Source organism: Vitis vinifera, chromosome 13 (assembly GCF_030704535.1).
Source record: "Vitis vinifera cultivar Pinot Noir 40024 chromosome 13, ASM3070453v1".
NCBI lineage: Eukaryota > Viridiplantae > Streptophyta > Magnoliopsida > Vitales > Vitaceae > Vitis > Vitis vinifera.
Genome location: NC_081817.1, coordinates 294012 through 354959, shown reverse-complemented (window position 1 = coordinate 354959; position 60948 = coordinate 294012). Strand labels below are relative to the sequence as shown.

General features: G+C 34.7%; 7 protein-coding genes across 14 annotated transcripts in view; 4 read left to right on the top strand and 3 right to left on the bottom strand.

Annotated features, from left to right (window-relative positions):
* Positions 1–3821: 3821 nt before the first annotated feature.
* LOC100246802 (high mobility group B protein 1-like) lies at positions 3822–7178 on the bottom strand. 2 transcript variants are annotated; one of them, XM_002269362.5, is made up of 8 exons: positions 6944–7178; positions 5965–6052; positions 5610–5738; positions 5444–5501; positions 5275–5319; positions 4704–4784; positions 4201–4281; positions 3822–4075 (listed from the first exon to the last, which is right to left on the bottom strand). In XM_002269362.5, exons 2-8 carry the CDS (start codon positions 6033–6035, stop codon positions 4040–4042), a joined length of 501 nt encoding a protein of 166 aa, XP_002269398.1. In that variant the 5' UTR covers positions 6036–6052; positions 6944–7178; the 3' UTR covers positions 3822–4039. The 2 variants fall into 2 exon arrangements, with proteins under 2 accessions (XP_002269398.1, XP_019080151.1); XM_019224606.2 differs by lacking the exon at positions 5275–5319.
* A 2959-nt stretch (positions 7179–10137) lies between these two features.
* On the top strand, positions 10138–15088 carry LOC100248530 (protein yippee-like). 5 transcript variants are annotated; one of them, XM_019223914.2, is made up of 6 exons: positions 10138–10528; positions 13249–13504; positions 14026–14069; positions 14550–14658; positions 14750–14805; positions 14880–15088. In XM_019223914.2, exons 2-6 carry the CDS (start codon positions 13388–13390, stop codon positions 14935–14937), a joined length of 384 nt encoding a protein of 127 aa, XP_019079459.1. In that variant the 5' UTR covers positions 10138–10528; positions 13249–13387; the 3' UTR covers positions 14938–15088. The 5 variants fall into 5 exon arrangements, with proteins under 5 accessions (XP_019079459.1, XP_010658289.1, XP_010658288.1 ...); XM_010659986.3 differs by lacking the exon at positions 13249–13504 and adding an exon at positions 12454–12565 and having other exon boundaries at positions 10153–10528; XM_002271413.4 differs by lacking the exons at positions 10138–10528; positions 13249–13504 and adding exons at positions 10535–12286; positions 12454–12565.
* A 3829-nt stretch (positions 15089–18917) lies between these two features.
* On the top strand, positions 18918–22107 carry LOC100258793 (protein yippee-like). 2 transcript variants are annotated; one of them, XM_002273236.4, is made up of 6 exons: positions 18918–19151; positions 19321–19438; positions 20867–20910; positions 21529–21637; positions 21733–21788; positions 21878–22107. In XM_002273236.4, the coding sequence occupies exons 2-6, from the start codon at positions 19343–19345 to the stop codon at positions 21960–21962; spliced, it is 390 nt and encodes a 129-aa protein (XP_002273272.1). In that variant the 5' UTR covers positions 18918–19151; positions 19321–19342; the 3' UTR covers positions 21963–22107. The 2 variants fall into 2 exon arrangements, with proteins under 2 accessions (XP_002273272.1, XP_019079943.1); XM_019224398.2 differs by having other exon boundaries at positions 18996–19061.
* Positions 22108–22964: 857 nt separating this feature from the next.
* Positions 22965–29066, bottom strand: LOC100253633 (arginyl-tRNA--protein transferase 2). Of its 2 annotated transcripts, none has more exons than XM_002271380.5 (6): positions 28592–29066; positions 26957–26995; positions 25784–25934; positions 24339–25496; positions 23773–24082; positions 22965–23384 (listed from the first exon to the last, which is right to left on the bottom strand). In XM_002271380.5, exons 1-6 carry the CDS (start codon positions 28737–28739, stop codon positions 23268–23270), a joined length of 1923 nt encoding a protein of 640 aa, XP_002271416.1. In that variant the 5' UTR covers positions 28740–29066; the 3' UTR covers positions 22965–23267. The 2 variants fall into 2 exon arrangements, with proteins under 2 accessions (XP_002271416.1, XP_010658290.1); XM_010659988.3 differs by having other exon boundaries at positions 23728–24082; positions 28592–28989.
* Positions 29067–31520: 2454 nt separating this feature from the next.
* LOC100263846 (flocculation protein FLO11) lies at positions 31521–36353 on the top strand. The gene is made up of 5 exons (XM_002273994.4): positions 31521–32293; positions 32577–32688; positions 33724–33838; positions 34648–35595; positions 35903–36353. Exons 1-5 carry the CDS (start codon positions 32092–32094, stop codon positions 36161–36163), a joined length of 1638 nt encoding a protein of 545 aa, XP_002274030.1. The 5' UTR covers positions 31521–32091; the 3' UTR covers positions 36164–36353.
* Positions 36354–37532: 1179 nt separating this feature from the next.
* Positions 37533–41646, bottom strand: LOC100248438 (clathrin light chain 2). The gene is made up of 3 exons (XM_002269429.4): positions 41067–41646; positions 40243–40396; positions 37533–38127 (listed from the first exon to the last, which is right to left on the bottom strand). The coding sequence occupies exons 1-3, from the start codon at positions 41507–41509 to the stop codon at positions 37765–37767; spliced, it is 960 nt and encodes a 319-aa protein (XP_002269465.1). The 5' UTR covers positions 41510–41646; the 3' UTR covers positions 37533–37764.
* Positions 41647–54117: 12471 nt separating this feature from the next.
* LOC100241667 (probable LRR receptor-like serine/threonine-protein kinase At3g47570) overlaps positions 54118–60948 on the top strand; it is an 8701-nt gene continuing 1870 nt past the window's right edge. The window contains exons 1-2 of the mRNA XM_010659989.3: positions 54118–55577; positions 60339–60948. The exon at positions 60339–60948 is cut by the window's right edge and continues 813 nt beyond it. Coding sequence (XP_010658291.3) covers positions 54318–55577; positions 60339–60948 — 1870 coding nt within the window. The 5' untranslated portion in view covers positions 54118–54317. The remainder of the gene's footprint in view (positions 55578–60338) is intronic.

Below are 60948 nucleotides of genomic sequence, written 5' to 3'. Positions count from 1 at the left end.
GCACATCAAGCATGTCTAGTAATGGCAACACATCCTTATTATTGTTCATCTAATCAGTTTGGGAAAAAATAGTGAGCCTGAATAATTCCTTGAACAAATTGCTTACTTGATTATAATATTTTTTAAATATGATATTTATAATATGTCTATAAAATTAATCCCATTCCTACTAAAATATCCCACATATCCTTGGTAGAGATAAAAGAATAGGAAAAATATCCTGTTTTATATTCTCACACTTACCTCATGGCCAACTATTTCTGGATTTTTTGGGCTTTGTCTTTACTGATAAATCCACCATTTTTGAGGCTACAATCGACGGAACTTTTATCCATATCTCCAAGGAAAAGAGAAGCTTATCCAAATCCCCTATCAGTCAGTCCAAAATAAGATATTTTTCTGCCTAACTTCTCCCTAAGCTCCATCAGTTTTCAGTCTAAGGATTACTACTTTTAGTTTCAAACTTCTGCTTAACTAAAATCAACCCAATTTTCATATACTTACAGCTTAACTAGGCCTACCCCACCACATGATGCTGCTTAACTAAGCCTAAATTACCATTTTCTTTAGGAATGTTTTCGGAAGCTTGTCAATCTAGTCTCTAGCAGCTCATGCTGTGTTGTGCCATTGTTGAGTATGGTAGATCTAAGCATAATCTCATAGAATAAAAGTTTCCTATGCTTATAATAGTATTGTTGTTCCGCCCAAACAATAGTTTGTCAAGCAAAAAGTAAGCTCTCATAGGTGTGAAGTGACACAAACTACACAGATAAGAAATACTCATTCATTCCCTAGGAGTATCCACAATCAGGAAACAGAGAAAACGAAAATTTTATATATATATATATATATATATATATATATAGAGAGAGAGAGAGAGAGAGAGAGAGAGAGAGAGAGAAGTAGGGTAAAAGGCAGCATGATAAAATGCATGTATTTAAGATTACTGAGACTTCAAAAAGACTTGAAGTAATGTTTGTTTTTTGACCTAATTATAAATAAAACTTATAATCAAATAGTTTTAACAGTGTTAAATAATGAGAGGTATAGAAAAATTAATAAGTTATAATTAGTATTTAAAAAAGTTAAATATTTTGATTTTTTTTATCTAGTCAAAAAAATTTAAGAAATTAATAAAAAAAAATAAAAGCAAATAATACTTTAATCATCTCATCTCAGATCAATTGATTGTGAATGAAGTCAAATTAATTCTATTTACATGATACGACATCAATCATTGCGGGAGTCAACAATCCAAGGTGCATAATAGGGCTTAACCCATCCCACACAATTCCCGTTTCTTTTTTATGTAGTCCAACGTCACACTCATTCTTAGGGCCTAACAATCCGGATGGTACCCAATAGGGTTCGACGCAACCCAAACAACGCACCCATCTTCGGCCCTTGACTTATAGCAAGGTCTTAACAATCTCCGATGTTACGCAGTCATCCCAGAATCATTTTCAACCATCGTTTTCCCAGGTCGCAGATTCTTGATACCTAAAACCAACCAACCAACCAAGACAAGAATGAATAATCACAGCATCACATGTCTGTAGGCAAGAATAAGGGCGACAAATGACCGACATCCCCAGACGTGCAAACAGATTCATGATAATAACGAAGGCCAAACATTTGTTGGAACTGACAATGAGAATGATTAATGTTGGAGAATATGCAGTAGAATGATGGGAATTGAATTACAAGTTTAAATCATGATTAGCAGAGAAAGATGATAGAAAGAAAGAAAACAATGGGGGGTTTATGTAGGGATAATGGGTTGCTTTCCTTTCTCTTTTTTGCTTTTGATTATGATGGCATTTGTAGTCCACTTGAGCGTGTCCCTCGCGACCATGTGGCCAGCACTTTCTTGCTTTCCGGCGACATGTCGCAACATGGACACTTGTGAATCTATGGTTTCTTGGTTCCCATCATTACCATTTGCTATATCCTCCCCCCTCCTTTTTCTTTTAGTCTAATCCCCCCATCACATTATGCTTTTCTTTACAGCCCATCTTTTGATCTGGACTATATGAAGCTTCATTATGCCCCTATATGAAGTCTTAATGATATCTTGGAAAGGGGTTGCCCTTTTATAATGTTAAAGATGCACATTACTGTAATTATTATCATTATGGGATCAATCACATTCTTGATGCTGGACACATGATCCAACAAAAGGCGCACACGGTTCGACATGTTTGATATGAAGTTGTCTCCTAGATGGACCAAAAGGAACCACCACCCTGCCTGTGCCTAGACTAAGTCCCATCTTATACCTGAAACAACAGCTTGATTAGTTCACAGGATTCTCCAAAGTGTGGGGTTGTTTCGGGTTTTGGGAGATAATCAGCATCAAAATGATGTGGAGTGATTTGAGATTCATAAAGTGTAGGATCAAGAGGTAGTCATGTTCAGAATGTATGAACTTGTTGAAAGATTTGGGATAATCTTTGACAATTTGGGGCTTCATCTTTGGGCTTTCAAATGGGTTTGATGGATTTTCTGGGCTCGATCCATGGACCATTTAAAAGCCTCTACGAGAACCAGCAGGATCATGATGGCTATGTAGCATACTAATAACAGTAGCAAGAGAGGTGCAGACAGCTGAGGCTCACTGGTATTTTTTGTTCTATTCTCTAATTGATTGAGAATCGCTTCCTAATCCAAGCTACATAAAAAGAGCACGATAACCCTTGGACTGAAGCAATTATCAGTTCATCCTATAGAATTGTAGGCATAGTCTCTCTGCACTGGACTTTCAAGTCCATTCTGGAAACTTTTGTTTTCCTCCTGTTAGAAAGTGATTCAGGTCATATTTTAAATGGGCCCAACCATGTTTTGATGTCGCATCCTACCAACAGCATGGGAAAGAGGGCAACAATGCAACCTAGACAAAACATTCTATTAGATGCCTCAAAAAAAAAACCATCCATCCAGTAGAGCATCATACTCAAATTCTTCGCTAATCATCCCATCTTCCATACACGTAGCTTGAGATAATTTCCAAGAGAGGGGAAAATGACCATATCCAGTTTAGCACATCCCAAAAACCATGTTGAAGGAAAGCATAAGATCAACTTTCCTTGTCTTTCCAGGTTCGGGCTACAATATCCTAAACATAACTTGTAGAAGGTCCAAGTTGGGAGAAATTGTCCAGAAGACCACATATCCCTGTCAAAGATACAACTTACCTTCTAATTCTACCACAAAATCAGAGTTAAAAGGTATTACAATATCTAACAAAGAAGTGAAGATCCTTATATATCAGAACTTAAAAGATGCAATAAGCAGTTAATGATGTCTGAGGAGAGATTACTTTCTCCATAAACAATTTTGTAGAACATTATGTCACATCCCATACATATGCTGGTATGGAAGGACACTACAGAAAGTATACGGCATCATAACCTCAACAAACTACAAAATAATCCGCAAGGACTACAATTTAACCTACACATCAAGGAATTAAACATGATTTGACAGCGTAGAATAGTAGCACCATATACAATTTGGTAGTGTTGAATCACTTTCTCATTGTCAGCTAAACAAACTTCAAAATAACCAACACAGCACTAGCACACATGGATTTGCCTTTCATTGTAGAAACATGTGCTGCGGTCCAAAGAATGGGATTGTACACCAATTAAGAGTAACCAACATGCCAAAAAATGATACAAACCTCCAAGTGCACTCTTAAAAGCAGTTCCAGTAGTAAGGAATAATATGACTGAACCCCAATTTATATTTATCTAGTTCATTCATTTCCTGTTTACTGGTAATAAGGGAATAATAACTAAAGAAATCATGAGAGGAAGACCTGTGAAATGATCAGGATATATTTAACTGAGACAGGGAGTGGAACATATATGCATACGAAATACACAAGTAACCTAACATGGAAACTTAGCAGCAGTACAGGCTGCAAGCTTTCCCATCTCAAAACCAATCACACACAACCCGAAGGTATGATCATTACATAATCCAGAATTTATGGCCTGATCAACCATAAGGACTTAATCTATAAAACATGCTAGTTTCAGTCCTCATCCTCATCCTCATCTTCTTCCTCTTCCTACAAAGAGGTAAGGCAATTTTGTTAATACCGATTGGAGAAAGATATGGAAAAGAATGAGCTTCAAAAGGGGAAATACTACTAAACAATGGACAATGAGAAGAATTGGAACTTCAGAAGACTACCTCTCCAGTTTCCTCGTCTTCATCATTTACCTCAGATTTTGACCTGTCAGACTCTTCTTCATCATCATCAGCCATACTTTCCTGAAGCCAGATAAGCAAGTCAAGAAGTAAGAAGGGAAGAATAAAACATTATGGCTTGTTTGGAACATAAAACAGTTTTTAAAACTCAAAAAATACGATTGAATTTTTATTTTTTTTACTGAAAATAGGTTCTTGAGAATTTGTTCTGAAAACAAATTATTTTTTTAGAAAAAGAGGTGTTTTCTAGTGTCTTTTGTAGAGAATTCTAAGAAACAATAAAAAAAATATGGAGAGCATTTTGAGAACTTTTGCATTTTACTTAAGTAGATTAGTACTTACATGAAAGAATAAATCAAGAAAACTGGTTTCCATATTTGAGTTCCCAAACAGAATTTTGTTCCTCAAAACAATTAAGAACTGTTTTTGAATACGTTGCCAAACAAGCCCTTAATTTCTCACAAGATGGATGGGCCAATAATCACCTGTTTCTTGTTGTATGCTGCCATAAGCTTTTCATAGTCCGATTTCCTTTTTGCTGCTTTAGCTTCATATGGAGCTTTATCCTGGAAAACCCAGTAAAGAAGAATCAGGTCAATAGTTCATGAAGCATCACCAGTCTCCAAGCCAGATTGAAACTCTTGATGGAGAAGAGAACTTACAGACACTAAAAAGTTAAAATATCCTTTGCATAATTACTTATTTTGACTATTTCATATTAATGTTATTTCCAACTTGCCAGATCTGTCAAGAGGTATATATCTTACTCCACGTCCAGTCATTATGAGTCTTCAGGGCCTAGACAATGCCAATTATCTAGTGCTTCTGCAGTCTACATTAGATTGGCATTGGCTTGGCCACACAACTTAGAGATCCAAAGTCATCGAATATGTGCTTGGTGAATATCCAGGCCGAGTGAGAGCCACGGTGATAGGTTAAAGCAGCACCTTTACAAACAGAATTAATTTGATTCTCTAAGTTAAACTAACTAAACAAAACGGGATGACAACACATCCCAATCACGTCGAGTTACTTTTGGGAGGCATGAGCACTTACAGCTTCAGACAGGGATTTCCACTTCTCTCCCCCAGCTTTCCCAACCTTCAATTGAAGCATGCAGAGACCAAGGGTCAAATTCTCATTTCCTAAAGACTGAACTATCAAGCTGACCAAATGCTTTCAATGCAAAGAATAAAAGCAAAAATAATGCTAGGTAACTTCTTACAGCTGAAACAGCCTTCACATTGGGATGCTCTTGTTTGTATACCTTCCTGAACTCTTCTCTGCAGCATTTACATGGAAGAAAAGTTGAGAGATCTTCAAATTAGATCGCATCATTTAGAAAATACATGTTTCTCAAAATTCACCATCAAACATAGAGATGAACTTACAGAAACACAAAGAAAGCACTAGGAGGCCTCTTTGGCTTGTTAGGGTCCTTCTTGGCCAATTTTTCTTTCTTTGCCAATTTTTTGGTACTTTTATCTGCCTTAAGTGCTGCCTTTCGCTTCCCAAGCCTCCTGAAACAATAAAATATATCACAACACAATTCAGCCCAAAGCTGTATCTATTAACAAAGGGAAAGGGAACGCCAGAAGTCAACAAGGCTCACACTCAGAAGTCAACCACCAATCTAACAAGATGATCACAAAATCAAACAAAGTTACAACCATATCTACATCCTTAAAAACCAAGAAATTAAAATACTACGACTTTGATCAGTTAAAAAGTAGAATGTAAATGAACCTGTCCTCAACAGGCTTCAATGCTTCCTTTTTGTCTTTCCTTGCCGCTGCTTTACCCTTGGTAACCTTCATTGTTGAAGGAAATATTCCTGAAATAACACTACTCTGTTAGAACTTCTGCAGTTTGCATAATGGACAATATCCAATTTACATATCAATACATTAGGATAATAAAAAGGCCTTAGATTTAGGTTAGCCAAAGCCACAAAGGACACCATTTTCAATCTCAGAAAGAAAGAGAAGTGCTGAAAAAGGGCTTGAAAAAGGAACTGATTTTCCAGTTATTTTAATAATTTTCCTTTCCTTTCCTTCCACTGATTCTTTGTAGGATCCTCGCGATCACTTAAACTACCAAGCTTCTTTGTAAACTAGTTGCAGGTGTATTAGTTGGCACGTCCGAAGCCAAGCTAAGGGTTCAAGGGAAGGTTGAAATGTTGGAGACCAAATCAACAAAAAGGAAAAAAGAAAGCTTATCGGACCATTTCAAGGAATCAACAATTCGCAACAAAGTATACAAGTAACACCGTTCAGAAAGACTGTTTGTTTCCTAAGAAAACACACTCTGCACTAACTTTCTCCAAGAAAAAAAAAAATCCTTTTTTTTTCTTCTGCTCCATGGTTTATCATGAAGCTGGAAAAAGAAACCAAAAAAAAAAAAAAAAATCTTCTTCAACAGTAGAAAGACCAATTCTTTTTCTCGGGAAACAATCAGAACCAGGGGAGTTCTACCAATAATTTGCTCACATGCATATACATATAGCTAAAATCAAGAAAAATCAGAACGACCTGAGAAAATAAAAGAAACTAGCAGAAATTCATCAATCGAGCCTACCAAACAAGAACAAAGCCAACAAATTCCACAAAATTGTACAAAAATTCACAGATACCAGAAATTTAAGCTCAAAAAACACAAATAATAAAAAACAGAAGTCAAAACAAGCGAAAACAAGGATCGAAACTTAAAATAATAAATTCCATACCCTAGTAGGAGAGAAATGAAGGGAACAGCTGTGAGGAGAGAACAGAGTAAAGGTGTTGAAGACGAAAACAATAAAGCGGAGAGAATCTGTGTACGAGTCGACTGGGTGGTGGAGGTGGAATTTATTGGGTGACCGGAGGAGGCGGTGAAGGCGTAGATTTGAGACCACAAGGGTGACCTTGCGATAAAGTTGGTGACCTGCTATAGCCGGTTAAGGAGGCATCTGCTGGCACAGTATCCCGTACGCTGGCACAGGGCAGGAGAAGATATTTGTGAGGCGTCCGGTGAGACTACACGTGGCGGTTTTAGCGCCCTCCGACGACGACACGTTTGTTGTTTTCATGAGACCAATTTTATTGCCTTCTTAGTTCTTATCAATAAACTTTCTTTCTGTGATAATTTCAATTAAATAGACGATAAAAGTCCCCTAAAAAAATTTGTTACTATACCAATTGCTTTGGTAATTATGTTCTTAAAATCACTAATTAGAAAAGATTTAAGTTTTAAATAATAATTTAAAAATAAATTTTGATTTATAAAAATTAAAAATTTAAATTTAAAAATGACAATATGATAGATTTAATACGAGTCACTTCATCTCAATCTAATATCATTTATATAAATGACTGTCCGTCTCTATTTTTAAAAAAAAAAAATTAAACATGACTGAGTGGGTACAACACTTTGCTTGGTCCTGTTTTTATTTTAAAAAAATTTTAAACTACATTAAAAATAAATATATTTTATAAATAAATGAAATATTATAATTTGTATAATTTATTTTATTTAAAATTATATTTTTATTATTATTTTATATGTGTTAAAATTATGAAATTAAAATTTTTAAAACTTAATTATATACATAATCAATGTGAGAAGGTGTGGGAACTTAAAACCATCTTAAGTTTCAAAAAGCAATTTAAAATCAATTTTTAACTTGTTCTTTTTAATTTCAACTCGTTCTACTATTAGGGGTGAGGTGGGATGAGAATGGGTACCTCGTAAAACCCGTCCAATTATCATCTCTACCTGAACCATTGACATTTGAAAGCAAATCTAGAGCAAGTAAATTTTGATTAAAAATGTAAAAAAGGTTGCATATATGTTTGTCATAAGTGATTCAATTTGTTGAAAGTCAATAGGATTTTGATGTGATGCGTTAAGGAATAAAGGAATATGGGCAATGTTGAGTTTGTTAATACTTAAAATTAATTAAAATTTAAAATTACCTATTCATCCTTGGTACTCCGAGTCAAGAAAAGAAAAATCAACAACTTGTACAAAATGGCCACTACTGTAACATATTACTAAAAATTTTATCTTCAAAATATGCTAAAAAAAATTTGTGTAGCGTTTAGTTTAAGTGTATCAAATAATTTATATTAAGACGGAAATTGATAGCTTACTATAACACGTTTTAATAGCTTATATTTTATTTTTATCATACAATCTCATACATGGCACTCTAAGGATGTGTTGCTTCACTTTTTAGTTCTATCTTGATTTTTGGATAAACATCCAATGTTTCAAAAAAAAAAATTAAATTAAATATAGTTTTAAAAATCATTTTAAATATATATTTTTATAAATTTTAAAATAAATAATTATTTTTAAATAACATTAATATTATATATATATATATATACTGTAGAAACGGTCAAAACATGCAAGAAAATTTTTTTTTTTTTTAACCATGAGGTCATAAATGGAATTTTAGATGGGTAGTAGAGAACTTAGAAATATAACTTAGAAGAAGCTATTGAAATTTATATTTAAACATTATGTTTTTAAACGTTTTTATTTAAATAAAAATATGTTTTTCATATTAATTTTTTGGAGGACTTCCTTTTTCAAAACATTGATAAAAAAAAGGTAGAATCCATTATTAAGAATTTTATTTGAATATTATTTTTAGTATTTAAAAAATTCTCACAAAAAAAATTATTAAATGAGGTAGGGATGGAAGTAAAAATCAAATTGATAAAAACTACTCTAACTCAATTAAAATTGATCAGTAATCGAAATTAAATAAACCTAAAATGATTTATAATCTTTTTTAATATTTAAGAAATAAAAAATTTAGAATCATTATAAAATAGATTCAATTAATTAAATTTTAATTCAAGTATTAACAAATTATATTGATTAATTTAACTAATTTTTTCTTGAAAAATCAATGGCACAACTCAGGTAGAGTCCATAACAAAAACTTGTGGGCATAAAATAAAATAAAATAACGAAGATATATAAAGAGTGATCCAACGAGGCATTAGATAGGATCCTTGGGTGGGGACAAAATCCCCTACATCACTCAACTATAGAATACCTAAAAAGATTTTCAATAACCAAGGCTATAAATCACCACCTACCGGTGAAAAAGGTTGATGTGGGGTGTTTGGCTGTATTATGAGTCATAATGATGGTGATATGGAGATGAGCACTATCATTAATCCATACCCTACTTTAATTTAGGAAAGGTAAGACTTAAGAGCTGGTTGATGGCTCATTCTACCTCTACATGATTTGATTGTTGGGCTGCACTCCTAACTTGCCATGTCCATGGGCTTTGTCTTTGGCCCATTTGGATAAATTATAAATCTAACTTTAAAATACATATACATGTAAAAAAGAGCTCATAAGTACATAACCCTAATTTTTTTTTTCCATGTGAAAAATCATATGTAATGTCCACATGCCCAAATCATATAATTTTTTTATTTATTAATTTCAAGTAAAAAATTATACCAGAAATTGTTATTTAATATAACATATTTAACATTTGGTTATATCTTCGGATTATTCTTATTTAAGAAAAAAAAAAGGGTTTGAATGAGTGAAAGTATAGAAATGACTTTCATAATTTACATAAAAATTTAAGTTGAAGCCAATATCACAATATTCTAAAGGAATAATATTAGAGTCGTCGTCCAACCCAGCCCCCAGGTGATAAAAATAGCAGTAGAGACTCTAATTAATAATGCTTGGCCCACTCCCAATTACTTTCTTCCAAGTCCCAACTTGTGTGGTGGGCTGCGTGGGCTGCCCATTAACATAAAGCCGGAGTATTATGACTTGAAAACAAGAGGATTTGACACCGCTGACTATTCTACAACTCGGGAGGAAAGAAATTGATCTATTCAAATGATTTATTTAAGTCGGTATATAATTCCGCAATTGCCCCTTGCGCATTTCAGCCCGAGTTGGAATGGCCACGGAAGCCATTGCCAGGTAAGATTATGCCACGTAATCTATCCATGATTGACAGAAAAAATAAACGAAAAAACCCAGACTCCAATCTCCAAGCTTCCCTCGCCCCAGCTTGTATGCTGACACTCCACGCCAGACTTCAGCTGCGCGCCCTAATCCAGCCCAACCTGGTACTCCATTCGATGGGATCTGGAATCCATTCTACTCCACGAACCCTCCCTTCACCGCCGGCTGCCGCCGCCGCCGCATGCTGCTATGCCCTCCTACATCATTGTCGGCCTCCGCTTCCGAGGAGGAGAGAGAGAGCTTGCAAAAATTGCATGAGACTTGAAAGAGAGAGAGCGCCCGAATGATCATCTTATCTGTAGGTTTTGTACTGGTAAATTTCTCTCTTCGTATTTATTTCTCAATGTTGAAGATGTGTGATTTGTTTCTGAAAATGTTTGAAAGATCTTTAATATCTTCATTTCTGATTTTTTTTTTTTTTCATTTATGCTTCTGGATATACATCAATTGTTGTAGAATTAGGGTTTTCAATGCTGCTTGAGGAACTAGGGTTTTAAAACGACAGCCACATACTCAACTAGTGTTTATTCAACTGCCATAATTTTGAAATGCTATGTAAGTTGAAGACTGGAACATTAAGTATTCACATCATCCTTTAAAACGATGGCCACATTTGAAAACCGAGTTGTTATCAATTGATGGAGATGTTGTCCCCTTTCTTTCCACATTGATCTTATTTATTGTTGGAATTAGCCAATATGGGGGCCGGCCCTTGTTTGCATAGGTTTGCCCATCGCACTCTGCATTGCCCTAACTGGATGTAGGCAGTACACATTATTAGGGCCGGCCCTTGCATTTCGAGGCTGGTCAGTCCACCATTTGTAAATAGCATAATTTGATGTTGGCAGAATGCAATATAAGAGCCGACCCCTTATATGAGGGCATGGCCCTGTCCCCTAAGGAAATTGGACTGTTTCAAAATTTTTCTATATTTGTTATCTCTCACCTCTAGGAATTAAAGTAGTCTATTCCGTTCCTTAAACACAACACACCAACGACCTGTTTACTTTCAGTGATCCTTAACATCCACTAACCATTTTACTTTCTCACATTTGATTGTTGTCTATATTTGCAAGCCCTCGCCTTTTTCATTTGGGGTTAGGGTTTTTTTGTTCTTTTTTTTTTTTTTCATCTTTTCATTTATTTTTCTCATTTTTACATTTCAATCCAACATGGATCGCTCATGCAGCATTGTCTTATGTGGCAATGGGTTATGTGAATATTTCAACTTGGATGACATAAGCCTGATTGTGTGGCAAACTACTTAAATAAGAAGAGGCAATTGCAAATTATATACAGGTTCCTGTTTGGACTGCAGTTTAAGGAATCCTTTCATCATATTGTCCACTTGTTATGAAAAGGGAATCTTTGGGTTCATAAAAAATGAGTCTCTTTAAAGCAGTCATATCCTCCTTCATTGTTCCAAAACAGTCATGCTATGGTAGTTAATTTTTGCTTTGTTCGACGTTCGGTGAGTGATGCCCTCAATTAAAGATGTACTTCTTAGTTGACATGGATCTTTTGTGGGAAAGAAAAGAAAGAAAGCGTGAAGAGCAACTCCTTTATGTTTATTTTGGACCTTATAGAAGGAGAGAAATAGGAGAGCTTTTTTTAAAACACCATGAAAGCGAATTAAGCAATTAAATAATCTTTTATGTACATGTTCTTGGATTGGGTTAAGGAGCACATAGGAGATAACTCCTTATTTTTGTTTGACCTTATTGTTTGGTTGAGTTGAAAGTAAGGTGAGGGTGTTGTTTCTTGTGTTCCCCTTTGCATTTTTGGCCTTTAGCACCTTTTATACACCGTGTGCACTTTTGTGCACCCTTTGGGTAGATGCTTTTAATACATTTGTGATCACCTATACAAATATTGCATTTTTTTGAACAAGGTATGGTTGCATAATTTCCCTAATAAAATAAGGAAAAAAAGCCATAGTGTACACTTCTTGTCAGGTTGTCCTTTTGCAGAGAAAAGGTTATATATTAGCAATTGGGTTGTTTATTTGAGAGCTGAGAGCTTTTCTCTGTATATATTTTTCTTCTCAAGTGCAGTGCAGCAGCATCACCCGGTATTCTTCAACAATTCCCTTTGGAATCTTCTATTGCTTCACATCACTTCCCACACAATTCAACACATTCTTTCACACCCTTTACCAATCTTGTTATTTTTATTTTTATTTCTGAAAACTTATCTAATTTTTAATTTGTTGGGTTCTGCATCCACATCTTCACATAGATTGTTGTGGGTGGATTGAGAAATGGGGAGTGTGGTCAATCTTGAGGGCAAGATCTACAGCTGCAAGCACTGCCGGACCCATCTTGCTCTCAGTGAGGACATCATTTCCAAGGTTGTTTTTGTCTTCCTAAATCCTTGAGCAATTGGATTGATGTTTCAGTTTTTTGAAATTTTCAGTTGTGTTTTGTTGATTTTGTTTGTTTTGTATAGTTTTTGTTGGGATAGTGTGTAGGTTCTGTTTTTGTGGGCATTGTTGATGATGAGTTGGTTTGTCATTTGTGGTGCTGAGAATTGAGATGGTGAATTCAGGAATTTTGGTTGTCGTGATAGGATTTCTTTCTTAGTGATGAAGACTTAAAGGAAGATCCATATGATGAATGAAGAGCTTTTGGGTTTTTCTTTGTAATTCTGTGGATGGTTTCAGAGGGAGACCTGGTCAGGAGTTCTTTTTTCTTTAGGATTGTTGCCTTGGGAGAGTTTCTGATGCCTCAGCGGTCAATCCCTTCTTCACCATTTCAGAAATGAAAAAACTGAGGATACCCCATTTAGGGTTTCCTCCTTTTTTATAGCAAATTCTCATTTAATTACTCCATCATGGCATGATTGAGTTTTTTCCATAGTAATTCCTTTGTGTTAATTTTCATGAAAAAAATTTGTGTTTTCTGTTGTTTGTTCCCTTGACTAGTGATGAAACTCTTTGACTTGAAAGCTAATTGGATGTCATAGCTGTGTTGTTTTGGTGACTTTTGGATGTCATCATCTTGTTTGAATTACTAAATCCTGATTTCTTTCTAGGTCTCCAAGATGGAATTGATTTTTCCGTTTTTAACTGGGTTAGAGATTAGAGGTTTACCCATCTTTATGACCTTGAACATTGTTGAAGAAACAGTAAAAGCAATTCATTGAAGCGTGGTTTCTTTTTATTGTGAGAAAAATGAAAAGCTGTGGTCTCATGGAGAATGGCTGCATCTTCCATCAACACAGCAAACCAAGTAGTTCAGGCAATGCTGAGTCAATTTGTTGTATTTGTTCTGTGTTTGGATCTCTAAAGGTGAATAAGTACTCTTGAATACCTTGGCATTGAAATGACTCTCGCAACATTTTAATAATTCTCAAAGAACTTCTTGCCAACTTGCATAATTTCCTTAAATTCAGAGAAGTTTATTCTTACAAAATAAAGAACTGGGAATTCTACCCAGTTTCTTCCTTCTTATTTTAAACTTTTTTTTATTCTCTTGATCATGATTTCTTTTTTCCTTGTGATTGGTTGCTTATTTCCATGTTTAGACTTCATCTAGCACAAACATGTCCAGTGCCTGGGGTTATTAGAAGGAAACTTCTTACATATCTATTTTGATTATTTCAAAGGCAGGCTTAAGTTGAGGCCTTGGTAGTGGTGTGGTGGTGATATTGGAGAGTATTTCGATGATTGTTTTTATTGAAAGTTCTTTTGATTCCATATTTTTTATGTTTCTTATTTTGATTTTGATTTTTCAGTCTCCAATGCATGTTAATTAGAGTCTTTGGGAAGTAAAAATTCTGACAAAATATTTCTCGTGTTCTTTAATTCAGTCTTTCCACACCGTGAATGGAAAAGCTTATCTCTTCAATAAAGTGTAAGTTTTCCTTGATTTTAGATACCACATTCTCATATGTTAATGCCGGATATCACTTTCTGGGAGCAACTTTATATGGAACAGAAACACAAATGATTGAAAAAGTTTACTGTTTAAATGCCATTGAAAAATTTTACTGTTTATATATGGTATTTCGATGAAATTAGGCTAGTAGGATTCACATGTGTACCTCTCCATTTGAAGATTCACATGCTAGTTATATACATCATATGTTTTTGTACACAACAATAAATTTAGTTTGTTGCAGCGTTGTGAATTTCTTTGGAATAAGGTAAATATTTGTTTATCATATAACAAGAGAATAGCCATTGGTTGCCCATCAAAATTGACCTAAATATGAACAGGGATTGCCATGGATGCAAATAAGTGAAGTTTAAGTTATATATAGAAATTTTACATATAAAAGAGGGTTATATGTGTCTATGTGCTTACAGATTTAAAAGTTTGATTCCCATTCAGTGTGAATATCTCTGTTGGAGTGCATGAAGAGAAGATGATGATGACAGGAATGTACACTGTTGCTGACATTTTCTGTGTTGGGTGTGGATCCATTGTAGGATGGAGATACGTAAGATCAGGAGACATTTTTAAAAAAATAGAACATGAATTGTGTATGTTCTAAAAATATAGCTGTTACTGATTAGGATGATTTCTTTCAGGAGACTGCCCATGAAAAGGCCCAGAAGTACAAAGAAGGAAAGTCTGTCCTTCAACGGTGAGTAGACTCGTTTTTAGGAAAAGCTGTTTTGTGGAAAGTGTTTGAGATGGCTGTCCATTGCTGATGAACAGGATTAAGATATCGGGCCCTGACGGAAGCAACTACGGAAGTGATGCAGATGACGCTTGATTGATCTTTATTTTAAAATGTACGTTCTTTTAACCCCTACCATTTTTATTTGACTCTTGGATTCTGGAATTGGCAATTTCTCATTTCAGTGGTTTTCCTGGCTTGTGCTCAGCTTGACCTAATAAAATGGATGCAGGCTTTATATTGTTCATTCTGGTAGTTGATTTACAAGCATACCTTAAGGCTTGGTTTGCAATTTGAAGGATGAATTAGCATCAAGTAAAACTCACATCAATTAGGCTATAGCAGTGAATATCTGATTTTTAAAAGATGGGTTGCTTTCAACTTACTAAACAAAGCATCCAGCTATTACCTAATCCTCAGTCTTAACAAATACTTGTGATGTTAGATATTGCTCTTGGTGCAGCTATGGCTGTCTTTGCCAAACCCCAATAATTTGCTACCACGCATACAAGGTTCATCTTTTCTTGGTCAATGCTCTGCCACCAAACTTGGAACTTTGCAGATAAATTGATTGACTTGAACATATTTTTCCTAGTTTTTAATGAAGTGGTGGTGGAACTGGTTGGATTGATGTAGATGAGAGCTTATTAAATTGAGGGGTTCACCTTCAGAATACATCTCTCCTAATTTCCAATTGATATAATTCATCCACTTGCTTAAATAAATTGTGAAAATCACTGCTCAAAGCAGAGTTAGGTATGAGTTGACTGCTGTGATTAAGCTGGTTGGCTTGATATGAACTGTTGCAAGATCGACTAAAGATGAAGTCTTCAATCTTTGAGTCCTCCCTCATCCATTTATCTATCTTATTACTGTGATTACAAGGAAAAAAAGAAAAAGAAAATGATTCGTCTGCTGTTACTATGGCTCGTGTTTTTCGTCCTATATTTTGAGCCCAAATTCTAACAGCTTAAATTTTTAGGAAAATTGATTATTTAATATGATATCAAACTGCCAATTAATTAGATATGTGATATGGGTGTGTGACGGCATGCTTATGTTTTTAGGAAAATTAGTTGTTTAATCTTATGCCTCCCTGTGGGTGTATACAGTTAACTTGCTCTTTGAAGCTATGTGGATTATGAACTAATACAAATATAATGTGGGCTATATTCCAAGGAATCAGACATGCAAAGATCTGTGTTGTAAAAATTTAAAGGGTAAAGTTGTTGGAGATTTATACCATTTCCATTTCAGAGGGCAAAAAGTAAGTTAAAGTTTCCCAACATGGATGAAAATGTCAAAGTGTATCCTGTAATCTGTATCTACAAAACAAAAAAAAAAAAATTCAGAGTCCAGACAATTCATCTAAATCCTACTTAATTCAATGCACAACGTTTGAGTGGAGCATATTTGGGGAGAAGCTGGAATTCCCGGAAAAAACAAATGCAACAGAGTAGTGAACCAACTATTTGTTCTTTGTTTTCAGTCACCTTTTGGTTTTTCCTTCATTTGGTTGGATTAGTAACTTTTCAAAATAGATTTGACTTAAAGGTCTAAACTAACTTGCATTCGATTGATGATTTAAACCAAATCAATCCAATCTTTAATAAGCTTGATTTGGCTCTTTTTTTTTTTATCGGTTCAATTTTGATCAAGTATAAACCAATCATATTAATCGGGTTGGTTAATTTCTTTTCTTAAAATCAATGGAACCACTCTTTTTTACACCAGATGAGTTAGGAACTAAAGCCTGGAGACAAAAAAAATAATGAGAACTAATCTTTTAGAGATGAAAAAAATCCAACTAAATCAAGCTTATTGAGTGATCAAAGGAGGCAATCCCCTACGTAATCAACCACAGAATGCTTTATAAAAAAAAATTCAATAAACTAAGGTTCTTAATCACCACCTACTTGTGAAAAGGGTTGACGTGGAGTGCGATGTTTGGACAGGTGTTTTGGCCATGTTATGAATCATAATGATGGTGATATGAAGATGAGGACCATCATTAGTCCATGGGCTACAATAGTTTTGATGGGTCATTCCACCACTCTCTTTCACTTGTTCTACTTCCGCATAATTTGATTTTTGGGCTCCACCCCTAGCTTTCCAAGGCCCATGGACGTTGTCTTTGGCCCATTTGGATACGTTGCTTTATTTTGTTTTTGGGTAAATTACAAAAATCATACTTTGTTTTTAATCGTTCCTAAATGTTAAATAAATTCTTTCGCTAAGGAGTTGAAAAGGTCTACATGTTTATTATATGATTTGGACATTTAGTTTAGTTGAACACTCTTAATAAAATTATCAAACACCTTCAAAGGTTGTTTTTTAAGTTATATATATATATATATATAAAGGAAAAAGATAAAAATAAATAAATAAATAAATAATAAAATCTCTTGTTCTATTGTCCACAAAAAAAAGTTAAGAAAGGAATGTCAAAAAAATGGATTTTTCATTTTTTTTAAAGAAAAATAAGAAGAATTATTTTATTATATTTGGTTCAAAAAGTTTGAGAGAAAGAAAATATAATGAAATAAAAAATAAAAAATAATAATAGTTTTTTTCACTTATTTGATTATAGAGAAAGTAACTAAATTATTAAGGAATATACTTTTCTGGCCTTTATTTTTGTTTTATACTATTTTCTTTAATATTTTATTTCCTTTTTCTTTTTTCATGCTAGCTAACTTTAAATTAAGAAAAAAATAATTACTTTTGTAAATTTTAATTTTTTTTAATAGTTTTGAGAAACCAAATATAGTATAAAAAGTTTTAGAGGGTATTTGTTTTTTTTTTAAACTTTTTATTGAAAAAATAACTTGCTTTTAAATTTTAGGTTGTTTGTTTTTCCATTTTTTTATAACTTATTATAAATTTTTTGTTAAATAGAAAAAACAAAAATATTTAACTTTTTCTAAATAGAAAAAGTAATATATTGATTTTTCTTAATTTTTTAATATTTAATAATTAATATAAATAAAATATTATAAAAAATAAACAATCTAATATTTAATACTATTAAATATTAAAATTCTAAAAAAAACTAAATATCACCTGAGTTGAGAGTGAGAATAAATTTCTAAATATGAGTAAAGTAGTGGTCCATGCAAGGTGATAAAAATACCAAAAATAATCAATAGAGGCCCTAATTAATAATGCTTGGCCCACTCTGAATTATTTTCTTCCAACTTGTGTGGTGGGCTGCCCATTAATATGAAGGCAGGGTATTTTAACCTGAAAACAAGGTGTGCTGACGTCATTGCCTCTCCATGCTCCAATAGAGCCCAAAAAGGAAAAAATAAATAAATTCAAACTCCTCCCAAATTTTCACAACCTTCTATATTACAATAGCTTGAGAATCGAATGGATTAGGATTGGGTATGATTTTTTATTTTATTTTTTTCATTTTTTTTTTTTTTGAAGACATCTAAAATAAACAAATATATATTAGTGAGTAATTCAATAATAAAAAATTATGGGAAAACATTACTTTTGATGGGCCTGAGGTAAAAAGAATCAAAGAAGGGTAGGCAATAAGACAATAATTATTATGTCTCAAGTCTCACTCTTATTTTTAATATTATTACCTAACCCACAAGGGGAAATCATTTGCATAGTTCCTATGGATGAGGTCAAACATCCATCATTTTTTTTCTCACATTTTATTGATTATTTAATATATTTTTATTTTAAAGAAAATACTAGCATATCATCGATTTCAACACCACTTTAACCACTTCAATAGATGAGTGAGTTGATGTTTCCCTATTTTTTATAAAATCCCATTATCATTTGCCATATCATTAAATAATAAACTTAATCATATAATGAAAATGATGGTATTTGTGGTATGCTTTTTTTTTTTTGGTCAAAAAGTTAAGAAGACACGTCACAATAATTTCCCATAACAATTTTTTTTTTATTTTCCAAAAAATAAGAAAAAGGAAAATATATTTGATAATACAAAATTGTTTTTTAAATTTTTGTTTACTTTATTATTTTTAAATATATTAAAAATATTTTAATTATTGAAATAAAGTTTTGTTCGTAAAAAACTATTTAAAGAAAAAAGAGCAAATCTACCCTGTGTTTCAAACTTTCAATATCGTGTATAAGATTTAAAACAAATTTAATTTCTTAATACCTTGCAATACTATCATCTTTTTATAAGATTACACGTCTTGTCAGGTTGCCCTTTTGCAGAGAAAAAGGTGATTCAAATAATAATTGGCAATTGGGTTTTATATTTGTGAGCTTTTTTTTTTTTTTGCCTTCTTGTGAGTGCAGTGCAGCATCATCAGGTAATCTTCAACGATTCTCTTAGGCATCTCTCTCCTATTCCTTCACGTCACTTCCCACACAATTCAACACATTTCTTCGCACCCTTTACCAATCTTGTTGTTCGTATTTTTTCTGAAATCTCATCTAATTCTTTGATTTGTTGGGTTCTTCTTCCACATCTTCACGTAGATTATTGTGGGTGGATTGAGAAATGGGGAGGCTTTTTGTGGTTAGTCTTGAGGGCAAGATCTACAGCTGCAAGCACTGCCGGACCCATCTTGCTCTCAGTGAGGACATCGTCTCTAAGGTTGTTTTTCTCTTCCTAAATCCTTGCCCAGTTGGATTGTTGTTTCAGTCTTGTGAAATTTTCTGTTGGGTTTTGTTGACTTTGTTTGTTTTGTCTAGTTTTTGTTGGGTTCTGATTTTGCGGGTGTTGTTGATGATGGGTAGGCGTGCCATTTGTGGTTCTGAGAATTGAGATGTTGGGTTTTGGGAATTTTGTTTGGTGTGATAGGATTTTTTTGTTGGTGATGAAGAATTGAAGGAAGATCCATATGATGAATGAAGGGCTTTTGGGTTTTTCTTTGTAATTCTGCAGATTGTTTCAGAGGGGGATCTGGCCAGGGGTTCTGTTTTCTTTTGGATTATTGCCTCGAGAGCGTTTATGATGCCTCATTGGAGGATCCCTTCTTTACCATTTCAGAAATGAAAAAACTGAGGATACCCCATTTAGGGTTTTCTCGTTTTTTTTATGGCAAATTCTCATTTTAATTGCTCCATTATGGTGTGATTGAGTTGTTTTTAAGATCTAGTAATTCTTTTGTGTTAATTTTCATGAAAAAATTTGTGTTGTCTGTTGTTAGTTCCCAGGGCTAGTGATGAAACTCTTTGACTCGAAAGCTAATTGGATGTCATAGCTCTGTTCTTTTGGTGATTTTTGGATGTTATCATCTTGTTTCAATTACTTAGTCTTGATTTTTCTCTAGGTCTCCAATACAGAATTGATGTTTCCGTTTCAACCGGGTTAGAGATTAGAGTTGTTACCTTTTTTTATGACCTTGAAAATTGTTGAAGAAATGATGAAAGCTATTCATTGAAACGTGCTTTCTTTTTATTGTGAGAAAAGTGAAAAGTTGCGGTCCTGTGGAGACCAGTGGCATTCTCCATTAATACCAAAAACTGAGTAGTTAGGGCAATGCTGAGTCAATTTGTTGTTCATGCCTTGTGTTTGGATCTCTAATGTTGAACAAGTACACTTGAAAACCTTGGTATTGAAAAGACTGCCCCAGCATTTTAATAATTTTTGAAGGACTTATTGCCTAAAAAGACTTGCATGTTTTCCTCATACTCAGGGAAGCTTATTTGCACAAAATAGTCCAATGGGAATTCCACTGAGTTTTTTTCTTCTTATCGTAAAAAAATTTTATCGTCTTGATCATGATTTCTTTTCCTTGTAATTGGATGCACATTTCCATGTATAAACTTGATCTACCACAGACCTGTCCATTGCCTGGGCCCATTAGAAGGAAACTTCTCGCATATTGATGTTTTTAATTTCAAGGGCCTTGGTCGGGGTGATATTGGGGATATATTTCCATGATTGTTTTCATTGGAAGTTCTTTTTATACTACATTTTTCATTCTTTTTGCCATTTTCAGTCTCCAGTGCGTGTTAATTGGAGTCTTTGGGAAGTAAAAATTCTGACAGCATGTTTTGCCTGTGTTCTTTTATTCAGTCTTTCCACTGCAGGCATGGAAAAGCTTATCTCTTCAATAAGGTGTAAGTTTTCCTTAATTAGCCACCCCATTCTTATATGTCAATACCGAATATCACTTTCTGGGAGCAACTTTATATGGAACAGAAAACCCTAATGTTTGTCAGTGTGATAAAATGGTAGTGAAACGTAATGCCATTGAAAAAGTTTACTGTTTATGCATGCACATTTCAATGAAATTCAGCTAGTAATCTCTTTCTCACGGTGTACCTATCCATTTGAAGATTCACATGCTAGTTTCCTACATACTTCATATGTTTTTGTGTGCAATGATAAATTTAGTTTATTGCAGCTTCAAAAGGTTGTGAATTTCTTTGAAGTAATGTGAATATTTGTTGACCATATAGCAAGAGAATAGCCACTGGTTGCCCTAAGGCATCATTCTTTCAAGCAGTCTGCTGTTTGCAGTCTGTATATAAATATCTGAACAGGACAGGAGAGATGAGTTTGATGGGAACTGCAGGTAATAAAATTAACCGGATGACCTAAATATGAGCAGGGATTGTCATGGATGCAATTAAGTCAAGTTCCAAGTTACATACAGAGGTTTTTACATATTAGAAAAGGGTTATTTGTGTCTACATGCTTACAGATTTAGGAGCTTGATTCCCATTGTTTTACAGTGTGAATGTCTCTGTTGGAGTGCATGAAGAGAGGATGATGATGACAGGAATGCACACTGTTGCTGACATATTCTGTGTTGGGTGTGGATCCATTGTGGGATGGAGATATGTAAGATCTATTTGAAAAAACAAAAGCAAAAATAAAACATGAATTGTGTATGTTCTCAAAATGTAGCCGTTTGTTATTTGAATGATTTCTTTCAGGAGACTGCCCATGAAAAGGCCCAGAAGTACAAAGAAGGAAAGTCTGTCCTTGAACGGTATGTAGACTCATTTTTAGGAAAATCTGTTCCTGATACGATAAAACTAAATTGAAGTGTTTGAGATGGGTGTATTGCTGATGGGACAGGTTTAAGGTCTCGGGTCCTGATGGAAGCAACTACTGGATCACTCCAGAAGCTCATGTTGGTGGAAGTGATGCAGATGACGCATGATTAACCTTTATTTCAAAATGTACATTCTTGGAACCCCTATTGTTCTTATTTGACTCGTGGATTCTGGAATTGGCAATTTCTCATTTGAGTGGCTTTCCTGGCTTGCCCAGCTTGCCCCAATAAAATGAATGCAGACTTTTTATCAGTCACTCGTGTTTGACACACAAACATATCTCAAGTGAAACTCACATCAATTAGGCTGTAACTATGAATATCTGATTATTAAACTATGGATTGCTTTCAACTTACTAAGAAAGCATCCAATAATTACCTAATCCTCAGCCTAACAAATGTTTGTGATGGTAGTAGATATTGCTCTTGGTGTAGCCATGACTGTCTTTACCAAGCCCCAAATATTCTCTAACACACAAACAAGGCTAATCTTTCTTGGTCCATGCTCTGCCGCCGAACTTGAACTTTGCTGATAAATTGATCGACTTAAACTTCTTTTTCTTAGTTTTCGATGAAGTCATGATGAAACTGGTTCAAATTTCAATGAATGTAGATGACAATATATTAAATTGAGGGGTTCACCTTCAGAGGACATCTCTCCTAATTTCCAATTAATATAATTTATCCACTTGCTTAAGTAAATTGGAAGATCACTGCTCAAGGCAGAGTTAGCTGTGAGTTGACTCTCGTGATCGATTAAGCTGGGTTGGCTTGTTGTGAATAAAAATTTGTCAGCAATGGACAAGTGGGAGATTTGTGCGAGTAGTCAGGCATTTCTAAATACCTCATTCTTCAAGTCCCCTTTACAGCTTAAAGTTTTAGACAAATTGGTTATTTAACATGATATAAGGCCTCGAAATAATTGGAAATCTAAAGGCAATGAACATCCATGCTTATGTTTTTAGGAAAATTAGTAAAGACTGGCTCTCCTTATGGCAAGTATCCAGCAAAGATGCTCCTCGAAGCTATGTGGATTATGAACTAATACAAATATAACGTGGGCTACATTGTAAGGATCAGACATCTGCAAAGAGCTGGAAGTCGTAAAAATTTAAAAGGTAAAACTTGTTGGAGATGTATTCCATTTTCATTTCAAAAGGGCAAAGTAGGTTTATTTTCCCAACATGGATGAGAATGTATCCTGTAATCTGTATCTACAAAAAAATTCAGAGTCCAGACCACTCATCCAAATCCCAGTTCATTTAATCCAGCAAATAAAAATAATTTTGAATCCAAGAAATGAATAACTCTGCAGCAGTTTCCTTTCAGCTCCAATTTGATCACCACAGATGATTTGGACAGCAATTCAAATCTCTCTGGAATATTCATCTGACTTCTGAGAAACAGAATCAGTCACCCCAGGGAATAAACCATTCGACCAGCGACCTCAGCACCCACAGCCCTCATGTATCTGCGCAACTGTGTTTCCAAGTAAGCACGTTCACTGGGACCAAAAGCATGTTGCAGATCCTTCAAACAAAAGGATTAAAATGAAATCAGTGACAAATGAGAAAAAAGGGAAGTTTTGAACTATGTAGCATTTCTTATATTTTGAATCTTTTCAAGGCAGGTCAATGAATAGTAACACATGAGGGGAGCAAGTGTGGACTTCCTACATTGGCCCAGATGACCATTTTCCAAATTCCAACCCTGGAACAGTTTGATTAATCAGAACTTTGGCATGGGGCATCCTTGGGAGAAACTGGAATCCCCAGAAAAAAGAACTGCAACAGAGATAGAGAACCAACTATTTTTTCTTTGTTTTCCATCCCCTTTTGGGTTTACCTTGCTTCAGAGCATTGAGCAAACATGCCTTGAACCTCACACAGGATCGTTTCAGAGGATTGAGTAAACATACCTTGAACCTCACACAGGATCGTTTCAATCCAATCAAAACATTACTAACATCACCATCTTCTATTTCAACTGATGTTGGACCATTGGCTTCTGAATCTGATTCATCATCAGAATTCACAAAATCAGCATCGTCCATTTCTTCATCATCAATGTCATTTGCATCTTCTTCATTAAGGCCATTATGTTGCATTTCCATGAGATTTTCAGGAACATGTGGTGTGGACTCTCCATTTTGTAAGACAGCAAAATCTGACAAGACAACATATGGCTGCCTATCAAGTAAAGGCCTGGCAATATCAAATGGAACCCACCTGAAAAGAGAAATGCCAGATAAGGATAATTTGATTAGGGAGTCCAATGTTGTCCAAGCATGATGATTATCAGGTATTTTAAATTTTCTCCAGCAGGGGCCATTTCATGGTAAGTGATGCATAAGTAAGTGCCTTGCCTCTAGGTATGGGGTACATAACTACATGAGCCCGGAACTTGGATGCTAGTCGATTATATAAATTAGCTACAGAAAAATAAAATCATAAGTCTATTGCCAGGGACAGAAAAATAACTTACTGGTAACGAAGAGGACAGAGAAGCTCAGATGGGCGATATGCTGCTTTATATCTCATCTTGCTGCAAGAGTGAATGTAATAGCCAAGATAATAGTATTCAAGGCTTGGACAATGAGCTTGATTCTCTTTTATCCAACCTATTTCTTGCAGGGCTGAGTACTTTCCTAGTGATAGAAAAGCTAGGTCTGGGTCCCAGAATAAATATTTACTTGACAAACATCTAGGAAGGATGTCTATGACACCAACAGCAACTAGCCGGCCATCAATCACATATTGCTGATGGAAAGAGCCAAAGCCACAAGGGGGAACCGTGTCATCACCAGTTGGTGGAACAAATACTAAGGGAGTATCAACAAGGAATCTCCTGTATGAGCTTTCCATGACATGCTCGGGTGTGTCATTGTGCACTTTAATCTGATATCTTCTGTACAAGGCAAATTCTTCTGGATCAAAACTGGACCTTTTCAGACGGATTTCAAGCTTCCGTCGTTTACCCTGAGGACATTCAGAGCTCTTCTTCAAACAACCTCCCTCACTTCCACTTCCAGTGGGGGATTCCTTAGCACCATTAACTATTTGAATCCCTTCACTCAGAAAATTACCTTTTCTAGCAGAATAGAAATTAATGTGCCCATTGCAAGCTCTTATCAACATACCAGAGACTTTCGCCATATGATTTAAAGAACTGGCCAACTTTTCTGCAATGGTTTTTGGTAAAAATGCAATAGATGACACATCTTCTTCCGCATTATGTCTTGACAACTTTGAATGGGGCACATCCTTCTCAGCTGATTGTGCCCTCCTTAAAGTGGCTGCTATCTGAAATGAAATGTTGCTGGAGTATAAAAGATCTTCTGATCCTTCCACTTGTAGTTTTCTTTTGGCTGGCAAAACCATTTTGACAGAAGCTTTTGGTAATTGGATGTCACAAAGGAACTCCCCGCTTTCAGTGCATGCACATACTGCATTATCAATTTGGTCTGACAAATAATGCATAAATGCTTCCACCTTATTCTTCTCTTCATCCTTACCAGCCAATGTCCCCTTTGCTGCTGAGCCTGAAACTTCATGATGGATACTGCTGCCTGAACTCTTTGAAGTTTTAGGCCCATCATTGATTTTATCTTGTTTTTTCACACTCAAAGTTCCATCTTGAAACCTAGGCAAAGTAATTCTGCTGTTAGTACTCAATATGAACTGAATTCAGAAGAAAGCAGAACTACATTTTGCTAATATTCAGAATGATCTGGCAACATTAAAGGGGCTAATTCATTAAACATTCAGTATGTGGTCTCAACTAGCCCACAATCTACGCTAGCCCTACAACTTCCACGTGAAAAAGCAATCTCATCAGTATGGTATAATGCAGTCTTTCAGGTGATTCCATAAAAATATGACAACCAATTCAACAAACAAGAAAGGAATAGGATGTATTCATAACAATACCTTTGCATTCGTTTAGAAACTCGAAGCTGCTCTTTAGAAGGAACAAAATCATCTGCTCTCAGACGGATAGTATAAGAAGGGCAGCATGTCCTTTCCATCTCGGGTTTGTAAAGGAATGAGCCAGATCTTCTCCAACCTCGGTCAAGAAGATCTTCCAGAGCATTAAAGTTGAAATAGGAAAATCAAAATAAATTATAGCACAAAAAAAAACTATAAAACATTTAAATTGACGCTTACTACAGTTTTTTCTCCCAATGCTCCATCTTAGTTACAGAACTAAGAAAACCAAAAACTCTATAAGAAAATAGTAGTGATTTATAAACATCGCAATTGCCCAGGCCGACAAATCATGTTTACAAAGAAAAAGAACAGCATTACTCTAGTTTACCCTAGCCAGAAAGAAAAGAAAGAAAGACATGACTCAGTAAAACCAGCAAAGAAAGAAAATTGCTTCGCCATGCTAAACAACTATGCAAGCATGGGTTGAAAACGTTTCCCTTCCATCACCATGATTGCTTTTTATTTGATTTAATTTTATCCAACATCCCCTTAGTTCAGGTTCTACAACTTGTAAAGTTGCCATGGGCATTTGCCTGATCAACATTGCAGCTCAGCTAATTTCAACTAATTTACATTTTTGTGACTTAGAGGGTATTTGATAAAACTTACTACTTAATGTTTAATAACTTAAAATGACTTTAAATTAAATTATGTTCAAGTTATTAAGTTGTATTAAGTCATTAAATTGATTAATCAAAGTCATTTTTAAGTTTAAGTTACAATATTAAGTTACTTCACCAAACATGCTTAATAACTTGAAGTAAGTCATTAAGCCATATTAAGTTATTAAGTAGATTTACCAAACACCCTCTTAGTGAATGGTTCTTTGTTCAATTACTGGAATCTAGTTGTACCTTTCTCCAAGTCCACATATTATATTTCAACTATCAACTACTTTCTCCAAGATACGACAAAACTTTGATTCCAGTTGTCAGGTAGACCAAGAATTCCATATACCATTGTCCAAATCTTTATTTCCCCAATGCACTGGCTAAGACTGATAAAGTATGTTGATATCTCATCTCCAAACAATTATAGGAATTTCCATATTTGGTGATCACACATAATAATTGTCAATTTCACAAGATATATCAAGAAGTTAAAGTTGCCAACCTTGGTAGTCATCAACTGTAATGCTATGTGCCCATAAACCTGCAAAATCAAGTGGGAAAAAAATTGATGTCTAAACTTTTATTTGCATTGATACATAGACATGGATAGCCAAAAAAGAAAAAAAAAAAAAAAGTGTAACAACTACTTCCACTGGTCAATGTCCTAACAGTCAGTCATTTGTAAATGAAATTTAAACTTTTCATAGATGAACTCACCCTTTTTTTAGCCCTCAAATAGTTAATATGAATATTTTTACATGAATGCACAGGCGTGTGAGTAAGGGAGAGAGAAAGAGAACAGTGGAACTTATGCTAGTGTTTGAGAATTATATATATATATATATATATATATATATATATATATATATATAAGCATTTCAGAATTGCTCTAATTAATTGGGGAACTGATGTAGGACAACCCTAGGATGGTTGCCTACACTCAAGGGTAGGTGGGCTAGGGTTTTATTTTTAGGGTGTAAGGAGAGGAACAAGGAATAAACTTTATGGTAGAGAAAATTATAAGATAAGAAATAGAGAGAAAGAAGAAATAATGAAGAAAAGATGGAAAACCTTAGAGTCTCACTAAGGCCTTCTAGGAGTCTCACCTAGAAGAAAATCAATGGAGTCTCACCATTGAGGGTTGCAACCTTGCAATGAAAGAACGTATAATATTATTCATCAAAGTTCATTTTATTTGATTTACATTGATTAGCCTATTTATAGGCTTCTCTAAGAAATCCAAAGTCTACTAGGACTCTAATAACCTATTCTACTAGGACTCTAATAACCTATCATGACTCAAATTCTAATTATATTATAACTCAACTAGCTAATCCTAATTAGACTCCAACAAATACCAATCCTAATTTAATTCCAAGTAATAATAATCCTACTTTAATTACAACTAATACTAATTCCCTTTCTTGATATATATCTTGAATATTCATCCTCATCAGGAACCTTCCACATAACATTGGAATTCAGGCTAATGAACTAAAACATAAGAAATGCTAATATCACATTAAAGAAGAAAATGGACTACAATCCTGGGGTTTTGCCCCGAGGATGCCACTCGAGTTAAACAATTCAATGAATTTTCACTGAGACAAAAACAAGAACCATTTCAACAAAGAACCAAACTTCACCGCCATCTATCCAACCCGACACACAATTCAACCCGTTGTTCAACATTGGAACCACCCTTTGAGGGGATAAAACCCCTCAATACCATCCGACTTTCAGAACCCCTCAACATTGACAGCTAAAACAAAGCTCTACTTACTTTGGGCGAGTAGAATCTATAAGTTTCAGAAGCTCCTATACTAATTGAATTCACAAACCCCTTAAAACCATCTCAATTTTAATAATCGAAAACACTAATATCCGATCATTGACTTCAATTCACACGTTCAGCAACAGAATTCATCTCCTTCCTATCAATCAACCAACAGAACCATGAAATAGAATTCAAGCAGACACCATCGAAAACCCCAGCAACAGAATAATCAATCAGTCAATCAAACAAACGAAACAACCAGTCAATCAAAATGAAGAAATGAATCGGTAAAACCAAAACCCAGCAGAACAAAAACAAACCCAGAGAGACCAAGCGATCGGACTCATCAGAGACACTGACCATGAGAAATACTGGTGCGAGCACCGGATCTACAATACCCACAAGTGCTTCTCCGCCTGCCCACATCCACCACCACGCTTTCGCCTCTGTTACTCCCACCGCCCCCACTTCTGCTACTGCTTGCCTCGTTCCTCGTCTTCCCCGCCATTAACCATTCGTCACAGAGTCAGCCGGGCGTTTCCAGGAGAAAGGGTGTCGTAAAACTCCTCTGATTGTCCTGGGACCTCGGCGTTCGCCCACAGATACCACCGCAGGGTAGACAGACTCAAGACTCCCGCAACTTGCGTACATAATCGCTACTAGTTTAGTATATTTTAATGTGTTTTCCTTGAGCTCCGATATTCTAAGAATAATCCTCATTTTCATTATTACAACTCTTCTTCAATTCTTAATTTCTTATTTTAAATAAAAATATGTTGTTTTTTTCAAATATAAATTTCAAGCGTTTTTAGATTTTTTGAGAAAAATTTTAAAATACTTTTAAGTTTTTCTTTGTAAATAATATCCACAAAACTATTTTTAGTAGTTGATTTAAAATAAAATTTTATTTTTTAAAATCCGTTCTTAGTTTCTAAATTGAAAATGTTGTCCATCATTCCCATTTTTAGTAAAATAAATACCTTAATTTAAGTTTTCCCTTTTAATTTTTTTTCTCAATGTTAAAATTATTTTCTTTTTCTCATCTTCTTCCTTAGTCTTTTCTTAATAATAATAATAATTAATCCATTTTTGGGTTATAAATATGTATAAAATGTTTTTATTCTCTATTATCAAAAGTTTTGATCAATTTGAACCCATCAAACAGGAGTATAATAAGTTAAACCTTATCATATTAGAAAAATAATTTGAATCATGTGACAAAATAAAAACGCATTAGTTAAATTTTATTTTTATTTGGTATGGGAAAGATAGGGATATCAAATTGAGGGTAGAAGTAGGGATAACAATAGGCCAATTTTTTCAGGTATCCATGACACCCATTCGACAAGGTTGAAATAAATATAAACAAGTTTGAAATGAATTTAAGGGTTGTGCTTATGATTTTGTTTCAGATTGGCTCAATTATAATTATATATAATATTAAATAAATATTATTTTAACGATTTTTTTTCATTTTCATCTTTATAAATATATAAATATTTATAATATTTATTTAGTTATAAATTATGTTTAATTTAAAATTTGAAAAGTAAAGAAATTAAAAAAATAAATATTTTTGAAACAAAAATAAAAAGATTTAAAGGAGACAGGTATCAGAATTTTCTATTATATGCTTTTCATCACCCTGTGTAAAACTTTTTTGTTGACACGGGTGAGAATTGATTTAAATCCGGATTCTCATGGTTAAGGTAGAAGTAAGATGACCCTTAAGGCATGGCCTTTGTTTCCATATCTTTTGTGTCGAGGAGTCAACCTGGCATCATTATACTAAAAAAGGGAGGAGGGTGATTTGGGTTTGGTGGCAGTTGCCAGTTATTGAATTAGATTCCATTTCTATTTCCATTCTTGACAGAAAGGGATGCTTGATCTACAATTTCTCTTCTTCCTTGTAATTTAAAATTATGAATCCCAACATAAATGCAATGTTATGTTATTTCCCCTTCTAAGCTAACGTACCGTAAAATACACGTAAACAGGACATACGTGACAATTATGTTACATCATTTGTATATAAATACTCGCCCACCTTCATTATTGGGATGCATTAGGATGGTTTGAGTCTTGGAGATGACCCAAACCCATTCTAGTTGTATAAATTAATTAGCATTTCATCTCTAAATAAATAAATAAGACAAGGTCCACATCAGAATTTCTTATATTTGCCTTCATGGCTTAATTTTTTTTATATGTATATATTAAAAAATTTAATTGCATTTTCATTTTGCATAACTTATTTTATTAAAAAAATAATATTTTATATGTATTAAAAATTAAAATTAAATTAAGGGCTATTTGATTAAAAAGGTTTTAAAAAACCTAAATTTTGAAATTTAATATTTTACCTTTTTTTGGCCTTATTTAGGTAAAAATGTTCCCATTATCTTCTTATAAAAATAACCTTTTTTTAAAAAAAAAACCTATTTATAAATATTTGAAATAGTAAAAAATTGGTCTTTTTTTTTTTTTAAATATAGAAAATATTAAAATCACAATTTAAGAGTTATTTTATATTTTTTTAACCAAATACTTGTTAAATTTCATTCATAATTGAATAATTTGAGGATTTTATATACATAAGATAAAGCCTGAATAGTTTGAATTAAACAAAAAAAAAAAAAGTCCAAATCCATTCATAACTGTTTTTTAATTTCATGACTTATAAAAATTATTTCCTAGGTTAGACAAAAGAGAAAAGTATTTTCTAAGTCGAATTGACGGAAAAAGTCATGTAATAAGAAGACTTTTTGTTTGACACTACTTTTCTTAACTACAAATTTAATATCATAAATTATTTAGTTTCTCACCTAATACATATAATAATAAAATTGGTTGTTTGGAATTATGAGGTTGTAGGAGTCGGAATTGAAATTAAATGAAGAATATATATAGACCCCAAAATCATACGTTCATTGTCATAGCAAATCCTTTTAGAAAAATATAAAATATAAATTCCATTAATATCATCAAAATACAGAAAAATGACAAGAATTTAGAGGATAGAAGACATGGGAATTCATTCAACGTGGTCGGTGATTCAATAAATATGTGTCTCCATTTTTTTAAATTCTTGTTCCATTTGAAGGCCTGAGTTCTCTCTTTGAAGAAGAAATCAAATTAGGGGTTAAACTGGAGATATGCAAAAGTGGAGGGGCACCACTGCAAAATCCCCACCCGTGATTATCCACCTAAAGGAACAACGTGAAAGCGTAGCCTTTAAGTGAGAGAAAGAGCGAGAGCTGCAGTAATAGTTGTCCGCTTTCAAAGAAATCTCAAAAAATAAAAAAATAAAAAATAAAAAAAATAAATTCCCAACTTCCCCTGAAAAACCTGGTCTCCCTCGCTTCCTGTTCCTCATTTTGGATTCGGACCTCAAATAACTCCTAAATAACATTAAATGCCACTCTCTCTTCATCTTCTCTCTACTGTGATCTCTGTTTCTTTCTCTCTCGAGACTTCAGCTTCGTTCTTTAACAATGGCGTCTTTCTCTCTCTAGGTTTCAACAATGCCGGTTGCTCCTCTCTCTAGGTTTCGGTTTTGTTGAGTTCTTTCCTTCTGGTTTTTGGTTTTTGGTTTTTGGTTTGATTCATGGAGAGTAAGGCGAAATGCTGATGTGTTTTGTGCTGAGCTGCGGCTTGGAGTTTCGCAAATTTGGAGCTCGATTTCAGATCTGTATGTGTTGATTTAGGTTTCTGAGGAGTGTGAGGATTCTTGTTGGGTGGATGTGGTTGCGTTTGTTTACGTGGAGGAGAAGTTAGGTTTTTGGTTGAAGATTCGGTTGTTTGGGTGTTTTTCTTCGTCTACTAGCTATTTTTGGTGTTGGTGGAGTTTAGATTTGGCAATGAATCGGAGTTTTAGGGCTCAGGAATCGCAAATGTCAGCTACGGTGAGGCAGAGGCAGCAGCAAGTGGGGAGTTTGAGGTCGTCGGTGATGAAGGAGAAGGATGAGGAGCTGGCGTTGTTTCTTGAGATGCGGAAACGCGAGAAAGAGCGGAGTCACCTCCTCCTTCTGCAGGATTCGGAAGAGTTTGATGCTCCATTAGGTGCGGATTTGTGGAATCCTTTTGTTGGTTTTGGGTTTCAAGGTTTCTATCTGATGTTTTGTGGCCTTCGCTTCTTCAAATTGATGATAATTGATTTGGAATTATTGTCTCTTTTATTGGACTTTAACCCGTTGCTTTTTATTTCATCATATTCTTGAAATATATACCAAATTTGCAGCTATTTCTAATCAACGTGCATGAAAGTTATGTTGTGAATTCTTCTCTTCGCTGTTTGGCATTGAGATTAAGTTTTTTATTTTGTTTCTCAATTTCTCAATTGCAGGAGCAAAACCGGGCAGTTCTCCCATATTCAACATTGCACCATCACCCCCTCCACGTAAAACTGTTGCAGATGATTTCCTGAATTCTGACAATGATAAAAATGATTATGACTGGTAACGTAGTACCATCTCTTAGATTACTTTTTATGAGTTTAAGGTTGATCTATTTGAATAGATTTGTTGTTTATAGGTTGGGATGATTATCAAAATTAGCTTGAAAATTAGTGTTATGAGGCATGGTGGGATAGTTGGTTCCTATTTCTTTCAAATCAAAACTATCTCCTAGAAAATAAAATTTGATCCTCATGTTTGTACTGGGTTTGTGTTGGATGTTGTATTTGAAAATTTAGGTGGTAAATGATAAATTTATCACCCTGCCAGTAAGCCCTTTTATTGTCGAGCACAGTTATGGAACTGGATGAGGCATGTTACAGAAGACAATTGGCATGCAAAACTAATGACAGTGACAATGGGAAAGTTACTGTGATCCTGATACTGCTAACAAGGGTGTTTCTAATCATCTGCTGGTACTCTTGGAAACTACAAAAGACAGAATCCATGGTTTCTCTTAGTGGATCTCTTTTACATTCTTAAACCCAATCTCCCTAAGTCCAATGTCACTGGTTCCTTGACTGAATTAAAAGATTCTTGTCATTACTATTGATCATCACACTTCTAATTTACACATATGCATGCACACACCCCGCACACCAGACAGATATGTGTGGTGTTAAAGAAGAAAAAGACATCCCTGTATTACTTCCCATGCTCCCCATGAGAAGTGACTGGCCCTCAAATTTTTTAGCAGTTCTACTGATCCACACAAATCTGGTTTCAACATGTATTACATCTGACAAACAAATGATCTAGATATTTGTTCAACACTAGATATCACACAATCAGCTGTACAAAATAAATGAATGAATGGTTTGCAAGATATCTTTAGCATATTATCATCTCTTAAACATGTACTAGCAGTAGAATTTTAATTGTGGCAATGCATGACAGAATAAAGCTTTTTTTCTGGATTTTCTGCCTATACTGCTGATGTTTCATGGGGGTGCTGTATTGTTTGTGGTTTTCATTGATGCATAAGGTTCAAAACCTTGTTTCCTAACTTGGTGACATTATTATTCTCTTCTATTTCAGGCTTCTAACACCTCCTGGCACTCCTCTTTTTCCTTCCCTGGAGATGGAATCACAGAAAACTGTTATGAGTCGGATTGGAACCCCTAAAGCTCGCCCCACTGCATTGAAATCTAGAGTAAGAGCTTTAATTTAAAATCTTATGGTGGATAAGTGTCCTTGTTCACTAGCGTCTAATGGCATTTATATATCATTTGAGAGGCACAAATATGAAAACATCAATCTTAAGAAATAAAGAAATTATGACAAGTTTTTTTTTTCTGATAGGTAAAACATTTTTTCCCCTCTTTTTTCCTTTTTTATCCCCACTGGCACTTGAACTTGGAATGTCTACAAATCCACCCCAACCCTTTACCACTTGAGCTAGGCCCCAAGGGCTGACTCTATTAATGATATTGGTTCAATTGCTTACATTTTCTTACCCTTATCTAATGGCTAAAAATTTTGGATGAAATTAGTAGTTTGATATTGTATTGGTCTAATAGGATATTGGTTTTCAGGAAGCCCTCAACAGAAAAGAAAAAATGACTAACTACTTAACTTAAGAAAAAAAATTGTTTCCTCATCTTTCTCGTGTGGTAAACTTGCTATTACATCTTTAAATTGTATAACATTGATATACCAAGTTCAACTACATCAGTTCTTTTTGAATTTTACACTATCTCACTATCATTTGAACAAGGCTCAGTTCCTTTGAACCACCAAGTGCAAGAAGTATTCTAAGAGTCTTTATAATCTCAGCTAACATGGAGTCAAGAATTGTTAATGAGTTCCCATAAAAACAATAATACTTCTTCTCAACAGTTCAATTCTGTTTAATGAGATGCTTAAAAAGTGTTTCTGTTCTAATATCTAATGTTTAGGAATTTCTGGGCTCTTATTCTCCCAAAGTCATGAACTCATGTTGTTTGTATATTTTGGTTATAGTTAGCAAACCCCCAGCCAGAGCCTGCTGCAAGGAGCAGCTTAGTATCTAAACATCCAGCTTCCTCCCCTGGGTTGAATTCCTCAAGTGCAGGAATCCGCAGGCCATCATCATCAGGGGGTCCAGGATCAAGACCTGCAACACCAACTGGACGTCCGACATTGACTGCCACAACTAGACCTTCAAGACCAGCAACACCTACTTCTCGGGCCACCCTAACTTCAACAAAGCCCACAGTTCCTGCAAGATCATCTACACCTGTAACCAGGTCTACAGCAAGATCTTCAACGCCAACATCCAGGCCCTCCATTCCGGCATCCAAGCCTGTATCAAGGGCTGCGACACCAACTCGTCGACCCTCTACACCTTCAAGTGTATCAAATTTATCTGCTCCTCCAATTAAATCTACTTCGTCAGTCACAAAATCAGGTCCTGCTACATCAAGAAACCCAGTGCCATCCCGTGGGAGTTCCCCAACTGTGAAGTCCAGACCATGGAAGCCATTGGAGATGCCTGGTTACTCGCTTGATGCTCCTCCAAATTTAAGGACATCAGCTCCTGAAAGGCCAGTTTCGGCCTCAAGGGGTAGGCCTAGTGCACCTATTGCTCGATCTTCTTCTGTTGATGCTGCTCCTAATGGAAGGCCAAGGCGGCAATCATGCTCTCCAGCAAGAGGTCGTCCTCCCAATGGCATTATTCATACCAGTGGAAGCTCAGTTCCTGCAGTGAGCCGTGGGCTTTCAAAAGTTAGTGACAATGTAAGCCCTGTTTTAATTGGAACAAAAATGGTTGAAAGGGTGATAAATATGAGAAAACTGGTCCCCCCTAAGCAAGAAGACAAACATTCTCCTCGTGGTAACTTGTCTGGGAAGTTGGCTTCATCCCCGGACAGCTCTGGCTTTGGAAGAACACTCTCAAAGAAATCTCTGGATATGGCTATTAGACATATGGTATGCATCTCTTTACATTTTATTTGGTTTATTATCTATGGGTTTAGGCTAGGATCCTGGTTTTAGAATATGTGAGGTTTATAAGTTTGTTGAGGTGGAATATTTCAAAACTGTCTTCATTTATCACACCAGAATATGTTTCTCTCTTCTCTATGGTCAAGCCAGTTTTTATCCTTTCTTTCATAAAGCCCAGATTGATCCTACAAAACCCCTTTTCTCTTATTTATTTCCCATTCGGATTATTTAAAAGGAGAAGGAAGTAGTATCATTTTTTTTTTTCCCTTAATTTGGGATTTGCTCTTGGCAGGACATAAGGCGAAGCATTCCAGGTAATCTACGGCCCCTGATGACAAATATTCCAGCGTCCTCTATGTACAGTGTGAGGTCAGGGCCTACACGAAGCAGAACAGTTAGTGTTTCAGATTCCCCTCTTGCCACAAGCAGTAATGCTAGTTCTGAAGTGAGTGTCAACAACAATGCCCTTTGTGTAGATGGGGGTGAAATAGAAGATGATATTGGCAGTGAGAGAGGGGGTCGGCCGTCTCCTGCCAGCTTACGTGGCAGATGATAGCCAGAGCACTTCACCATCCTGAACTCTGAACTACTTTTCTAATCCACTTTATATTTTATTTGGGATCTCTGCTACCCGGCAGTTGAAAGGGGAGCAGTTTCCGGGAAGAACTGATGTGCAACATGCCTCTATGATTTATGTAAAGTTTATTGGATTGACTGGCAGTTAAAGATTATATCATTCATCACCTTTGTATTATTAGGCAGTTATGTTCTAAGCCATCTTTCTGGCTCATTTTCTACACGGTGAGGTATTGCTGATTGGCTTTGGAAGCTTGATCTCTTTTCATATCTTCTTGCATAATGATATGACAACTGTTTAGTCTGCTGATGGCATTAATACTCCTATGTGATAGATCATGCAGAAACAAGTAGCAGAGTGGTCAAAGCAGCAAAGTCAACTGTATGAAATTCATTGCCCATTCTGTTCTCCTTCGCTTGTTCAAATAACATCTTTCTTGCCTGTTGCTGTTTATGCTTCAAGTTTTTCATTTTCATTGTTAACTTCTTTGGAGGATTCCTTGAGAACGAGTTCATGATGATATATTGATGTTTGCCACTGATGTTAAAACCTGAGAATGACACTGGTGCCTTGTGCTGTTCATTTGGTAAAGATTACTGTAACTGGGGAGATGATACAGGGATTCATATTAGACCCATAATAGTAAGAGTTGAGTGGAATGTTAACATGAGAGTTTTGTTGCGGGCCTAAGGCATAAGCAAGCAAAATTAGGTTGTGTGAAGCCCTTGGGTCAGAGTCAAACACAATGAATTGGTTTTTAAAGTGATAGGTCTGTGAGACCTTTGGATCGAACATGGTTTCTATTTTGAGCATCAGTGCATCCATATAGGGCTCATAGATGAGTGTTTGAATGGCCTCTGAGTTCCCACCCTTTGGCAGAACTTAATGGCTTGGATCTTTTGGACTTTCATGTGGCAGTCTGTTAATAAAAGCTGCAACTGGACCACATATCTCCACCCGCCTACTTCAGATTTTGAATGATGGGAATGCAATAGTTATGAGTAGTCAGTCTGGTGCTGTACAAACATATTTCTGGACTTGGATCAATCTCTTCAGTGGCAGGACCACTTGAATCATACACACATTCAAACTTTCTGAATGGGAGCCCAAATAGATATCCTCAGCATGTGGTGGTAATGAGAAAGGGCACAGCACTAAGAAACTTTTAACATTTTCTCTCAAGAAAAAGCACATGTAGATTCTGATAAATAGCAAGATCCATTGGAACCATTATTGGCATCACCTGAACCCATCCAACCCATCTAATCACCAATCTTAAACTGACTCCTCTCATGTCACCTCAAGCTTGAGTTCAGACTCATCCAATGGCCACTGGTAACAGGCATACCATCCAAAATGCAATGGTACAATATAATCAGCCAAAATGCTGTCTAGATAAACCATGTTTTATACATCAACATGCACAAAAATATAACCTAGCACCATCACATAAACCACCGATCAAAAGTGTCCTTAAAAGGGCTAGAACTCCCAACAAACCAAAAATAATAATCTCCGAGACCAAATATCCATCCATATAAGAAAAAAAGCTGACAAAGATGGCAACCAGTTAAGTATCAAGCAGCAGCAACAGCCTCAGGGGGGCTTGGCCCAACAGCAGCCTTGGCGGGAGCAGCAGCAGAGGCAGAATTGCCAGTCTTGGTGTCCTTGGCCGGGGCTGGTGCTGGTGGTGGAGAGGGTTTCAGGTGGGGAGGTGTATTGTGCTTTAGCTTTAAGAGTATTTGTCGCATCCTTGACAGGTCAGTAGGTTTCCCAGGCTTGGGCCCTTGGATCACAACAATGGAAGGCTTCTTATCCTGATCCTTCTTCCCTCTCTTCTTTTCTATAGCTGGCACTTCATTAGGAATGAGCTCTGCAATTGCTTTCCAGTAATTCTTATCAGCTTCAGCATGGAACTTCTCTTGGTTGGCTATGAATAACTGCAATCATTGAAAATGTCAGAAAAAAAAAATGCATGACTGACTGCTTTAAAACTGCATTTTTTATTTGATTTTATTTTTTTCCAGTTTTCAAGAGAGCTTTCCTCGTACATGACAAATTCCACCCCTCCATTATTTAGCTGATAGACAACGTAGATCGACACAAATAAGATCCCTGGTAGGATATGGTTTAGCTCACCAACTTCCATATACCTTATATATGACATTGTGCTAGTTCTACACCAACTGTTCCAATCATTTCTCTCCTAAATCTGAGTCATGATCAAGGTGCTGTTTTCCTAAATCAATGGATTTATTTTTCAAATCTGCATGATCCATTGAATATCATGTGACTTGACATGTCAGAAGACTCTACACAAATTTAGGGGAACTGCAACTGGAAATGGCAGTTTGAGCACTCTTCTCTCTCCTGTTTCTCTCAAAACATTCTTGCCTAGATGCAGCATAACAATTTCAATGAGGGTCTCCAATTTCCTACTTTGCAGCAAGTGGAAGGACTCTATAACAACCATTTCTATGATTATTAATTTATTCTGGAATTTTAGTACATCTTTTTTTGTCTCTAGGTGAGTAAACAAATCAGATATCAAGTCCAAGGGAGTTCCTACTTTGAGGATTTGCTTTTATAATAAATTCAATCAGAATTACAATGATTTTTCATTAAATATTTTCAGTCTTACTAGAAGTTTCTACTTTTTTTTTTTGTCAAGACTTCTAAGAATCCAAAAGAGACTTTCAAAGTCAACGTTCTCATGTTTTAGGTCTTCTAGAGTGAGGAAAGATCAACAAACTTTGTAATTTCATTTTCTTAGTCATATCCTATCCCTTATTACTGAGCCCCAACAAACATTAAAACAAGTAGAAATCCTAATGAAAATATAGAAGTTCAAAAAAAGGAAAAAAAACAGGCGTTAAAGAACTCATAGTGCAATACTTGAGATGTGCAATAAGGGCAGTTTAGAACATATACTTCTCAGGTTCACTACGTGGATAATTGTGTTGGTATATAGCAATAGAAGGTTGGGATATTAATTATAGCATTTCTTTTTATACATCTTCTGTAGCAGTCATGCTACTGTCAAATACAGCATGTCCCAATCAATACATATTAACATTGGGGATACATGACATTATACATGAAGATATCATACAACCATTCGATAAAAGAAAACCTATTGGAACATTACTTTTACTTATATACTGTTTGTAAGCCTAAACCATCCATACCATACTTATCCAAATTGGGTGATCCATAATATAATTTTGACGTTAAGCGTCAAAGCTAATTACCTATTTGGATAAACTTCCTATTTTTTGTTTTTAAAATTAGAAACTTCCATATAAAAGTACATCATCTTGTACAAAAAGTATAGATTTAACTTATATATTTAGAAATCACTTTCAGAAATTTTAAGATTTGAGGTAGTAATTTTTTTTTTAATATTGGATGTTTTTAAACAGTTTTTTAAACCATTATTTTTCATATAAGTCTCTAAAGTTTTTGTATCTTCTATAAAAGTTACTATTATTTTCTAATTTTAAACATAAAAAAAATAGGAAGCATATCCAAACAAACATTAAGAAAAACAATTAGGAATTTGTTTTCATTTCATAAGCCTATCAAACCCCCACCTGCTTGTGTGAACTGCATTATTTATTAATTTATAGAATAAGAATAGAATTCTAAGGCATAAGTCAATACCTCCTAGTTCCTACTACTGCCCTCTACCCTTAATGCCTGAACATGCCATCCAAATGCTCTTAAAACCAATCTCTTAAGTCATAGAAAGTGTTGTGTGGCTTCTATTGAGTAAATGATCGAGGCCCAAATCACCCATCAAACTGAAAGATAAGCTGATTCACAGATAAGCCATCAATGTGAAGGTTGTAGAACGGTTATATGATTCAAGATACTTAAAATAGATAGTAAGAAAACCCTGCTATCTTTCCTACAGGAATAGGCACACTCAAGCCACATATTTATGATAGGTGCTTATTTCCAATGGAAACAGCCTAGTGATAACCAAATAAGAAAAATCGACAAGTTTAAATAAAGAAATAACTGAACAGCTAAAAAAGAATCCCAAATCTTACCTTCTCCTTTTCCCTGTTTGTGGTTTTGTTTGTTTCACAGGTTATAGTCCTTCTCCTGTAGAATTCCACTTTGTACTCATCTGCTTCATCAATAATTTGGCTCAACAATTCTTTCTCCCTCTTTTCCTTCTCCTCCAGTGTAATTGCATTCTGTCTGCATGCCACAATGGCAATATCTTTTATCAATGCTTAACTCACAAAGTTGAAGCCGCTGGAGTAGGAATAAGGTGATAATCCTAGTTAATTCTATGTAAAAGGAATCACTCACGTGTGAAATGCATATAGACAAATAAATTAGAAATGAAAATTGAAACTTGATTCAGAAAATCACTGCTACACAATCACTTCTTCACTAAACCTAGCAAACAGAAATTTAGACAGTATTAAAGTTGGATAGATCTATAAACGTCCACGGTTAATTTCAACTAACTGGGCCTGTTGAGCCAACAGAGATTCGAATCCTATTTCATAAAACGCTAATACTATTGGCCGAGTGGTTGCAGTGGGACGAAAAAAAAGAAAGCAAAATGAAAGCTTATAATATCCCCTGTTTTGATTTGCCAAAAAGCAAACAACCAATTGAACTAATCTTTTTGCAATTATTTGAATGATCGAAAATTTCGTTTTCTTAGAAGGAAAAAAAAAAATCTAAAGTTCGAACCTATTTTCCTTTGCTCTTCTGTTACCTCATCAACCAAACAGACCCTATACCTAAAAATCAGTTCAAACTAATTGCCAAAATAAATAAAGCGGCGAAATATCTAGTGAATTCTCAAAATTGCCACACAGATCTGAAATGAAAAACAGAATCAAGATCCACCTACCTTCTCCACTCTCTGAGAGCAAAACCCTCCTCCGACTGCATCTCCGTAGGAGGCGGGAGAATCGGACCATCCGATCCAGCAAAACCTTCATCGAACACCTTCCCGTTTGCTTCGGGCGAAAAGGACGAGAATTCATGCTGATCCGCAGCGAATCCACCGCCGGAGACATAGATCGGGGGAGGAGAGGGAGTATCCGGGATTGGCTGAGAAGTGAACACATCGTCGGCAGCGGCGTAGGAGGCGCTGTTGTAGATCGGCGAGTCCTCGACCGATTCCTTGACGGACTCGGAATCGGCGAAGTTGGTGAACGAGTCGAATCGCTGGGAAGGGAGGCGGGGGTCATAGCCGAGGTAGCCATCGTCATCAAAGGGGCGAGTGGAGGCGGCGGCTGCGGGTCGTGACTCGTCCCCGGGTTGACCGAACGAGTCGGTGAATGAAGCCATGGTTAATGCGTTGGTGGAACGATGTGTGAAGCCGACGCGCGAGGTTCGCTTCTGGCTCTCTTACTAGCAGTGTGATGCTCCAGATGCCTCGCTGTCCGCGAACTCACTTCTCGATTTATAGGCTCGCAAATTCATTGGACTGGGCCATTTTCAAGACCGGCCCAATTCTACTGGCTTGTTGTCTCACAGTGGTCTTCACTAAGAGGATGTTTGTTTTTTTTTGGTTTTTTTTGCTTAGTTTTGGATGTCTGTTTTTTTTTACTTTTTTTATGAATTATTATAAATTTTTTACTGAATAGAAAAAGACAAAGGTGACATTTGTTTTTTTGGCTTTTTGCTTAAAGCAATTTACTTTTAGAATTTAGGTTGTTTATTTTTCTAATTTTTGATGACTTATTACTGAATTTTAAAATTTTTTGGCTAAATAGAAAAGAAAGTTAAAATAGCTTAAAGAAGCTTGGAAGACGATAACTGGGAGGCGTTTGGATTGTAAGGGAAGTTGGTTCTCGCCCTCGGACCACACATGAGCCTCGCCGCCTCGTCATAGGCCCGAGCAGTCGTCCTCCATCGTTTCGAATGTGCCCAGCCAAATTCCAGTCTTCCTGCACAAACATGATTTCAATTAGCAACTTGGAAGTGAACATCGAAATGTGAACAAAACCGAAACCGAAACATGTACATGTTCATGTGTGTGAAACCCAACTACCCTAATGCCTATGTCGGATGCCTCGATATTGCTGCTGAGGTCTGGTCATGTTAAAGTTACTAAAAAGAAAGGAAGAAAACGTTTCGTGCGGGAAGTGTTTGTGAAAATGCTTGAAAGAGAGAATGATACAAAGGAGAGTGATGGCCAAGTGATGGAGGGGGTAGAGGGGTTTATGTAGGTGGGCTTATTGACAGGCACAGGAGCACGGAAGGGGGCTCTTGTTTAAAAAAAAAAACATTCTCAATGTTTTAGCACTAAGTTAATAGAAATAAAATATTAAAAAAACCAAACAACTTAATACTTAATACTATTAAACATTATTTAGTATTAAGTTAAATAAAAGTTCTAGTTAGAATTAAGCCAAAAAAACAAACACCATCAAAGTATTTAACTTTTTTTAAATAGAAAAAATAATATATTAATTTTTTTTTTATTTTTTTAATATTTAATAAAAATAAAATACTACAAAAACAAACAATTTAATATTTAATACTATTAAACATTAAAGTTCTATTTAGAATTAAGTAAAAAAACAAACATCACCTAACATGATTAGGTTACGTTTCATTGGTGGGATATGACAGGACATGTGTATCATAGGATATTATATCCCATCGGATAAAATAGACATATTTTAGGATATTATTTTCGATGGGATATGATATCCGGTAATATATCCAATGAGATATATTATATTATAATTAATTTATGAAATAAATAAAAACTAATATGAAATATATTATTTTCCATGTTGTTTAAAATAAAAATTATATCACATTCAAATATTTTCTATTTAAAAAATGAAAATTTTGTTATGTTTAACAATATTAATATAACAATATTCATGATTAAAATATTTAAATTTTACAAATATTTTTTATATTATGTTATTTAATATATAAAAATAATTTATATATTATATATTAATATTGTTTTATAAATATTTCTTTTTTGTTTTTGTTTTTCAATCATAAATTTAATTTATAATAATAAAAATTTATTTTGTAAAATAAGTATATTAAAAAATAAAAAATTGATAAAAAAAATAAAATTTTAATACATGACATATGTATGTTCCATATCTTACCATGAAATTAACATATCTTACGTGAAAAAAAATGATGAATAATGTATCATACCATTTATCTTATCCTATGTTTGGTTGAACATAAGATAAGATAAGTGATAAGATAACTTATCATATTCCATCATCAATCAAACATGAAATATGATATAATATTTTCTCTTTTATCCCATCCCATGCTATATTTGGCTAATCAAACATGACCTTAGTGTTTTAATTTTATGCAAAATTAAATTAAGATGAAAATATTTAAAAACATGAGGCCCATTTTTAATTTTTTCAATAAATTTATTCTATTTCATATAAGGTGAGTAATTAATATTATTTAGGTCATTTTAATATTTTTATAAATTTTAAAAATAAATTATGTTGATTGTTTTATACACATATAAATGATACATATTCATCATTTTTCTCTAAATTGATATGAAGTCAATAAATTACTTTTATATATTCCTTTAAACTTTTTTTTCACTTATTTATAGATTAAATAATTAAAATTTTGGTAAATTTTAATTATATTTGACATTGGTTACTATTTTTCCTCATAACCAAAACAACATTACATTTATAGCTTCTTAATATAATGTAGGACCTCACATGTTATCTTTTTTAAAAGGAATTGCTGATAGAAAAGACACGTACCATAGTTTTATAGTACGTTCACCCAAACACTCACAACATTCGAACACAAAAAGAGTCGATGCACGCAACTAATCCTCCAATATGCCAACATATAAGTTTTCTTTTGGCAAATAATTGAATTTAAGTGTCCGACATGCAACTTAAATAGTATGTGTCCCTAGAAAATACGATTTTGAACGTGTAGCGGACAACATGTTGAATACTTTTTCTTTATAGGTAGCGGTTTTCTTGAAGTACATACGCAAGAATAAAGAGATCAATGATCTAAGGGGAGATTAATTTTATCATTGCTTCCTGACTTCTTTAACATGAATTCGTATAGAATGAGAACTTCAAAAGTAAATTTCGTTGATGTTTAATAGCTTCAAGGTGCAGAGAAGAGTTTGGCAACATGGAAGAAAAGCCAACTGACTTTGACTTTTAATAAGACACAAATCACAAGCTGGAGACCCCGAAGTGCTAATTTTCTCAACCGCACGAGAAGATAAAGCTCCGGATGCCTCACTGTCCGCCAACTCACTTCTGGATTTATAGGCTCGCAAATTCATTGGATTGGGCGATTTTCAAGACCGGGCCAATCCTACTGGCTTGTGGGCTCACATATTGGCCATTAAAGAAACGTCACTAACACGGCTAGTCTTTTAATTTTAAGGAAAAATAGGATAAAAGTGTAATATGATAGAAAATATTTGAAAAAAAATGAGACCAATTTTTCATCTTTAATAAGAAAGATTAAAATATATTTTATTTGATACAAGGAAATTAATTAATATTTTTAGATCATGCTCTCATTTTAATATTTTTAGATCATAATTAGAATACTCCTATTTTAATATTTTTAAAAATAAATTACATGATTAGTTTTGTATACATGGAAATGACACATATAATGAACATAATTTTTCTTTTAACTTTTTTTTTTATCCCATTAAATTTTTATTTAATTATTAGTATAAAAACCCTCAAATGATGTAAGCATGTGTTTTTAACGGAAATATGCAAGTTTTTTAGTGTTTTTAACGGAATATGGACCATAGAAGGAAGATGAATGTTGGTGCCATTACATAGGAGCTTCTTTAACATGAATTCACATTTCTGATTTCAAGTTTCAGAATGAAGTGGCTCGAGAATTACCTTGCCAATTTTCTCAACCACATGAAAAGAAAAAGCATGGAGGGAAAAGTCACTTTTTGATTCAATAATTTTCAAAAGAAAAAAAAAAAAAAAACCTTAACTTTTATAAATTAATTTTATTTCCATTCATTTAAAAATATTTAAAAATATATATACTTTTTCATAACTTGAATAATTATTTCCTAAAATACTATTCACTAGATAATATTAAATAAAATTATCCAAAATTAATTTATTATTTTAATTTAATAAAAGTGTTTTCCAAATAAATATATTATAAATTTTTTATTATATAATATGAGATACAAATTACTATGAAAAAAATATCAAGGATTATAAATAAAATCTTTCTAATCTTCTAGTTAATTATGGTTTTATATAGTATATTATATAAATCTCTTCTTCTCATTTTCTTATTTTATTTAATAAAATTGAATAAAAATTTTGTTAGTTTACATAATTTTAAAAATTAAAAATATAATTAAAACTAAAATACATAAAAATTAAATATAATTAAAAACCAATAAAGCTTAAAAATTTAAAAATAAAATATTTACGTTCATTGAATTTCTCGATATTTATATTTTCTATCAAAGTGCTTTAATTAATTTAGTGAAAGTTAATATTTTATTTTTATATTTTCAGCTTTAAAGTTTTTTTTTTTAGTTTTAATTGTATTTTTAATTTTTAAAATTTCTTATTTTATTAATCTCAATCAATTCTCATGGTAAACAAAATTATTAATTGGTATTATTAATATGTAAATTTTAAGAAATAATTATTTGAGTTATGAAAAAGTGGATATATTTTAAAATATTTTTAAATAGGTGAAAATAAATATGATTTATAAAAATTTAAGTTATTTTTTCTATATTTTTTTAAATAAGTGAGTTAAATCCCACTTTTCGGAGTATGTGTAAGGTAGGAGGGTCTGAGTCCAATCCAAATGTGGTGCCATTCAAGTGCTAGAATTGCTTAAGCATGGAGTAGAATCAACTTGCAGGGCTCATTTGAAAAGCTTTAATTTCTGCTATAATCTTTCTTTATATCTACATCTTGAATTATGAGTCTCTACCTCCATCGATGTCTTCCACTTTTTCTCATATTTTTAACCACTTCGTATAATCTTTACAAGTTCATCTCCTTCTCATATCCTTTGCCTCTCATCGCCTAGCTAGAATATTTACCTAATATCTTTTCTTATTTGATAAGGAAAACTAATATTACAATTACATCAATTTAGGAAATATTTCATATAATGTTCTTTATAGAAAAAGGAATCTATACTAACAAAGAAATTGGGACACTTTCCAACCATTATAATTAGTCAATTGATTTTAATTATTCTAATTCAACATGCCCCCCTTTTTTTATGACATTTTTTACAATGAGGACAAACTCATATTAGATTCTTATTAATTATTCATGTTCGTCTGGCTTGCTTTAAATTAATTAAATTCAACTTGCTCTCTTTTAATTATTCAAATTAAACTTGCTCTTATCTTTTTGCCACTTGTTGTAATTAGTCCAAATATGACATGGATTGATTTTAATTATTCTACGTCAACTTGCTCCTTTTTTTTTTCTTTTTTTTGACATGTTTTACAATGAGGACAAACTCATATTAGATCCTTATTAATTATTCATGTTCGTTTGGCTTGCTTTTAATTAATTAAATTCAACTTGCTCTCTTTTAATTATTCAAATTAAACTTGCTCTTATCTTTTTGCCACTTGTTGTAATTAGTCCAAATATGACATGGATTGATTTTAATTATTCTACGTCAACTTGCTCCTTTTTTTTTCTTTTTTTTGACATGTTTTACAATGAGGGCAAACTCATATTAGATCCTTATTAATTATTCATGTTCGTCTGGCTTGCTTTTAATTAATTAAATTCAACTTCCTCTCTTTTAATTATTCAAATTAAACTTGCTTTTATCTTTTTGCCACTTCTTGTTGTAATTAGTCCAAATATGACATGGACTGATTTTAATTATTCTACGTCATCTTGCTCCTTTTTTTTTTTTTTTGACATGTTTTACAATGAGGACAAACTCATATTAGATTCTTATTAATTATTCATGTTCGTCTGGCTTGTTTTTAATTAATTAAATTTGACTTGCTCTCTTTTAATTATTCAAATTAAAGTTACTCTTATCTTTTTGGCACTTCTTGTTGTAATTAGTTCAAATATGACATGGATTGATTTCAATTATTCTAATTCAACTTGCTCCTCTTTTTTTGACATTGTTTACAATGTGTCCAAACACATATTAGATCCCTTATTAATTATTCATGTTCATCCTCCTTGTTTTTAATTAATCAGATTCAACTTGCTCTCTTTGAATTATTCAAATTAAACTTGCTCTTATATTTTTGGTGCATGTTGTTGTAATTAATCTAAATATAAAATGGATTGATTTTAATCATTCTAATTCAATTTGCTCTTATTTTCCAAAAAAACTTGATTTACTTTGATGATGAAGCAACTTAAATATAAATAAAATTTAGCAGATGTTTGGTAAAACTTAATACTTATTATTTAATAACTTAAGTTGATTTTAAACTAAATTATTCTTAATTAAGTTGATGTTTGGTAAACCAAATTAATAACTTAAAGTGACTTAATAACTAAAATTAAGTCATTAAGTAAATTAAGTATATTTGATAAAATAACTTAATGCTACAACTTAAAGTAAAAAACAACAAGTAATAAGTAAAAATAATTAACTTATTCTTAAGTCTATATCTTCATTTTACCTTTTTACCCCCATTTGCCCTAATTACCTTTATGATTTCTCTTACTACTCTAAGACTTCTATTGTTACTTGACCTCATTTGTTCTAGTTATAATTTATGAGAATAAATATGTTAATTTGATGATTTAAAATAAAGTTTAAGTTAATTTTATCAAACAACTATAATACTTAAAGTAAGAATTAAGTAATAAGTTTTAAGTCAACAACTTAAGTATATTTTAATTTAAAGTTAACTTAAGTCATTAAGTAATAAATATGAAGTTATACCAAACATCCCCTTAATTTAAAACTTATTACTTATTTTTTTTACTTTAAGTACTAAGGTTATTTAATAAAATTAACTTAAAATTTATTTTAAGTTATCAAATTGACATATTTAACTTCATGAGTTGTAATTAATGTTTATCATCATTAATTATAACTAATATCTATTTTTATTAATCTTAAGGAGTAAATTTATTTATTAAACATCTATACTTAAAGTATTGTAAATATATAAGATAACCTTAAAATATTACTATAAAAAATAAGTTATGGATATGAAGTTATGATTGTTAAATATGGGCAAATAAGACAAAAGAGATTTGAGATTAAAAATAAGTTAATTATTTTGACTTAATACTTAAAGTCATTTTTAACTTTAAGTTGTTATATTAAGTTTTACCAAATAAATTTAATTTACTTAATAACTTAAATTAAGTTATCAAGCCATTTAAGTCATTAAGTTGATTTACTAAATACCCTTTTAATTTCATTAAGTATTAAATTATTTATTTTTTACTTAATGACGGTGTGTTTGGTAAACCAACTTAATAACTTAATGTGACTTAATAATTTAATTTGAGTCATTAAGTAAATTAAGTATGTTTGGTAAAATGATTTAATTATGGTATAACTTAAAGTAAAAAATAAATTTAAGTAATGATACAAATAATTAACTTATTCTCAAGTTCACATCTTCATTTTACTTTTTTACTCTCATTTACTCTAATTACCTTAATGATCTCCTTTCCTACTCTACAACCTCCATTGTTACTCGACCTTTTTTACCTTAACTATAATTTATGAGGATAAATATATTAATTTGATGATTTAAAACAAATTTTAAGTTAATTTTATCAAACAATCTTAATTTAAAAGTAATAAGTTTTAAATTAACAACTTAAATATAATTTAACTTAAAGTCAACTTAAATTATTAAGTAATAAGTATTAAGTTTTATTAAACGCCTCCTTAGTATTTCATTATTAGGTGTTAAGTTGTTTGTTTTTTATTGTGTTACATAAATAGTTTATTCTTATAAAAAATGATTATTTTATCGCAGTATATAGATGTAGTTCATTCGGCTGACTTACTGCCTACTGCTGACTACACTTCTGCTATACTATGAAGATGGTGTTATAAAAATTGTGGTTCTCTTTTTCTTTTTCTATATGGGTATATGGAAGCAAAAATTGTTAAAAAGAACCAAAGAAACAAAGGGAAATTGCATTGAAACATCCAAGTCTATTGTACACAACAGGACAACGAAGCATCAAAAAACACAGTTTGAACCTCCCAAAAACAATCCCAACGTCAAGAAAGCTAGCAAAGGTTTTATGGCAAACAGACAACAATTAAGAAAGAAATAAAATAGAAGAATGTTAACGTTGTGTTCATATCACAGAAAGTTGGGTTTCATCTACTAGTGCATCTTCAAATTGATGAATGGTAGTTTTTCATTTAATTATTTCATTCGTTCATGTACAAAGTATATATAGAGGGTAATCACCATTTTAAGAATGGGAAAGAATGATACAAGGAATGAATGATATAAGGAAAGAACAACTAATATCCTAATATCTCAACATTCCTAATATCTCAACTTTCTTAATATCTAAACATTCCTAATATCTCAACACTCCCCCTCAAGTTGGTGCATAGATGTCACACATGCCCAACTTGTCTAAAAATTTTGAGAACACTCGACTTGAGACTGCAACTTTGGTGAGGATATCAACCAATTGATCTTTTGATCGAATCTTAGGCAATTCCACAATCTTATCATCCAACTTCTCCTTAATGAAGAATCTGTCCACCTCGACATGGTTTGTATGATCATGTTGTACTGGATTATGAGCAATATCACATGCGACTTTATTGTCACAAAACAATCGGATTGGTTGCCTAGATAGGTAACCTAAATCCTGTAAGAGGAGTCTTAGCCATAATGCCTCACAAAGTCCTAGAGTCATACCCCTAAATTCCGCTTCTGCACTTGAACGAGCGACGACATTCTGCTTCTTATTTTTCCATGTCATAAGATTACCACCTACAAAGGTAAAGTAACCAGATGTAGATCGCCTATCATCCACTGCACCGGCTCAATCAACATCAGTATATACTTCTATACTTTGATGATCAACATTTTTAGTGAACAAAATTCCCTTCCTATGAGCATTCTTCAAATACCTCAAAATATGCATGACTGCATTCATATGTTGCTCTCCAGGATTATGCATGTATTGACTTACTACACTCAATGCATAAGCAAGATCTGGTCTTGTATGAGCTAAGTACATTAATCTCCCCACAAGTCTTTGGTATCTTCCCTTATCGGTTGATACTTGATTAGGCTCAACACACAATTTTAGACCTTTTTCTATTGGTGTATCAACAGGTTGACATCCCGACATTCTAGTCTCCTGTAAAAGATCTAAGACATACTTTCTTTGAGACAGAAAAATTCCTTCACTTGATCAAGAAACTTTAATCCCAAGAAAGTATTTCAGAGGACCTAGATATTTCATTTCGAATTCTCTAAATAGATAATTTTGCAAAGCTTTTCTTTCTTCAGGATCATTTCCTGTAACTACCATGTCATCCACATATACGATAAGTGCTGTAATCTTACCATGTTGCTTTTTCAGGAACAAAGTGTGATTTGAATTACTTTGACGATAGCCAAAAGCTCTCATTGATTTTGTGAACCTTCCAAACCATGCTCTCGGGGATTGCTTCAACCCATACAATGACTTCTTCAATTTGCACACCTTCTGACATTGCTTTTCTGACACCATGCATCCTGGTGGAAGATCCATATATACTTCTTCAGATAACTCGCCATGCAGAAAGGCATTTTTCACATCGAACTCTTGTAATGGCCAATCTAGGTTTGCAACTAAAGACAGTAATACTCGAACTGTGTTGATCTTAGCTACAGGTGCAAATGTCTCTGAGTAGTCAATTCCATAAGTTTGAGTGTACCATTTTGCTACCAGTCTTGCTTTAAATCGTTCAATACTACCATCTGCCTTGTACTTCACAGTATAGATCCAACGACACCCAACTGGCTTCTTTCCTGATGGACATTTTACGAGTTCCCATGTTTCATTCTTCTACAATGATTTCATCTCTTCATTCATGGCTGCTTTCCACCTTGGATCAGCTAAGGCTTCCTGCACACTGTTAGGAATAGCTACAGTAGATAATTGATTTACAAATGACTTATTTGATTCAGAAAAACGATGGTTAGACACATAGTTGCTCATGAGATATTTGACTTTGATAGACAATTCAGGTTCATATGTGGGTTTAGAAATACCTCTATTATGACGGTGTGGTAACCGTTTTATGAATGAATCAGGTTCCAAATTAAGAACACCCTCAGCAGATGACGATTGGTTTGGTATTTCAGTGAAGACATCTTCGGACCCAAATTGTTGACCACTCATATCCAACTCACCCGCTTCCTGGTTCACTAGTTCAGATTGTCCAGATTCATCCTCCTCATAGATATGATAATCATAATTGAGAGTCTGAATTTCCTTATGGTACTCCCCCTGAAGTTCAGACTCAGATGAAAAATACATCGAATCTTCATGAAACATCACATCCATTGTAATAAACATTCGTCGAGTTGGAGGATGGTAACATCGATATCCCTTTTTGTGCAATGCATATCCAACAAACACACATTACAATGCATGAGAAGTTAACTTGGTGCATTGGTGTTTGTGTAGATGCACAAATGCCATGCAACCAAAAACACGAGGAGGTAGATTTGGGACAGTTGGGGCAACTATGACATTAGTAAGAGCTTGGAGAGGTGTTTGGAAGTTAATTGAACTAGAAGGTACCTGATTGATCAAGTATGCGACAGATGTGATTGCTTCTCCCCAATAAGATATTGGTATTTTTGCTGCTATCAAGGAAGCACGAACAACCTCTAACAAGTGCCGATTTTTCCGTTCAGCGACTCCATTTTGCTGGGGTGTATTGGAACAAGTAGTCTGATGAATGATGCCATGTTCTTCCAAATACTTTTGAAGATCAGAACTCTGATATTCTCTACTATTATCACTATGCAAAACCCGAACCTTTGCATTGTACTGAGTTTCAATCATTTTATGAAATTTTTGAAACAACAAGTTCACTTCATCTTTGGTCTTCATCAAGCATAACCATGTCATTCTGGTACAATCATCAATAAAAGTAACAAACCAATGTGAGCCACTCAAAGTTGAGACTTTGGATGGCCCCAAACATCAGAATGTATAACCATAAAAGGAAGCGGACTTTTATTCAAAATTAATGGAAACGAAGCACGATGACTTTTAGCCAATTCACAAATATCACAACGGAAACCAGAAATATCACTATTTGCAAACAAACTAGGAAACAATTTTTTTAAATAACCAAAGGAAGCATGTCCTAGACGTCGATGCCACAACCAAATTTCAAACTTTTTCTTCTCCTCCTCAGATCCATGTGCCATCAAGGCTTGTTGCAACTTATTTGAATCCTTTGACTGCAAGTCCAAGTAATAGAGTTTTCCTCGCTTAATACCACAACCAATCGTCTGTCTTGTTTGGATGTCCTTAATCACACAAAATTCAGGCCAAAAAAGGACAATACAAGATAAGGCTGCAGTGATTTGAGAAACTGACAAAAGATTGTAATCTAGAGATGGAAAAACTAAAATAGAATTCAAATTCAAAGTATCAGTAAGAGTTAAGGATCCTTTCCAAATGACTGGGGTTGTGTTACCATTGGCTGTGGAAACAATTTTTTATGAGGAAGGTCTAAGGGGTGAAACCTGTCTAGAATCAAAAGTCATATGATCTGTAGCACTGGAATCAATTATCTATGCACTATTAATAACAGATGTAAAAGTATTTAAAAACTTACCACCATGATTTGTAGTGGCTACCAATGCAAAGGCTTTCTCAGCAACATTAGCCTTTGTTTTTATTTCGGCAACAGTTGCAGTCGAGGTTTTCTTGGAATCCTTCTTCCGTTGATCACGATTATTATCATTAATAACAAAGTGGTGATAGCCTAAACATGATCTAAAGGTCCATGGTTTAAACCCTCGGTTCCTCATTGTTTTCCTGGTCATACCAAGAGTCGTTACTTTGAAATTGTGGGATATCCAGACTGGTGGGATCAGTCTTATTGCAGTGAGTGCATTTGAAGGTTGACTTATCAATATTAGGGCTTGTCTTAGGATGGTTGATCGTTGTCGGACTACCATAGCGACAAAATATCTAGGATTTCAATTCCATGGCTTTGATACCATCTTCAAATTGATAAATGGTAGTTTTTTCATTCATTTTTTCATTCGTTCATGTACAGAGTATATATAGAGGGTAATCACCATTCTAAGAATGGGAAAGAATGATACAAGGAAAGAATGATATAAGGAAATAAAAACTAATATCCTAATATCTCAATATTCATAATATCTCAATATTCCTAATATCTCAACTTTCCTAATATCTAAACATTCCTAATATCCCAACACTAAATGATACAAGGAAAGAATGATATAAGGAAAACATTCCTAATATCTCAACAACTTTAACATGAATTCACATTTCTGATTTCAAGTTTCAAAATGAAAACTTTGAAAATAAATTTTGTGGATATATACTTCATACATAGCTTTGTAGTTTCTTATGTATTGTAAGGCATTCGAACGGGGTGCAGAGATAGTTCCACAACTAGCTAGTCTTTGAAATTTGGGACAAGGTGCAGAACATGGAAGAGAAGCCAACTGAATTGGTCTTTGAACATGACACTAGAAGGAAACAAAGCTGGCCGAATTGACTTGGGAAAGTGAGGGAACAGCGAAAATATTTTGAAATGGTAGAAGTCCTCATCCTCCAAAGTTTGGTTCACATGGACTTGGACGCACTTGTTAAGTACGTAGAGTGGACTAGAGTGGTAGCATTAATTCATATACAGCTGTTGCCCAGCCCCCGCTGAGAAGTGGCTCGAGAATTACCAATTTTCTCAACCACATGAAAAGAAAAAGCAAGCAAGTATATCTGTATATGTAAGGTAGTACTCAGAGGGTCGAGTCCAAATGTAGTGCCATTCAAGTGCTAGAATTGCTTAAGCATGGAGTAGTATCAATTTTCAGGGCTCATTTGAAAAGCTTTAATTTCTGCTATAATCTTTCTTTCTTTTTGTTGGGAGCTTCTAGTTCAACTCTATGGAGCTTTCTTGCAAGGATTTTGCTGGGATTCTTGCTATAGTCTTTCTTTTTTCAGTCTGCAGGGGCTTAGCTGCTTACGCTCTGGGTGGCAATGAGACAGATCAACTGGCCTTGCTTGAATTCAAGGCCAAAATAACTGATGATCCTCTCGGGGTTCTGAAATCATGGAACAAATCCATCCACTTCTGTCAATGGCGTGGTGTTAAATGCGGTAGAAGGCATCAAAGAGTCACCATGTTGGACCTGCAGTCCCAGAAACTGGTGGGATCCATATCACCACACATCGGGAATCTGAGCTTTCTGAGAGTACTACAACTGGAGGAGAATGGCTTCAACCATGAAATCCCTCCAGAAATCGGCCATTTGCGCAGATTGCAGATGCTATTTCTGAGTAATAATTCTCTCAGTGGTGAAATTCCTGCCAATTTATCCAGTTGCTCTAAACTCATGTATATCTATGTTGGATGGAACAGGCTGGTGGGGAAAATTCCTGCAGAGCTTGGCTCCTTGTCAAAACTCCAATATCTTTTCATTCATGCCAACAGTTTATCAGGAGGAATCCCTCGTTCTTTTGGTAACTTATCCTCACTTGAGCGACTTTCTGCAACTCAAAATAACATTGTTGGCACCATTCCTGCTTCCCTTTTCCAACTAATAACTCTAACGCATGTTGCACTGAATGCAAATGGCTTGTCTGGGACCATCCCTCCCTCACTCTCCAATCTCTCTTCTCTAATATTTTTTGCCGTGTCCTTTAACCATTTACATGGGAATCTTCCCTCCAACTTAGGCATCACTCTTCCTAATCTCCAGGACCTTAGCCTTAGCGGCAACCGGTTCACTGGGTCCATTCCTGTTTCATTATCCAATGCTTCAAATCTAGAATACTTCTCCTGCAACGGTAACAATCTTACTGGAAAAGTTCCTTCCTTGGAAAAGCTCCAACGGCTTCATTTTTTTAGTGTCACTTCCAACAATCTTGGTAATGGGGAAATTGAAGATTTGGGGTTCCTGTCTTCTTTGACCAACGTCTCCAACTTAGAGGTATTGGCACTGAACGTAAACAATTTTGGGGGTGTGTTGCCTGAATCTATTGGCAACTGGTCAACTAAGCTTGCAACGCTCCTCCTTGATGGCAACAAAATAGGTGGAAGCATCCCAGCTGGGATAGGCAATCTTGTCAGCCTGGAGAGATTGGAGATGTGGGAAAATCAACTCTCAGGTAGCATTCCGGTTGATATCGGAAAGCTTCAAAACCTACGTGTTGAGTTGAATTGATTTTTCCTTTGTAATATGTTGAAGCTATCCTTGTAAAACATGGGCTAAGGCTAAATGGGCCGAGTCTTATTGTTTTAAATGGGTTTTAGGGTTAGGGTTTGTAAACTCTATAAATAGGTGGCTTGGGAAAACATATGTAAGCAAGAAGGTGCATGAGCCGTCTTTCAATAGTGAAATAGAATTGCTCGCTCTCTGCCCGTGGACGTAGATCACTTTGATCGAACCACGTAAATCTTGTGTTTGTTCTTGTGTGATTGTTTTCTTCCATTATTCCGCGATTCTATTGTTTGCTTGCTTAACAAGTGGTATCAGAGCCCACAAACACCTGGGTTTAGATCTGCAGAAGGAAGATGTCTTCACAGAAATTCGAAGTTGAGAAGTTCAATGGGTCGAATGATTTCACCTTGTGGAAGCTGAAGATGAAGGCGCTTCTGGTTCAGCAGAAGTGTGCACAAGCAATAGAAGGGGAAGAAAAATTACCTGTAGGATTGACAGCAGCAGAGAAGGAGGAAGTTGTGTCTAGGGCACATAGTGCGATTCTGTTGAGTTTAGCAGATGAAGTTCTGAGGGAAGTAGCTGATGAAACTACTGCAGTTGGCTTATGGAGGAAGCTTGAAAGCAAGTACCAAAAAAAGTCACTGACCAACAGGCTTTATCAGAAAAGGCGATTGCATACTTTGAAGATGTCAGAAGGTATGCAGGTAAGAGATCACCTTGACAACTTTAACAGAATTATTTTAGACTTGAATGGAGTTGGTGTTAAAGTTGAGGAAGAGGATCAAGCCATGATTTTGTTATGTTCTTTGCCTAGCTCTTATGAAAATTTTGTAGATACTATGATGTATGGTAGGGATAGTATCTCGATAAATGATGTTAAGGATGCTCTACAGTCTAAAGAATTGCAGAAATTAGTTTCTGGTTCTGGGGAAGGCAGTGTGGAGACTGGGTTAACTGTGAGTAGGGGCAGGAGCATGGAACGAAATGGTGGAGGACGTAGTAAGTCGCGTTCTAAATCGAAGGCTGAAATGAGATGCTTTCACTGTAAAGAGAAAGGGCACTTTAGAAAGAACTGTCCACAAAGGCAGAAGAGAATTGGTCAGGGGTCGAATGGAAATGCGCAGGTTGTAGTAGCTCAGAAAGATTCTGAAAAACAGGATAGTTCTGACGAGGGAGAAGGAGGAGATGTTTTAACTGTTAGTACATCTAGCTCTGCAGAATCATGGATCTTGGATACTGGTGCTTCGTATCACATGGCTTATTCACGAGATCTGTTCACTACTTTTAAAGAGTGGAACGGAAGTGTAAAGTTGGGAGATGATGGGGAGTTGGGTGTCAAAGGCAGTGGTTCTGTGCAGATTAAAATGTATGACGGATTGGTTAGGACATTGAATGCTTGGTATGTTCCTGGACTGCGAAAGAATTTGATCTCTGTGGGTACACTGGATAAAAATGGGTACACATTCTCTGGGAGTGGTGGAGTTCTTAGGGTGTCAAAAGGAGCTCTTGTGGTGATGAAAGGCAGATTACAACATGGGATTTACACATTGATGGGAAGTTCAGTGTTGGGAACGGCGGCTGTGTCAAGCTCCATGGCTATTGATTCTGTAGAGAAGAAAGATAATTGTACTGAGTTGTGGCATCGAAGATTGGGACACATGAGTGAGAAAGGGCTCTCTATCTTGAGTAAGCAAGGGCTATTAAGTGGTGCTGAGACCGGGAAGCTGAAATTCTGTGAAACTTGTGTTATGGGTAAACAGCGTAGGGTGAAGTTCAGTATGGGTAGTCACACTACTAATGGAGTTCTTGAGTATATTCACTCTGATTTATGGGGTCCTTCTCCGGTGGAGTCTCATAGTGGATGCAGGTACTATGTTACTTTTATTGATGACTTCTCTAGAAAGGTGTGGGTGTACTTTCTGAAAGCAAAGGATGAAGTGTTTGGGAAGTTCAAGGAGTGGAAGACTATGGTGGAGAAACGGACTGGAAAAGTAGTCAAGACACTCAGAACAGATAATGGGTTGGAATTCTGTAACAAGGATTTCGACGAGTTCTGCAGAAAAGAAGGTATAGTGAGGCACCGCACTGTACGACATACGCCACAGCAAAATGGAGTTGCAGAACGGATGAACCAAACACTTGTACAACGTGCTAGATGCATGAGGATAGACGCTGGGTTGTCGAAAAAGTTCTGGGCTGAAGCAGTTAACACTGCTGCTTATCTGGTAAATAGATCGCCATCGACTGCAATTGATTTTAAGACTCCTCAAGAGGTATGGTCCGGTAAACCCTCTAATTATTCTGGCTTGAAAATATTTGGTTGTCCTGCATATGCTCATGTTAGTGATGGCAAGCTGGAGCCTAGGGCAATGAAATGCATATTTCTAGGGTATGCGACTGGGGTGAAAGGTTATCGTCTGTGGTGTACTGAAGATAGAACCCCAAAATTTATTATTAGCAGAGATGTGACCTTTGATGAATCTGCTATGTTTGGCCAGAGGAAGGAGTTTGGTGATCTTGCAGGTACTAGTAAAACTGATCTGGGTGCTAACCAGAAAGTGGAGTTTGAGGTCGATGCTCCAATGGAAAATGGTGTAGATGACACATCTGAAGAACAGCCTGTGATCGACCAGAATGATTCACAGAGTATAGCAGCACATAGACCAAGAAGGGAAATCCGGAGACCTATGAGGTATGTGGATTGTGTTAGTGCTAACATCACTAATCCTGTTGCTTTTGCTTTAGCAGTGGCTGAAGAGATAGGAAGGGAGGAACCAAGGTCGTATAAGGAGGCGATGGAAAGTAAAGACTCGAAAAAGTGGCTAAGTTCCATGGATGACGAGATGGCATCATTAAGAAAGAATCAAACTTGGGAGCTTCTGCCTTTGCCTGAAGGAGTGAAACCTGTTGATTGTAAATGGCTTTTCAAAATAAAGGATGGGATTTCAGAGGATGAACCACCTAAGTACAAATCAAGGCTTGTGGCGAAGGGTTTTTCACAAAAGGAGGGGATTGACTACAATGAAGTGTTCTCACCTGTTGTGAAGCATAAATCTATTCGGGTCCTCTTAGCGATGGTAAGCGTTTTTAACTTGGAGCTTGATCAACTTGATGTTAAAACTGCTTTTCTGCATGGAAATCTAGAAGAGGAAATTTATATGAAACAACCTGAGGGATTTGTTGATTCTGAAAAGTCTGATCATGTGTGTTTTTTGAAGAAGTCCTTGTATGGGTTGAAGCAATCTCCTAGGCAATGGTACAAGAGGTTTGATGCATTTATGGTTTCTCATGAGTTTATCCGAAATCAGTATGATAGTTGTGTTTACTTTAAAACATTGCCTGATGGCTCATTTATTTATCTGTTGCTATATGTGGATGACATGTTGATTGCAGCTAAGAATCGAGCTGAAATTAACAAACTGAAACAGTTGTTGAGTAGTGAGTTTGAGATGAAAGATTTGGGTGCAGCTAAGAAAATCTTGGGGATGGAGATTTGGAGAGACAGAGATGCAGGCTTGTTGTATGTCTCACAGCAAAAATACATTGAGAAGTTAATGCAGGCTTTCCATATGGATCACTCTAAACCGGTGAGTACTCCATTGGCTCAACATTTTAAATTTGATCATAGTACATTGCCTAGCACTGATGAGGAGGTGGAGTACATGAAGAGTGTGCCTTACTCTAGTGTGGTTGGTAGTTTAATGTATGCTATGGTGTGCACTAGACCAGATCTTGCTTTTGCTGTTAGTGTTGTAAGCAGATTCATGAGTAATCCTGGTAAAGCTCACTGGGAAGCCGTCAAGTGGATTATGCGATATTTGAAGGGTTCAAGTAGTGTATGCTTGGTGTATGAGAATGGTGATGTATCTAGTGGATTGGTTGGGTTTACTGATTCTGATCATGGAGGAGATCTCATGAAGAGAAGATCATTGACCTGTTATATTTTCACTCTGTTTGGGTGTGCTATTAGCTGGAGAGCTTCTTTGCAGCCAACAGTTGCTTTGTCTACAACTGAAGCGGAATACATGTCCTTGACAGAAGGGGTGAAAGAAGGTATGTGGTTAAATGGTTTTCTTGGCAGCTTGGGTTTGAATTTGTCTAAGCCGGTTATCTATTGTGATAGTCAAAGTGCTTTGTGTTTGGCAAAGAATCCTGTTTATCATGAGAGGACAAAACATATTGATGTTAGGTTGAACTTTATTCGTGATGTGATCGAAGAAAAGTTATTCTCCATTGAGAAGGTTGCCACGGAAGTTAATCCTGCAGATATGTTGACTAAGCCAATTACTACTGAAAAGTTCAAGCATAGCTTGGACTTGGTGAATGTTTGCAAAGTTTGAGCTTGAGGTCCTTCGGGGCGTAGCAGATGAGTAGTTCTATATTCTGAATTGAAAGAAGAAAGAAAACTCAATTCAAGGTGGAGAATTGTTGAGTTGAATTGATTTTTCCTTTGTAATATGTTGAAGCTATCCTTGTAAAACATGGGCTAAGGCTAAATGGGCCGAGTCTTATTGTTTTAAATGGGTTTTAGGGTTAGGGTTTGTAAACTCTATAAATAGGTGGCTTGGGAAAACATATGTAAGCAAGAAGGTGCATGAGCCGTCTTTCAATAGTGAAATAGAATTGCTCGCTCTCTGCCCGTGGACGTAGATCACTTTGATCGAACCACGTAAATCTTGTGTTTGTTCTTGTGTGATTGTTTTCTTCCATTATTCCGCGATTCTATTGTTTGCTTGCTTAACACTACGGATGCTGATGTTAATAAAAAACAAACTCTCAGGAATACTTCCATCCTCTCTTGGGAATCTAGAGAACCTAATTCAACTTGTTTTAGGGAGAAACTATTTTCAGGGCAAAATTCCTTCAAGTCTGGGGAAATGCCAAAATTTGCTCTTCTTGGATCTTTCTCTCAACAATCTTAGTGGCACCATACCCCCTCAAGTTGTTAGTTTATCATCCTTATCAATTTCTCTTGATATATCCGACAACCGTTTGACTGGTGCCCTTCCCATTGAAGTTGGGAATTTGAAAAATTTGGGTGTACTAGATGTTTCTAATAATATGTTGTCTGGTGGAATTCCCAGCAGCGTTGGTAGCTGCACTAGTCTGGAATACCTGTCCATGAAGGGCAACTTCTTCCAAGGTTCCATTCCTTCATCTTTTAGTTCATTAAGAGGCATTCGCATTTTAGATCTGTCTCACAACAATTTGTCAGGCAAAATTCCAGAATTTCTTCAAGACATTCACTTTCAGTTAGTGAATCTATCTTACAATGATTTTGAGGGCATCTTACCAACAGAAGGTGTCTTTAAGAATGTGAGTGCAACTTCCATCATGGGAAACAGTAAGCTCT

Bases quoted from the DNA above. Each gene is read 5' to 3' on its own strand.
- LOC100246802 (XM_002269362.5), bottom strand. From the start codon at position 6,035: ATGAAGGTTACCAAGGGTAAAGCAGCGGCAAGGAAAGACAAAAAGGAA. The intron at 4,785-5,274 runs GTAAGTGCTCAT...TGGGTTTTCCAG, and splicing joins GGAAATCCCTGTCTGAAGCT to GATAAAGCTCCATATGAAGC. The intron at 4,282-4,703 runs GTGATTATTGGC...ATCTGGCTTCAG, and splicing joins CAGCATACAACAAGAAACAG to GAAAGTATGGCTGATGATGA.
- LOC100248530 (XM_019223914.2), top strand. From the start codon at position 13,388: ATGAAAAGCTGTGGTCTCATGGAGAATGGCTGCATCTTCCATCAACAC. The intron at 14,070-14,549 runs GTAAGTTTTCCT...ATTCCCATTCAG, and splicing joins GCTTATCTCTTCAATAAAGT to TGTGAATATCTCTGTTGGAG. The intron at 14,806-14,879 runs GTGAGTAGACTC...GCTGATGAACAG, and splicing joins GGAAAGTCTGTCCTTCAACG to GATTAAGATATCGGGCCCTG.
- LOC100258793 (XM_002273236.4), top strand. From the start codon at position 19,343: ATGGGGAGGCTTTTTGTGGTTAGTCTTGAGGGCAAGATCTACAGCTGC. The intron at 20,911-21,528 runs GTAAGTTTTCCT...ATTGTTTTACAG, and splicing joins GCTTATCTCTTCAATAAGGT to TGTGAATGTCTCTGTTGGAG. The intron at 21,789-21,877 runs GTATGTAGACTC...CTGATGGGACAG, and splicing joins GGAAAGTCTGTCCTTGAACG to GTTTAAGGTCTCGGGTCCTG.
- LOC100253633 (XM_010659988.3), bottom strand. From the start codon at position 28,739: ATGGCGGGGAAGACGAGGAACGAGGCAAGCAGTAGCAGAAGTGGGGGC. The intron at 24,083-24,338 runs GTAAGTTATTTT...TTCTCTTTTCAG, and splicing joins CTCTGTCCTCTTCGTTACCA to GTGGGTTCCATTTGATATTG. The intron at 23,385-23,727 runs GCATGTTTGCTC...TTTTGTTTGAAG, and splicing joins GATCCTGTGTGAGGTTCAAG to GATCTGCAACATGCTTTTGG.
- LOC100263846 (XM_002273994.4), top strand. From the start codon at position 32,092: ATGAATCGGAGTTTTAGGGCTCAGGAATCGCAAATGTCAGCTACGGTG. The intron at 32,689-33,723 runs GTAACGTAGTAC...CTTCTATTTCAG, and splicing joins GATAAAAATGATTATGACTG to GCTTCTAACACCTCCTGGCA. The intron at 33,839-34,647 runs GTAAGAGCTTTA...TTTTGGTTATAG, and splicing joins CCACTGCATTGAAATCTAGA to TTAGCAAACCCCCAGCCAGA.
- LOC100248438 (XM_002269429.4), bottom strand. From the start codon at position 41,509: ATGGCTTCATTCACCGACTCGTTCGGTCAACCCGGGGACGAGTCACGA. The intron at 40,397-41,066 runs GTAGGTGGATCT...TGTGGCATGCAG, and splicing joins GCTCTCAGAGAGTGGAGAAG to ACAGAATGCAATTACACTGG. The intron at 38,128-40,242 runs GTAAGATTTGGG...CAATGATTGCAG, and splicing joins CAAACAGGGAAAAGGAGAAG to TTATTCATAGCCAACCAAGA.